This window comes from Triticum urartu, chromosome 4A (assembly GCF_056163025.1).
Source record: "Triticum urartu cultivar PI428250 chromosome 4A, HENAU_Tu73, whole genome shotgun sequence".
NCBI lineage: Eukaryota > Viridiplantae > Streptophyta > Magnoliopsida > Poales > Poaceae > Triticum > Triticum urartu.
This window is the reverse complement of record NC_141876.1, coordinates 424,056,199-424,128,287: the sequence shown is the minus strand read 5'-3', so window position 1 is coordinate 424,128,287 and position 72,089 is coordinate 424,056,199. Positions and strand designations below refer to the sequence as shown.

General features: G+C 44.8%; 5 protein-coding genes across 5 annotated transcripts; 4 read left to right on the top strand and 1 right to left on the bottom strand.

Annotated features, from left to right (window-relative positions):
- Positions 1-24,198: 24,198 nt before the first annotated feature.
- Positions 24,199-26,247, top strand: LOC147976037 (uncharacterized). The gene is made up of 2 exons (XM_048687382.2): positions 24,199-25,430; positions 26,135-26,247. Exons 1-2 carry the CDS (start codon positions 24,281-24,283, stop codon positions 26,245-26,247), a joined length of 1,263 nt encoding a protein of 420 aa, XP_048543339.1. The 5' UTR covers positions 24,199-24,280.
- A 1,098-nt stretch (positions 26,248-27,345) lies between these two features.
- On the top strand, positions 27,346-27,885 carry LOC125553901 (uncharacterized). The gene is made up of 3 exons (XM_087519714.1): positions 27,346-27,489; positions 27,558-27,650; positions 27,748-27,885. The coding sequence occupies exons 1-3, from the start codon at positions 27,346-27,348 to the stop codon at positions 27,883-27,885; spliced, it is 375 nt and encodes a 124-aa protein (XP_087375840.1).
- A 762-nt stretch (positions 27,886-28,647) lies between these two features.
- On the top strand, positions 28,648-29,673 carry LOC147976036 (protein FAR1-RELATED SEQUENCE 5-like). Its single transcript, XM_087520695.1, has one exon. It carries the CDS (start codon positions 28,648-28,650, stop codon positions 29,671-29,673), a length of 1,026 nt encoding a protein of 341 aa, XP_087376821.1.
- LOC147976035 (uncharacterized) lies at positions 29,505-30,263 on the top strand. Its single transcript, XM_087519713.1, has 2 exons — positions 29,505-30,161; positions 30,239-30,263. Exons 1-2 carry the CDS (start codon positions 29,776-29,778, stop codon positions 30,261-30,263), a joined length of 411 nt encoding a protein of 136 aa, XP_087375839.1. The 5' UTR covers positions 29,505-29,775.
- An 11,893-nt stretch (positions 30,264-42,156) lies between these two features.
- Positions 42,157-51,545, bottom strand: LOC147976034 (uncharacterized). Its single transcript, XM_087520694.1, has 4 exons — positions 51,352-51,545; positions 44,162-44,252; positions 42,527-42,613; positions 42,157-42,426 (listed from the first exon to the last, which is right to left on the bottom strand). The coding sequence occupies exons 1-4, from the start codon at positions 51,543-51,545 to the stop codon at positions 42,157-42,159; spliced, it is 642 nt and encodes a 213-aa protein (XP_087376820.1).
- Between the last annotated feature and the right edge of the window lie 20,544 nt (positions 51,546-72,089).

Genomic DNA, 72,089 nt, shown 5'->3' with positions numbered 1-72,089 from the left:
CACCACGATCTCTTCCTGTAGCCTTCTGAGTTGCCTCACGCCAACCGACTTCCAAGAGATGACGTCGAAAAAGTTGCATAGGCCAAATTGCATTTCACGAACGTGCGCGTCCATGATCCCATGGATTGCAACTGGAAGTATCTGCGTCATCAACACGTGACAGTCATGAGACTTCATCCGCTGAACTTCTGCTTGGATCGAAAGTATGTCTAGAGGGGGTGATTAGACTACTTGACCAATTAAAAATCTATCCTTTGCCCAATTTTAGTCTTTGGCAGATTTTAGCTATCTTAGCACAAGTCAAGCAATCTTAACACAATTCAAGCAAGCATGCAAAGAGTCTATGAGCAGCGGAAAGTAAAGCATGCAACTTGCAAGAATGTAAAGGGAAGGGTAACGCAATTGGAGACACGGATGTTTTTGTCGTGGTTTCGATAGGTGGTGATATCGTACATCCACGTTGATGGAGACTTCAACCCACGAAGGGTAACGGTTGCGCGAGTCCACGGAGGGCTCCACCCACGAAGGGTCCACGAAGAAGCAACCTTGTCTATCCCATCATGGCCATCGCCCACGAAGGAGTTGCCTCACTAGCGGTAGATCTTCACTAAGTAGGCGATCTCCTTGCCCTTACAAACTCCTTGGTTCAACTCCACAATCTTGTCGGAGGCTTCCAAGTGACACCTAGCCAATCTAGGAGACACCACTCTCCAAGAAGTAACAAATGGTGTGTTGTTGATGAACTCCTTGGTCTTGTGCTTCAAATGATAGTCTCCCCAGCACTCAACTCTCTCTCACAGGATATGGATTTGGTGGAAAGAGGATTTGAGTGGAAAGCAACTTGGGGAAGGCTAGAGATCAAGATTCATATGGTGGGCTTGTCCTCAACACATGAGTAGGTGGTTCTCTCTCAGAAAATGTGTATTAGAAGTGTAGGTATGTTCTGATGGCTCCCTCCTCGAATGAAGAGTGGGTGGAGGGGTATATATAGCCTCCACACAAAAACTAACCGTTACACACAATTTACCAATCTCGGTGAGACCGAATTGAGAAACTCGGTCGGACCGATTTAGCAAACCTAGTGACCGTTAGGATTTTCGGTGGCACTGAGATGCAACTCGATAGGACCGATATGGTTAGGGTTAGGGCATAACGTAATCTTGATGTGACCGATTACACAAACTCGGTGGGACTGATTTTGGTAATAAGCTAACCAAAGAGTTGGTCAGGTAAACTCGGTGGGACTGATTTGCTCATTTCAGTGGGACCGAAATGTTACAAAAGGGAAACAGAGAGTTTACATTGCAATCTCGGTGGGACCGATCGCTCATCTCGGTAGGACCGAAACGTTGCGAAGGGAAACAGAGAGATTACAACCCCATCTCGGTGTGACCGAGACCCCTATCGGTGAGACCGATTTTCCTAGGGTTTGTGGCAGTGGCTATGACATCTGAACTCGGTGGCACCGGATAGAAAGAATCGGTGGGGCCGAGTTTGACTTTTGGTTTAGGTCATATGTGGATGTGGGAAGGTAGTTGAGGGTTTTGGAGCATATCACTAAGCACTATGAAGCAAGAACCTCATCAAGCAACACCTCATCCCTCCTTGATAGTATTGGCTTTTCCTATAGACTCAATGTGATCTTGGATCACTAAAATATAAAATGTAGAGTCTTGAGCTTTGAGCTTGAGCCAATCTTTTTGTCCTTAGTATTTTGAGGGGTCCACTTTCCTCATCCATGCCATGCCATTCACTGAGCTTTTCCGGAAATATTAATCTTGGAATAGCATTAGCTCAATGAGCTATATGTTGTTAGGAATTACCAAAACCACCTAGGGATAGTTGCACTTTCAATCTCCCCTTGTTTAGTAATTGATGACAACATATAGATCAAAGCTTCGACGAATGATAATAAGAGTGAAAACATTGTCGCTTTGAGAAGTATGTGAAAAGCAAGAGCTCCTCCTAAATTTGTGCATAGTTTATAATTAGCTTTGGACTGCAAATGCACAGAGAGTTAGGATCATGGGTTATTCTTCCATGTCACATACATCTTGGTGGAGCGCTCAAAATGATAATAATTAAATACATGCACTCATCACCAAGCAAAGTGAATGATCATATAGGGATAAAATGATAATGTCATCCAATAAGCATTAATGTAGAATATGATCAAACACACATGATCATCCAAGTATCACACAGACAGAAAGTATCTCAAACAAGCAAATAAAGTTCAACCACCAAAGCAAGAGAGAATAAAAAAGCAACACTCTCTCTCGAAGCCTATGATCTATACATTTTTCTCCCCCTTTGGAAACAAGTTACCAAAAATTTCATAGAAAATGCATAGCACGAAATCGTCTCTCAGGCTTGGTCTTCAGGTGGTGGTGTCCGGATAACTCCAAGAACGAAGGCTTCAGTCGATGTAGACGGAGCTGATGGAGTTGGTGCTGGAGCTGGTGGCACTGAAGCTGTAGCTGAAGTTGCTCTGGTGTCTGGAACAGGCACTGCAGCAGATCTCTGAGATCTAGGCACTCTGGCAAATGCATCAGTGGTTGTCTTGCCCTTCCTCTCCTGCATATCATCCTGAAGTTGCACCACAACAGACTGGATCTCAGTTACCTTCACATCCATGTCATAGAACTTCTGCTCCATGATCCTTTCCAAGCTCTCCTGGTTTTGAGTTAGGGTGGCCAGCCCTTTCTCAATCCTTAGAGTGGATGCAATCAAGTAACCGAGCTGATCTTGCTTGCTCTTCAGAAGATATTGAGATGCCTCTTCCATGGTTGGCATCTTTGTAGCTTTCTCAGCCTTCGCCTTCTCCCTCTTTGCTTGAACATGCACAGAAGATGGTTCATCCTCATTCATAACCACTTGGTTGTCCTCAAAGTCTGGATAGATAGGCATGTGCTCCTTGTCCAACAAGTATGTACCAGTGCCCATCTTGGAGTTAATCAACTCCTGGATCTGTGGTGCATACCCACATCTTCTCTTTTGGTCAGCAGTTGTCCTCTTGATAGTTTCAACTATAAGATTCATGACCTTGAACTTTTGTGGCACATCAAATATATGTAGCAGATTGATGGAGTGGCCTCTGATCATTCTGTGATCACCAGACTTGGGCAGAAGAGTGTGCCTGAGGATCCAATTGATAGTAGGAAGTCCTGACAGCAGGTGTTTCACTGATCTAAATTGGTGAGTCTCAAGATCTGCATCAGGAATCTCCTTGTACATGCTAGCCATGGAGTTGTGATCCTTCTTCTTCTTGGCATAGACATCCAAGTCATCATCATTCTCCTCAGGAGCATTGATCAATTGAGCCCATTCTGCTACTGTTGACTGGTATCTAGTGCCTTCAGACATTCAGACTATCTTGCCATCTGGGTAGAAGTGAGTTCTGGAGTAGAACTGCATGATAAGCTCATCATTCCACTTTGTGAGCTTCTGGGCCACAAACTCATCAACTCCACAAGACTTGAAACTGACATATACTCCTGGATAGTGTTCTTCATTCTCCTTGATGCACTCCCAGTTGACCCATCTCATGTCACATACTATTGGTTTCTTGTCAAGCAACATTGTCTCATAAAAATCCTGCTGTTCTTTGGTATGGAACCTGTAGTCCACAACAGTTCTCCTTCTAGTGGCATATGGATCTAACTCTCTCCATAGCCTCAATCCTGAGTCCTTCCTGATCTTCATGTTTTCTGCTACAGGATGAGCATCATTATGATCTGGAATTTTTGGCTTTAACTTCCTCAAAACATGTGTCTCATCATCTTCTTCTTCAGCAACAGTTTCAGGCACTGGGGCCTTGTTTTTCTCAGCAGCTGGAATGTTCCTGGTACTCCTCTTTGGTGCAGTTTTGGGTTTTGGAGTAGCTGGCTTGGTAGCTTCTTTGGGCTTAGATGAAGCAGCCCCTGATCTTATGGCATCTCCCATAAGTTTCTGTGCCTTAGGTGCTGGTGCAGCATCCTCTTCCTCTTCAGAGTCTCTCATGACTGAAGATCTCCCAAGCACTCTGGCAGTGGTCTTTTTGACCCTCTCTTTCCTCTTCTTTTCTACCACAACCTGCTCTTTGGGTGCAGATCCCAAAGTCTCTTGAGTAGATGCTCTGGCTTTAGACATTGGAGCTCTCTTGGCAGGAACCTTTTACTTCATCCCTGGCTTGGTGGCAGCAGCTGTGCCATATTCCTTCTTCAGGACTTTCCTCTTTGAGGTAGTTTCTTCTTCCTCAGCCACATAATCCTCATCCTCTCACTCTGAGGTTCTTTTCTTGCTGGCCCTGGTGGCAACCTTTGGCAGATTGCTTGGTGTGCTCCTGCTGCCATCATCTGAGCTACTAGAGGGACTAGTGCCCTCACTCAAGTGAACCTGCTCCTCTGGCTTGTTCTGACTGTCACTCTGATCTGACATGATGCAAACACTAATAGCAGACCCTGTGAATAGATTATATATGAGGTGGAGTAGATGAGCATCACAAAGTACAGAGGTTTTTGCAAAAGAATGAATTAAAAACTTAGTTTTAGTTTTCCACAAAAAGCATTTTGGATCTACCGATTTGCAAACTCGGTGATACCAAAGCAGCTTTTGGAACCTAAACTAGTGAACTCGGTCAGACCGAGTCACGGTTCGGTGGCACCGAGACTTCTAGGGTTTCACAAAGTGCTGAACTCGGTCACACCGATTTGCAATTCTCGGTGAGATCGAGAATCACATGTGCAATGGCCTGAGCCAAATCGGTGAAACCGATTTCATCAACTCGGTCGGTCCGAGATGGTTTCGGCGGAAACCTAACCCTAAATTTCCAATTCACGACTAAACTATGGAGTGTTTTCGATGGATAGAATGATCTCAATCGTGGCAAGATACATGGCAAAACAATGTGCTGGGGAATCGGAGTTAGAACAGCACAAAGTTCAAGTCCATACCCTACTTCGGCGATGAACTTGCTACGGCGGCAACGGCGGAGATGATCCCATTGACGGCGGCGGAGACCAGCGACAGGAGGCGGCTGGCAATGAGGAGGATGATCCGGAGACCCAGGGAGGCAGAGCAGGCTAAGCGCGGGCAAGGAGGTTCGGAAAGTTTTCCAAAATTTGACCCGTGGATATATATACCTGACCCTGTTGGTGTGACCGAGTGGAACAACTCGGTGGCACCGAGATTCATAACTGCAAGCAGTTACTGAAACTCGGTGTGACTGAAAAGTTCGAATCGGTTGAATCGGGATTGGAAACCTAGATCGACTTAGTGATCTCAGTATGACCGAAATGGATGAATCGGTCAGACCGAAACACACAAAGAAGTTTTGGAAGTTTAATTCTATGACGAATCGGGGACTCCGAGTGCTCCTCACACAGAGTGGTTCGAATCTGACTTGATCAAACTTTGTGATGCAGCATGAATAGAGTTTGAGACTAGAAAAGCATAGATAGCTAGAGAAGGTTCTTAGGCATTCTTGTCCATCCACTTGGCCAAAAGAAAAGGAAACCAATCAATCAAAACAACAAGTGGATGTCCTCGAATGAGTAAATTATGCAACCAACATGCTCACACAATAAAATGACAAATGAAATATGTGGCAAAGCATGCACAAACAATTCTAGCATCTATCAAGCAATTGGCGATGACTAGGTCATCTATATATGAGTATATTGACTTAGGAGTCAAATGAGAACATTTGATCATAGGTCATACCGATCGTTTAAGCACAAGTGGGGTTACCACTTTTACATAAAGCGTTGTTGTGTTCACACCATTAGAGTTGCTTTAACTCAATTGTTAGAGTAAAGCTCCCCCTAGATGTGAGATCCCCCCTAAGAGGGATGAACTAACCTTGGGTTTTGTCGATGATGACTTCATGTAGGTGTTGAAGATGTGGATGCTCTAAGTTGATGTAGATCATTTGGAGCTATCCTTTGGAGTGAGTTGCACTTTCAATACCTACACGGGTTAGTCCCACAAGGAACAAACAAGGATATCCATAGACATAGAGTGATGCACACACAAGATGATGTCTATGAGAGCATTAGGTTACCTTTTCCCTTGTCTTACCAACAAGAGGGTTTGTGACTCCTTGAACTAGTGCAAGATGTGGAAGTTGATTGCACCTGTTCTTGCCAAAATGATAAGAGTGGAGTATGTTGGCGGAGTCACCCTCAAGAACTCTCTAGTTCTTCTTCTTCGGGATCCACACCATCTTGATGGGAATCCTCGGAGTTGTAGTTGTACTTGATGAAATGGAACTTGATGTAGTCTTGGGAACCCACTTGAGCAAGGCCTTAGGAGCTTCTTCAAATGCATCAATTTCCTCTTGAAGCTTGTCCTTGCCTTTTTGCTTGTGGTCTTGTGGTGGAAGATCATCTTGAGCTTGTGTCCGTTTGGAAGAAGTAGGATCATACTTCTCTTGTTGAGGAACAAACTTCGTCTTGGGGTATTGATCTTCTTCCCACTCAACTCCATTGGCATTGAACTTTCGTTCAAAACCAATACCTTGATTCTTCCGGTGCCTTCCTTGCTTGCGTACAATTTCCTCGAATTGCTTACTCCCAGCAAGGCTCTTGTAAACACCTTTCTCTATGATTCCCTTCAATAAGCTATTTTCTTGCTCAAGTGTAACTTGGCTAAGAGAATCATTAGTGGAATCAAGAGAACTACTAGAAGCAACAACATTGGATTTAGCATGATTATTGTTACTACTAGAGGAAGAATCTTTCTTGTTCTTGTTACTAGACTTGACTAGAGGCATGTAAGTGGATAAGAGTAAACGCTTGGCAATGTAAGAAGAACTTTTATTGCGAAGATCATCATTGATTGCTTTTAAGAACTCATGCTCTTGCTCAAGATTGAGCTTCTCAAAACGTAATTGCTCATGAGTCCTTAAAAGTTCTCGATGATCTCCTAAGATAGTTTCATGAGCTAACTTAAGAGTGTTTAGTTCTTTAGTTAGAGACTCAATCTTCTCCTTATCATTGTCATTCGTTTCATCTTGATTAGCATGATTAATTGACGTTTCATCATAGTATTCATCACTATAGTTGTCAACAAGTAAATCATCATCACCTAACAAGTCATCTTCATCACTATTGAAATCAACATACTCGGGGTGTGATACCTTTGGACCTTTGGCCATGAAGCATCTTCCAATTCCTTCATTTGGTGAATCAAATATGTCGTAGGAGTTGGTTGACACAAGTGCTAGACCGGCAACACCTTCATCCTGAGTATATTCGAAGTCGGAGTGATAGCTTCTCTCGGAGTCATTGTCGGAGTCGGAGCCGGATACCCATTCACCAACATGAGCGTGATGTCTTTGTTTTGTGTAGCTCCTTGATGACGTGTCCTTCCTTTCCGAATCCTTGCTTCTCCGAGAGGGTCTTCGTTCATATCGATCATCCCTACTCCTTCTCTCCCTTGATGGTGATTCTTCTCTTCTACTTCTTCTTTTGGAAGAATCTTCTCTTCTCTTGTGGGGAGCCGTACACTCATTGGAGTAGTGTCCGGGTCTTCCACAATTGTAGCAGTTTCACTCTCGACTAGAAGATCTTTTGTCATTGTAGGACCTTGACTTGGAACTTCTCTCTTTGCTTATATTCTTGTAGAACTTGTTGAAGTTCTTCACCATTAGGCTCAATTCTTCATTGAAGGTTTGTTTCTCACTTGATGATGTGGGAGCTTCACATGAGGCTTTGTAAGCACCACTTGACTTGTTATGGAGCTCCTCCTTATCCTTGTAATTTGGCATCATTTGGATCAATGTGCATACGGTATCGTATTTTCCATCCAAGGCTCTTAGGATCTTCTTGATGATGAATTTGTCGGTCATCTCTTCACTTCCTAAGCCCGCAATCTCATTTGTGATAAGAGCAAGCCTAGAGTACATTTCAGCGACACCTTCACCATCCTTCATTTTGAACTTGTCAAGTTGACTTTAAAGCACATCCAACTTGGATTCCTTGACGGAGTCAGTACCTTCGTGCATATCAATCAAAGTATCCCAAATTTCCTTTGCATTCTCAAGACGGCTGATTTTGTTGAATTCTTCGAGGCACAATCCGTTGAAGAGGATATCAAAAGCTTGAGCATTGTATTGTAGCATCTTCAACTCTTCTGGGGTAGCTTCATGATTCAGTTCTCTCCCATCAAAGAATTCACCTTGCAAGCCAACACACACAATAGCCCAAACGACGGGGTTATGTCCAAGAATATGAATTTTCATCTTATGCTTCCAACTAGCAAAATTAGTACCATCAAAGTAAGGACCTCTACGGTGGTAATTTCCCTCGCTAGACGCCATACTCTCCTAGGTTGTATAGGCCAAATTGCATTTCACGAACGTGCGCGTCCATGATCCCATGGATTGCAACTGGAAGTATCTGCGTCATCAACACGTGACAGTCATGAGACTTCATCCCGCTGAACTTCTGCTTGGATCGAAAGTATGTCAAGAGGGGGTGATTAGACTACTTGACCAATTAAAAATCTATCCTTTGCCCAATTTTAGTCTTTGGCAGATTTTAGCTATCTTAGCACAAGTCAAGCAATCTTAAGACAATTCAAGCAAGCATGCAAAGAGTCTATGAGCAGCGGAAAGTAAGCATGCAACTTGCAATAATGTAAAGGGAAGGGTTTGGAGAATTCAAACGCAATTGGAGACACGGATGTTTTTGTCGTGGTTCCGATAGGTGGTGCTATCATACATCCACGTTGATGGAGACTTCAACCCACGAAGGGTAACGGTTGTGCGAGTCCACAGAGGGCTCCACCCACGATGGGTCCACGAAGAAGCAACCTTGTCTATCCCATCATGGCCATCACCCACGAAGGACTTGCCTCACTAGCGGTAGATCTTCACGAAGTAGGCGATCTCCTTGCCCTTACAAACTCCTTGGTTCAACTCCATAATCTTGTCTGAGGCTCCCAAGTGACACCTAGCCAATCTAGGAGACACCACTCTCCAAGAACTAACAAATGGTGTGTTGATGATGAACTCCTTGCTCTTGTGCTTCAAATGATAGTCTCCCCAACACTCAACTCTCTCTCACAGGATATGGATTTGGTGGAAAGAGGATTTGAGTGGAAAGCAACTTGGGGAAGGCTAGAGATCAAGATTCATATGGTGGGAATGGAATATCTTGGCCTCAACACATGAGTAGGTGGTTCTCTCTCAGAAAATGTGTATTGGAAGTGTAGGTATGTTCTGATGGCTCTCTCCTCGAATGAAGAGTGGGTGGAGGGGTATATATAGCATCCACACAAAAACTAACCGTTACACACAATTTACCAATCTCGGTGAGACCGAATTGAGAAACTCAGTCGGACCGATTTAGCAAGGGAAAACTTTGTTTTTGCCACTCTAGTTTTTGCCAACTTTGCTTATGCCACTCTAGAATTTGACGTCTCACTTTTGCCAGTCTTAGCTTTTGACAATACATCACAAATGCCATTCCGTGGCAAAAACGATAATTTTTCATTTCACTTTTGCCACTCTCAGCTTTTGACATGTATCACAATTGCCACTCTAATTTTTTTGCTTTTGCCATGGAATGGCAAAAGTGATATATTGTCAAAAGCTAAGAGTGGCAAAAGTGAAATGTCAAATTCTAGAGTGGCATAAGCAAAGTTGGCAAAAACTAGAGTGGCAAAAACAAAGTTTTCCCATTTAGCAAATCTAGTGACCGTTAGGAGTTTCACTGGGACTAAGATGCAACTCGGTAGGACCGATATGGTTAGGGTTAGGGCATAACGTAATCTCGGTGTGACCGATTACACAAACTCGGTGGGGCCGATTTTGGTAATAAGCTAACCAGAGAGTTGGTCAGGTAAACTCGGTGGGACCGATTTGCTCATTTCGGTGGGACCGAAATGTTACAAAAGGGAAACAGAGAGTTTACATTGCAATCTAGGTGGGACCGATCGCTCATCTCGGTAGGACCAAAACGTTACGAAGGGAAACAGAGAGATTACAACCCCATCTCAGTGTGACCGAGATCCCTATCGGTGAGACCGATTTGCCTAGGGTTTGTGGCAGTGGCTATGACATCTGAACTCGGTGGCGCCGGATAGAAAGAATCGGTGGGGCCGAGTTTGACTTTTGGTTTAGGTCATATGTGGATGTGGGAAGGTAGTTGAGGGTTTTGGAGCATATCACTAAGCACTATGAAGCAAGAACCTCATCAAGCAACACCTCATCCCTCCTTGATAGTATTGGCTTTTCCTATAGACTCAATGTGATCTTGGATCACTAAAATATAAAATGTAGAGTCTTGAGCTTTGATCTTGAGCCAATCTTTTTGTCCTTAGTATTTTGAGGGGTCCACTTTTGTAACGCCCTCGATGCGGCTATATCTCCTACGTGTCGAAGCACGACTTAGAGGCATAACCGTATTGAAAGCAATGTCGCAAGTAAGGTAATCTTCACAACAACCCATGTAAATAGATAAAAAGGGGAAAAGGTACATAGTTGGCTTACACTCGCCATGTCACACAAATACATGAATAACATTACAATCATCCAATACACTCATGGTCCGACTACGGTACCAAAATAAAGATCAACCCCCACATGCGACAAAGTCCCCGATCGCCCCAACTGGGCACCACTACTGATCATCTGGGAAAGACACATCGTAACGGCGAGAGTCTTCATCGAACTCCCACTTGAGCTCAAGCGCATCGTCTGGAACGGTATCATCAGTCCCTGCATCTAATTTTGGAAGTAAACTGTGAGTGATGGGGACTCAGTAATCTCGCACCCTCGCGATCAAGACTATTTAAGCTTATAGGTAAGGCAAGGTATGATGTGGAGCTGCAGCAAGCGACTAGCATATATGGTGGCTAAACTATTTGCAAGAGAGAGCGAGAAGAGAAGGCAAAGCATGGACGAAGAACTATGATCAAGAAGTGATCCTAGAACAACCTACGTCAAACATTACTCCAACACCGTGTTCACTTCCCGGACTCCGCCGAGAAGATACCATCACGGTTACACACTCGGTTGATTCATTTTAATTAAGTTAAGTTTCAAGTTATCTACAACCAGACATTAACAAATTCCCATCTACCCATAACCGCGGGCACGGCTTTCGAAAGTTCAAATCCCTGCAGGGGAGTCCCAACTTAGCCCATCACAAGCTCTCACGGTCAACGAAGGATATTCCTTCTCCCGAGACATTCCGATCAGACTCGGCATCCCGGTTTTACAAGACATCCTCGACAATGGTAAAACAAGTCCAGCAACACCGCCCGAATGTGCCGACAAATCCCGATAGGAGCTGCACATATCTCGTTCTTAGGGCACACTCAGATGAACACTACATACAACTAAAACCAACCCTCAAGTTTCCCCGAGGTGGCGCTGCAAGTGGCTCAGTTTGGACCAACACTCAGAGGAGCACTGGCCCGGGGGGTTTAAATAAGATGACCCTCGGGCTCCGGAAACCCAAGGGAAAAAGAGGCTAGGTGGAAAATGGTAAAACCAAGGTTGGGCATTGCTGGAGGAGTTTTATTCAAGGCGAACTGTCAAGGGGTTCCCATTATAACCCAACCGCGTAAGGAACGCAAAATCCGGGAACATAAGACCGATATGGCGGAAACTAGGGCGGCAAGAGTAGAACAAAACACTAGGCAAAAGGCCGAGCCTTCCACCCTTTACCAAGTATATAGATGCATTAAGATAAACAAGATAATATGGTGATATCCCAACAATAAACAATGTTCCAACAAGGAACGATCTCCAATCTTCACCTGCAACTAGCAACGCTATAAGAGGGGCTGAGCAAAGCGGTAACATAGCCAATCAACGGTTTGCTAGGACATGGTGGGTTAGAGGTTTGACATGGCAATTTTGGAGGCATGATAAGAAAGTGGTAGGTATCATAGCATAGGCATAGCAAAAGAGCGAGCATCTAGCAAGCAGATAGAAGTGATTTCGAGGGTATGGTCATCTTGCCTGCAAAGTTGTCAGAGTTGACTGGATCCTCGTAAGCGAACTCAACGGGCTCCTCATTCGCGAACTCGTCTCCCGGCTCTACCCAAGCAAGACAAACAAGCAAAAGGAACACAATCAACCACGTGCAATGCTCAAACAACATGATGCAAACATGGTATGATATGCGGGATGCGGTATGCGATGCATATGCAAGATTTGACAAGGAATGATTGAGCCTTGCCTCAACTTGGAAATCCAAGAGTGCCACTGGAAAGGTGAGGTGATTTCGGTTGAAAACTATATAAAGATCACTGGAATCGGATGCACGGTTTGGAAATGGCAAGCAAAACAAATATGGCACCGGTCTGCGATAAACAGCAAGTGACCAACTAAATGCATCAAGATAAATATGCTACAGCACTCAAACATGACAACAAAATACATGGTAGGGATCCACTCATGATGCTTGACAAAAGATGAACACTGAGCTACGGCTAATTCATCCATTAAGAGGTTCAAACAAGCATGGCAAAAGTGCAAATGATAACAGGTTTCAGACTTACTGAAATTAACACAAGTCTGGAATTTATCATCAGGAAGCACACATTAGAGCATGAAAACTACAAGCTACAGGAACTTAACATGGCAAAGAAAGGCATGAAATGAAGCTACTCAAAGCACTTAACAAAAGTCCCTTAGTGACCTTGAGCCAAAAGGGATCAGAAAATACAATTGCAAGCATGTGAACATGGCAAAAACATAAACAGATCCCAGACTTAGAGAAAAACTGGAGCATGCAAATCAGTAAACGAGTAGGCATGTTACGAGCTCGATGCACTCACTACAGAGCATGGCATGACAAACTAAGTATACACCCATCAAGAATACATAGCATAGAAGCTAGACATGGAAAGAACAACAACATAGCATGCACGGATCAATAGCAAAATCCTTGGCAAAATCGCTAACATTTCAACAATCTGTCAGGATTCACGATATAGCAAAAGTAGAGCTCGATTGACTCAAGCTAGGGTGCTCCATAAATGCAAACAAAGACATGGATGGATAGAGCACCACAATGTTAACAAATCATCCTTACTGATCATCCTCAAAAGAGGCACGGATCACTAGGAAACAACATGCACATATGGCATAACGGCAAAATCAGGACAAGGACTTTGAGAAATTCTAAGTCCCTGAAATCAGCATTACCGATTACGCTACTTTGCAAGCTTGTGCTAGTCACCACAAATATCACAAAAATACATGGTAAGCACATCTGTAAAGATGGCATGGCATATAACAAAACACATGTAGAGCTTAGGATCATATCATGCACACATTAATCATGGCAAAAATGACAAATATCTATTTGATGAAACAGATCTGGCAAATTTATCACATAGCCCACTTCCAACAGCATTTCGGGCATCAAGATGAGCTCAAATGACAATGATGCAATGAGATGAAATGATGTACTCGTCGAGACAAACATTTTGATATGCTACACGCACGAATCGGAGCTACAGATGCAGAGTTACGGCATGATGAAAAAGCCTAAAAAATTAGGGTTACGGGATAAAAGTCAACCGAGGCTTCTCAGATCCAGATCCAGATCCGGAGTACTGTTCACGCACTGTAGCCGCCGGAGCTGTTCGAGTTCGCCGGAGCCGGAGTTGAAGAAGAAGCAGCGGCCGGCAGGGACGCAGGGAGGCACCGAAGATGAGGGGTCTGGCCGACCGGCGCGGGCGCGAGAGCGGCGCGGTTGCAGCGGACGCCGGTTGCCGGGGCGGCGGGCTCCGGTGGCCGGGCGGCGGGCTCCGGTGGCCGGGGCGGCGGGGGCTCGCGGCGGCGTGGCGAACCACGGTAGGACGCCGGGCGGTGAGGCGGCGGGGTCGTCAAGCGGGTCGGGCGGCGGAGACGAGGTAGGTGGCGGCGGCGGACGCCCGGGCCTCGGGGGCCCTCCCTGGGCCGGGCGGGCCGGCGCGGCGGGGAGCCCCGGCAGGACACGTGGCAAGCGGCGATAGGTCGGGCGGCGGTGGGCGGACGTGTCCGGTCCGATCCGGACGCGTCCGGTGGCGGGAGGAGGAAGAGGCTAGGGTTAGGGGTGTTTTGACCCGAACTTTCGGGGGAAGGTCTAGTTTTATAGGTAGTAGGAGCTAGGAAGCTCAGAATGAGGAGCCGTTTGCGGCCACGCGATCATGATCGTGTTGGGGAACGTAGTAATTTCAAAAAAATTCCTACGCACACGCAAGATCATGTGATGCATAGCAACGAGACGGGAGAGTGTTGTCTACGTACCCAACGCAGACCGACTGCGGAAGCGCTGACACGACGTAGAGGAAGTAGTCGTACGTCTTCGCGATCCAACCGATCAAGCACCGAAACTACGGCACCTCTGAGTTCGAGCACACGTTCAGCTCGATGACGATCCCCGGACTCCGATCCAGCAAAGTGTCGGGGAAGAGTTCCGTCAGCACGACGGCGTGGTGACGATCTTGATGAACTACAGCAGTAGGGCTTCGCCTAAACTCCGCTACAGTATTATCGAGGAATATGGTGGCAGGGGGCACCGCACACGGCTAAGGAATAGATCACGTGGATCAACTTGTGTGTCTAGAGGTGTCCCCTGCCTCCGTATATAAAGGAGCCAAGGGGGGGGCTGGCCAGCCAAGGAGGAGGGCGCAGGAGAGTCCTACTCCCTCTGGGAGTAGGATTCCCCCCCCCCCCCCAATCCTAGTCCAACTAGGATTCCTCGGAGGGGGAAAAGAGGAGGAGGGGGCCGGCCACCTCTCCTAGTCCTAATAGGACTAGGGGAAGGGGGAGGCGCGCAGCCCATCTAGGGCAGCCCCTTCTCTTTTCCACTAAGGCCCACTATGGCCCATATAGCTCCCGGGGGGTTCCGGTAACCCTCCCGGTATTCCGGTAAAATCCCGATTTCACCCGGAACACTTCCGATATCCAAACATAGGCTTCCAATATATCAATATTTACGTCTCGACCATTTTGAGACTCCTCGTCATGTCCATGATCACATCGGGGACTCCGAACAACCTTCGGTACGTCAAAATGTATAAACTCATAATATAACTGTCATCGTAACCTTAAGCGTGCGGACCCTACGGGTTCGAGAACAATGTAGACATGACCGAGACACGTCTCTAGTCAATAACCAATAGCGGGACTTGGATGCCCATATTGGCTCCTACATATTCTACGAAGATCTTTATCGGTCAGACCGCATAACAACATACGTTGTTCCCGTTGTCATCGGTATGTTACTTGCCCGAGATTCGATCGTCGGTATCCAATACCTAGTTCAATCTCGTTACCGGCAAGTCTCTTTACTCATTCCGTAATACATCATCTCACAACTAACATATTAGTTGTAATGCTTGCAAGGCTTATGTGATGTGCATTACCGAGAGGGCCCAGAGATACCTCTCCGACAATCGGAGTGACAAAACCTCATCTCGAAATACGCCAACCCAACATGTACCATTGGAGACACCTGTAGTACTCCTTTATAATCACCCAGTTACGTTGTGACGTTTGGTAGTACCCAAAGTGTTCCTTCGGTAAATGGGAGTTGCATAATCTCATAGTTATAGGAACATGTATAAGTCATGAAGAAAGCAATAGCAACATACTAAACGATCGGGTGCTAAGCTAATGGAATGGGTCATGTCAATCAGATCATTCAACTAATGATGTGACCTCGTTAATCAAATAACAACTCATTGTTCATGGTTAGGAAACATAACCATCTTTGATTAACGAGCTAGTCAAGTAGAGGCATACTAGTGACACTTTGTTTGTCTATGTATTCACACATGTATTATGTTTCCGGTTAATACAATTCTAGCATGAATAATAAACATTTATCATGATTATAAGGAAATAAATAATAACTTTATTATTGCCTCTAGGGCATATTTCCTTCAGATCGAACGCTCTAGATGATGGAGAGGGTTTTGGTGGGTTTTTGGCCAAATTGGGAGGTTGTTGGGCTGCAACACAAACGAGGCCTTTTCGGTCCCTTGGTTAACCGTTAGAGTATCAAACGAAGTGCAAATGGCACGAAACTTGACAGGCGGTCTACCGGTAGTAACCCAAGACCACTTGGCAAGTCTCGGTCCAATCCGGAAATGTTTAACCCCCACACACGCAAAGAGGTAGAAAGGGGCACCGGAGGAGATAGGAGCGCCGGAATGCAAAACGGACAACGGGGAAAATGCTCGGATGCATGAGACGAACACGTATGCAAATGCAATGCACATGATGACATGATATAAGATGCATGACAAAGGCAACTACACACGGAGACAAAAACCCAACACCGAGGAAAATAAAATAACTTAGGCCGAAAACGGCAAGAGTTGGGATACAAATAAGGTAAATTACATCCGGGGTGTTACAACTTTCCTCATCCATGCCATGCCATTCATTGAGCTTTTCCTAAAATATTATTCTTGGAATAGTATTATCTCAATGAGCTATATGTTGTTAGGAATTACCAAAACCACCTAGGGATAGTTGCACTTTCATTCGCTGAGTCTAGGTATATGCTTATCTTCCCCGCGTAACCGTAAGGAAGTTTTACTCCTACGAGGCAGGTGAAAAACTGCTCGATCTCCTTCTGACTTAGAGTGAAGCACGCGGGAGGGCAGTCATATTCGATCTTCTTGGCATTTTGGCCTTTGCGATGAATTGTCGTGTCCTTCGCCTCATCATCATCATCATTAGGGTGTTTTGCGTGAAGCTCCTCCCTGATGCCCATTGATTGCAAGTCTGCCCTTGCTTTCGGCCCATCTTTGGTCCTCTCTGGCATGTTGAGCAGGGTACCAAGCAGACTCTTGCACACGTTCTTCATGATATGCATGACATCAAGGCTGTGAGGCACACGGAGGATCTTCTAGTACGGCAAGTCCCAGAAAACATACCCCATTTTCCATACCTTGAGCAGCGGCTCTGGCGCCTTTCGCTTCTTTCCTGGCGGTGGGCATTCTTTCCAATTTTTCAACAGCTCTTCTATTTCCTCGCCGCGTAGGTTCGGTTTCACCATCGAATAGATCGTTGCGTTTTCTCCATGTGTCATCGTCGCGAAGCCACCTTCGGTGTCCCATGAACACGGTTTTCAAAGACCCAGGATCTCTATCTAGCTGGTGATACGTTGTGTCATCCATGCACCTGACGCATGCACAAAACCCGTGGACCACCTGCCCCGTGACATATCAGTAACCGAGATAGTCGTGCACCGTCATGAGCAGTGCGGCTCTCATAGGGAAATATTGTTTCGCTGCGGCGTCCCACGTATTGGCTGGCATTTTCCACAGCGTGTCTAGCTCCTCTTTCAGTAGCCCCAGATATAGATTGATGTCGTTCCCTTGTTGTTTTGGCCCTTCAATTAGCATACTCATGTGAATGTACTTCCTCTTCATGCACATCCAGGGGGAAGGTTGTACATCCACACAAACACAGGCCAGGTGCTATGTGTGCTTCTCTGGCTGCCAAATGGTTGACTCCATCGGTTCTCGCACCCAGCACGATGTTCCTTAGATCGCCCCCAAATTCTGGGTGTTCGAAGTTCAACGCTTGCCACTAGCTCGCATCCTTAGGGTGACTCAGCATCTTGTCTTTTTTATTTATCTCCAGATCATTTCCGTCATCTTCTCGCTTCTTCTCCTCCCTATTCGCATGCCAATGCAGGAGCTTTGCTAGCTTAGGGTCCGCGAAATACCGCTGCAGACAAGGAGTGATCGGAAAGTACCACACCACTTTTCGAGGAGCTTTCTTCCTCTTCTTGTATCGAGTGACACCGCACACCGGACATATGATAGAGTCTGTGTGCTCGTCCCGATAAATGATGCAATCATTCATGCACACATGGTATTTCACGTGCGGTAAATCCAGAGGACACATGATTTTCTTCGCCTCCTCGAAACTGGTCGGGCACTTGTTCCCCTTGGGAAGACATTCGTGCCAGAATGGCATGTTCTCGTCGAAGCATGCGTCGATCATTTTGTGTTTTACCTTCATCTCCAGAGCCATGAGCGTTACTTTTAGGCGGGTATCCTCGGGCCTGCATCCTTCATACAATGGAGTAACCGCGTCTATCTCCAGTTGATCCAGCTTGGCTTTCTCTCGGGCGGTAGCTCTTGCATTACATGTCTGCTTGAGAAGCAACTCTTGAATATGAGGGTCCTGCACCCAGCCCATCGATGGTCCATCGTCGTCTGCTCCGGCATCTTCATCTTCATGATCATGCCCTTCGTCTTGATCTTCCTCATCATCATGTCTGGCATCTTCTACATGATGAATGTGTCCTGCATCAACTTTGTGATCATGTCCTGGAGATTCTTCGTCTTCTCGCCCGCCCTCGCCGCTATTGTCTTGCTGCCCTTCCTTATTTCTTGCCCGGCCCCCATGGATGACCTCATAATCATCTTCATCACCTTGCCACCGATAGCCATCCATGAAACCACGCAAGAGCAGGTGGTCTCGCACCTGTCTGGAATCCGGGTCCATAAGGCTCTTCAGCTTGCATCTTCGACACAGACATCTTATCTCCGTCTCGTTCTTTTGAAGCATCTCGGCCTTCACGGAGCTCAAAAACCTATTCACGATGCCTTCGGTCATCGTGCGGACCATGGTCGCCTGCGGGGTAGAGCAAAACGATATTTTAGAACCAATTTTTTTGGCATGACTTTGCCTAAAAATAGGACCAAAAAGAATGCATAGTGCCAAATTCTCGCTGAAACAGAAATGAATCAACATTTCGGCAAAATATTGATAACTATCGCATTTCAAATACCGGTACCTGCAAACATAAACATATGCAACACCACAAACATATGTAGATCTAGGCCATAAAAAGTGTGTATGTTTGAGGGAGAAAAAAGTAGATCTAGAACATAAAGAAAGCTTTCCCCTTACTTACCTATCAAAAAAAGGAAATTTAACCACTTAATTTGGGTGAATCTATGGTGCAAATGAGGTGGGAGGAGGAGGCATCCGAGACCAAGCTTGGTAGAGGTGGAGAGAATGAAGTGGGGAAAGTGAGTGTGGTAGGTGGCTGTCAAAAATATCTAGCTGCTCTCAGGTTACCAATGGCGCACCTCCTAGGAGTGCGCCATTGGTAACCAGGGTTACTAATGGCGCACCTAGTGTGGTGCGCCATTACTAGTTATGAAAAAAAATTGAAAAACAAATTGTTAGTAGTGGCGCATCGTGGGTGTGGTGCGGCATTACTAGTTAAAACTAGTAATGGCGCACTTTCCCCTGGTGCGCCACTGCTAAGTCTGGGAAGGGTGTGGGGCCAGGACAAAACTAGTAATGGCGCACCACACACCAGGTACGCCATTAGTAATATGGCCACTAATGGCGCACTTATATCTGGTGCGCCACTGCTATATAGCAGTGGCGCACCACATACATGGTGCGCAATTAATGTCCATATTAGCTATAGTCATTTTTCTAGTAGTGTTGAAAAAGGGTCTACCAAGGATAATCTACATATTGTCGTCCTCGGGAATCTCAAGTATAGCAAGTGACTCCTAAGCCATAGCTTGCCGGCCTGCTTAAATACCCGGCAGTTCCGGTTAGTGTGGTTGGCGGGCTTGTCCGAAGTGCCATGAATCTGGCAAGGCCTGTCAAGTATCTTATCCACATCATTGGAGTTGTCCTTGTTCCCTTTAAAGGGCCCCTTCTTGCGGCCCGTGAGGCACTGAACCCTACATTGCCTGTTGGGATCCTCGGTCCTGCTAGGCTGCTACCATTGTTCTTCTTTCAACACTTGTTTCTGTTGCACCTGGACTTGCTGTTCTCGTAGCATGCTTCTGAGGTGTCAGAGTCGCTCCTGTGGGAGCTACGGACCAACCAACTATCCTCGCCTATGCAAAAGCGGGTCATTCGTGAGGTAAGGGCCGCCATGGTCCTCAACTTATCCTGGCTGAGTTGTCGGGCGAGCCATTCGTCCCATGTGCTATGCTTGAATGCCACAATTGCCTCGGTGTCGGGACAATCGACGATCTGGTTCTTTTTAGTTAAGAACTCATGCCAGAATTGTTGAGTTGATTCGCCCTCCTTTTGGACGTTGTGGCTGAGGTTATCAGCGTCCGGGGGCCGAATGTGGGTTCCCTGGAAGTTTTCCCTAAAGGCCTCCTCTAGCTCCTCCCAACTTCCAATAGAATTTCTAGGGAGGCTGTGAAGCCAATGCCTTGCCAGTCCTTTAAGTTTGAGCATCAGGTATTTTATGGCGTGGAGGTCATCACCTCGGGCCATGTGAATGTGGATGAGGAAAACCTCGATCCAGACAGTCGGGTCAGTCGGTCCATCGTATTGATCGATGTTGATGGGTTTAAACCCCTCTGGGAACTGGTGCTCCATGACCTCATCCATGAAACATGTTGGATGCGCAGGCCCTCGATCTCGAGTCGCGTCTTGTCGGGTGCTGGCGATCATCCTAGCCCGTGTCTTCTCCCGATCTCTTTCGTGTCTGTCTAACGAAGCATCGTAGCCCTCCGAACCGGCGAGCACGCAAGCCCGTGATCCAAAAATGGATCAAGAAGGGGCGTTATTTTCCTCTATATTGTCGCGCAAATCAAAGGGTTTGGGATGCTCGACCGCACTCGTACCATGAGGGCAGGTTCTGGCAGAGGGCTCCTTGGGTGCACTTGTTGGCCGATCTCGCCCTCTAGGGGGACGGTCAGCCTAGCCCGCCTACTCGCATGTAAGTGGCTCATTATCAGCTACCTCATCATTGAAATAAGGCAGCAACCGCCTTTTGGGAATGATTTGGCGGACGCACCTCGGGCCTCGACGTCCACTTCGACCGCAAGGATTGTCATCCATTTGTCATTAAGCGTGTTTTCTTGAGTGTACAACTCTTGCTGCTTCTTCTTCATGCTTCACGTGGTTGCGGTTAGCTGCCGTTGGAAACGTGCCTGCTCGGACGAGTTTGTGGGCACCACGAAGTCCTCAGGTCTAGGGCTAACTTTGCCTTCAGACTCAGGGAGGCAATCCATGTCCGACCCATCGTTGAAGGTGGCCATGTCCTTAAGATCTTCCCCCGCGGGTGTTCCTGTGGGCCCATTCTGTTGGGCGGGTGAGGCTTGGACGTCCTCACCTAGGTTCTTAGTAGCGTCGGGGGTAGAACCATTATCAGTGGCATCCGAGGTGTTTGGTCGTACTTCTGCTTCTGTTGTTGCCCTTCGGCCACCTCTTAGGGCGACGACGCTTAGGGTTTTCACCGAGTTTCTCCTTAGGCTTGTCTTTAGGAGTGTCGGTCATGTATACGTCATAGGTAAACATTGCATCCCAATTCCCTGTACCGAGTATGGCCGCTGATGGATTTGCTCCGGAATTGCCACAGATATCTTCGCCCATGTCAGTGGCTTCGTCGGGGCCGTAGTCAAGCACATCGGTCAAGTCCTCGACCATGGTGACTAGGTGGGTGGTGGGCGGGATGAAAAGTTCCCGATCTTCAGCCCTACATCCGATTTGATCATAAACGGCGGATGAGATCGCCAGGTTTTGGATTTGATCTAGCACCTCATTTATTTGCGGGAGCTCCTCGACGTCCAGGCCCTGGTTGTAAGTCAGGCTGATCCGGAATAGTTTTTCTGGGTTTATTGACATAGGACAGTCCTCCTGTTGGGCTGATTCCCGGTCGACGGGAGTAGCAACTACATCGGTCGTTGATGACGCTGGCATTGCTGCCGACTCTGAAGACGAGCTCGGCTCAAGGCCAATGTTTGAGGACCCAACGTTTAAGCTGGGCATGACGATCACCAAATCTATCTTCGGGGTTGGTTCTGGGGAGAGGGCGGATTCGAGGATCCCATCGTAAGCCGACTCCGAGACTACAACGCCGGAGGGGTCTTCAAACTGATCCGAGATCCATCCCGAAAGGACCAGGTCACCTTGGGTGTCCGCGGTGTACTCCAGACTTCTGAACATGAGGACTTGATTTGGAGCGAAGTTGTCGGCACAGCCTAGATGGCCAGTCAGATAGGCATGCAGCACAATGACACCAAAGACGAAAAGCTGTCCGAGGACGAAGATGTCACCACAGCCAATGTTGCTATCGATCTGCATACGAGCCATTGACTCTTAGTGACAAAACAACGAGCTCTCAATGAAAGCACCAGTGTCAGTGTCAAAAGCGGGAGACCTCGGGTAGGGGGGGGGGCAAGCTGTGAAATCAAATCGATGGGTAATAGACACAGGACATGATGCTTTTACCCAGGTTCGGGCCCTCTTTAAGGAGGTAAAATCCTACGTCGTGCTCTTGCTTATATCATGGGAGTACCAAAGTACATAGTTGATCTACCTCGAGACCGTGAGTTGTGGTCTAAACCCTAAGGGTATGATGAGGATCATGAATGAACGTGTCTCTACGGACTAAACCCTTTGGTTTATATAGGCACCGGGGGTATCTAGGGTTACGCATGGTTGGTTACCATCTAGGGATTACATGTCGAATCTAACAAATATACTTGAAGTGCACGCCAAGTCGTCGGTTGAGGCAAACTAGAGGTCTCCGAAGTCTCACCTCCTTTTATGTGTTGGCAGTCCGACCCATGGAATAAACCAGCTAGGCTAGGACCCCCTAGTCCAGGACATCGTCACCAGGCTGGCAATGGTAGAACTATCCTATTTCAGGAGGATAAATGGATTAATGATCAGCTGGTCCTTACTTATCTACAACTACACTCCTTCAACCATTAGGACAAAATTCCTCAGCAACTGAGACAAGAACAACTTGAGAATCTGTTTCATAGACCTCTCCCCATTCAATCACACCAGCAATTCTTACAACTTCAAAACACTTTACTGACTAGTCAGGATGCACCTCACAATGATTCATGTATCTACCCCTAGGGACCAATCTATTCCGCTGCAAAGGTGTATAAATATCTCAGGGGTTCGGGGAAGGCAAACCCTCTATTCAAAGCATATGGAAGTGTGGTGTTATGCTCAGATCAAGCCATCAAGGTTTTCTTTGGCTGGCCCTCCATGATAGATTAAACATCACGAACTTCTCAATAAGAAATCTTTCTACCTTCTTAGCTATTGTTGTGCCATGTGTAACGAAGGACAAGTAGAAAGTTAGTTGCACTTTTCTGGGACTGTACTTTTGCGCAAGAATATTGGTTTAAGATACTATGAAGCAAGCACATAGGAACTTCTTTCTATGATGAAGTACACCCAGTTCTTTTAGATCTGCCCAAGGATATTGGACTTGACATTGTCATTCCGGGTTTTCGGTGTATTTGGACCCAACGTAATGATAAGATTTTAAAAGATGGAGTATTAAACTTTGATAAATGGGGATATATTATGAAGGATTTGCTCAAGTTCACAATGATGCGCATGAAACCTCATAAGGTCCAGCAACTCATGCTCTGTTCCCTGAGTTCACTATAATGTGTTCATATGTGGCCCAGAAAAGGAATTGGATGATATTTTCTTCTTTATTTTATTATCTTAGCTGCATGCGAGTCACGTGAAAACACAATTTGGATCAGTCGATTTTCAGTGAAGGAAGAAACAACGGAGAGAAGGAAAGAACAGGCCGCCCCATTATCTATCTTAGGGGTGTGGAGGGCGATGAGCTCGCCGGAGAAGGCTACCCCAGTATCTATCTTAGGGGTGTGGGGAGGGGGTGCAAGTTCGCCGGAAATAAACTTTCATCATTGGGGCTAGAGGGGTGGCTGGGGCCGGCGACAACACGACGGTGGGAGGAGGTTGAGAGGAGGGCGGGCAGCGAGGTTGTGCGGGAGCGCCGGCGGCCGCGGGTGGTGGTGGCCGGCGGTTTGACCGGTGGTATGTTCGTATGCGGGATGAAGAAGAACAGGGGTGAGCTGGAGGTTGAAGAAGCAATCTGATCCGTGCGTCTTGCATCCAACGGCTGAAACAAATTCACTGACCCAGATTGAACTTCAATCGTCTTACACCTAGCAATCCCTTATTTTATCTTTATTTTCTAAATAATTATACATTATTAATAAAAAAAAGTAGAACAATTAAAAAATACTGAACGTCCCCTCCAGGTCTATAATCTGTCACCATGCCATTTTGCAAAGTGAAGTAGTAAAAAAAATGGTCTTGTGGAAAGCATCTGTAGAAAGCGACAAGAAATAGCATGGGAGATAGAGAGAGAGGAGACGAGACGTTCAAACTTGAAAGGCTGCCACTCCCCTGTTTCCCGCCGGCTCGCTCAGCTCTGCTCTGCGCCTTCTTGTGCACCACGCCACCCATCCCACACCACGCTCCCCCACACCCACACCACGCTCCGCCTTTCCCACTCTCCTTCCTTCGCTTCGTTGCGAGCCCAGATCGATGGCGCAGCCGCATCCGTCCTCGTCGTCCTCCGCGCAGCCGCCCTCCTCGCCGTGGGTCATCCTAGGCAGCATCCCGCGCGTCTCCGCACTGGCGGACGCAGGAGACGTCTCCGTCGAGCTGGCGGCGCCGCCGCGCGTCTCGATCCTCACCGTCCCCCCGCGCGTCTTCCCGGGCCCCCCTACGCCCCGCAACTTCCCCTTCGTCCTCGCCGCCGACCCCTCCGGCCTTCTCCTCCTCCAGGCCAACCTGCACTGCGCCCCGACCCGTGAGGTCATCCGTCGCCCCGGCCTCCAGGAACTCTCCTGGAAATTCGCTACTTCTCGCTACTTCGTGCTCGACGCCACCACCGGCTCGGCGTTCCACCTCCCCTACCCTGAGGCCACCATCATGCACCAGGCCCTCCTCGGCCTTCTCGTCTCCCCCAGGGGAGGCGGCCACTACATGGTCGCGGAGCTCCAGCCCATCATCGGCTTGGACGAAGCCACGCTCCTTTGCTTCTCCACAGAGGTTGGGGAGTGGATCGAGAAGACCGTCCATTACCCGCTCCCGCCACGCCCGCTGGCTCCCATCTGCGTGGTTTCGCACCACGGGAGGCTCTGGTGGGTGGACCTCTCATGGGGCGTCATCACCTGCGACCCCTTCGCCGACGAGCCGGTCCTGGGCTTCGTTCCGTTCCCGCCGGGAAGGGTCCTGGAGTGCAGGGAAGGTTGGGGTGTCGCCGACAAGTTCCGTTACGTGGGGGTGAGCGGCGGCAAGCTGCGTTTCGTCGACATGTACATGGGCAAGCGTGCTGGTGTTGGTGGCAGCGGCACGCACACTCCCACTCCCACGGTAAGCGTGTGGACGCTGGGCGATCCAGACTCCAGGGAGTGGACGCTGGAGCAGGAGGTGGGCTTTACAGAGATCTGGGCCGATGAGAGCTACAAGGCGGCCGGGCTGCCGGAGAAGGTCCCCATCGTCGCGCTCATTCACACCAAGAACCCCGATGTGGTCTACTTCTTCCTCGAGGAGCACCTCTTTGGTGTTGACATGCGTGCTCGCAAGGTGGTGGAGTGCCAGGTGTATGGTCTTGTTGCGCCTCCGAGCATCCGCCTGGCCAGCCGCTTCGTTCGGGCTTGGGAGCTGCCACGGGCGCTCTCCTCCTCAGGTAAACGCTTTGCTGCCCATCATCTTTCAACATTTGCCCTCCTAAATTACCTTTTACTAGTATTCACAATTGTTAGATGAGTTGCTTCAAAAATGCTATACCTATTTTCTGATTGATATTGTGTTTGTTTCATGCCTCTACACGGCCATTTTCTAACTCTACTGCATCTGCATATTTCTGCACAAGCATGGCTTCTCTAGCTGTTCAGCATTCATCTGATATATATTCAAAAAGTTGATGCGTGGACTACTTGAGGATCGGTTTTGCTCCCTTGCAGTGCTTAAGGCCATAGAGTGTCAACTAATATTTGTCTTGGGTCCCAAAAAATGATGAACACGGTTACTGTACCAATAATATCGACTTTTACTTGTACAACAACTTTTATTTGTGTATAATTCTTGCTGAGGTGCTCCTAGTTATCTTGACTAGGGGAATTACCCGGCCCTCTTGTTATGAATGGGTGAGGATCAGACTTTACCACTGTACTCTACAACCGATAGTATATACGCTTGCAGTCGAGAAGAATGTACTATTAGTTAGAACAACCATCTCCTCATGTATGTATATAATTTTAGTTGTTTGGTTTATCTTTGAGGTCTGGTAGCAATAATAAGGCTGGTGGGAATAATACAAATAATAATGCTACGTCGTACATTATGTTTCGAAATCCAGATTTGTCTGACTAATATTGCTCGTCTTTGAAGGCGAGTGGTCTAATGGCATCGACTTGGCTGAGAGCGCTAATGCACGCCCATACCAGCCCACGCCAGGGGACTACCACTTGGTGGGGGACACCAGGCAGACATTCATAGGTTGAATTGGAGGAACATGAAGCAGCTAGCAGTCTCCTATCTAGCCTAGGTATGCTCAGTCAGTTTACCATAGCGTTGCTCTAGCCCCAAACACAAGTATACGTACGAGGAGCCTTGCTCCGGTGCACCCCCCTAACTCAATTTCCTAGGGGTATTCTTGACCCCCGTCATCTATTTTTTTCTCCGGCCCGCCGCTGCCCATATCCAAACCCCGTAGCCCATATCCAAGCCCCGTATAACCCGTATGACCCATACGTATGTATACGGTGACATCCCGAAAAAAAAGTATGACACGACCCCACGACCAGGTAGGACCTGCCGACGGCCGATCCATCAATCACGCAGCTCAATCAATCACGCAGCTCCATCATTCACGCAGCTCCTCCATCATTCTGGTGAGGTTCTTTAGGAATATCGGCGGCGGCGATCTTATCGCCGGCGATCTCGTCCGAGAGCGCGCGCGGCACCGTCGTCAACCTCCAGCGCTCGCAGGTACCGCATCTCGTTTCCTCACGTTTGTCTCGCTCGCGGCAGCATCAAACGAACTGCCGCTGTTTTCGTCGTAGTGGTTAACCTAGCGGGACGGGTAAACTAGCTTTTTGGCGGTCCAGGCCATCGCAGATCTTGTTCTGGTAGTGCTGCTCGTCGTGATATACACAGTGATCACGCGGGCTAAAGTGGGTTTCTTCTTTCTAGGGTTAACCTAGCGTCGGTTGCCGTCGGTTGTGTGCACGACGGATCCATTATTTGATGCGGCGGCTTAACTAGGTATCCGGCAATCCAAAGTAATCACGACTGGTGCCGTGGGCTAGGAATCCGGCGGCGCATGTTATCACGGGTAGCGCAGCTTCTCGCGATCCAAAGTGATCACGTACTGGATTCGTGGGACGTACCTTAACGCCGCTCGGTGTGGAGAGGGGGAGGATCCATGGCTGATCAGAGGTCGTTGGCGTCGGTTGTGTGCACGATCTGAACGCCCTCAGTTGGGGCGCTCTCCGGTTGGGGTAGTTTATTTAACATCCGTGATTCGTGCGCTAGGTGTTGTATATGTCAGCATTGATAATGTTTGCACATGCAATGATACATATTAATTGTTGTAGGAAATGGCGGTCGATGAGTTAACTGATATGATGTATGACATGGAGTTTGGAGAAGTGATGAAAGACTGGATAGAAGATTGGTCAGATGATGAAAATTCAGATCGTGGAGATAGGTCAGAGAGTGGGAACGTATTGGAAGATCTTAATGTGAGTCGCATTATCATGTTGTAATTTTTTGGTGGCAGCCGACAATATTATATTTTGAAAATTCATAGATGGATGAACATGATGATGGTCAGGAAAACAATGAGCATGATGATGGTGAGGAAAACAAGTCGGAGATCTCGAATGAGGATTACATTAGTCAGGTATGGAAGTGGAATTTTTTGTTGGCATTCATGCAAGTTGAATAAATCCTGGAATATTATATTATAAGTACTTATGTATTTGTGTTATATTTTTCAGCTCATTTCCGAATGTCATAATGCGTACGACTATTACGGTGAATCCGACGCGGAGACAGGCCTTGATGTCGAATCATTAGCTGCACCTGATTCTGGGGAGTCGCAATCGTCGGTCATCATGAGTGAGGTATGTATGTGATGAATGTTGTATGGAAGTAATGTTATACAATAGAAAACTGTTTTCATGGCTATGTTATGATTGTGTAGGTGACAGAAGTTGAGGGGAAAAAGAATGTCCAAGGTACTGCTAGTGCAGATGATAAGAGGGATATGTTCATGCAGATAATACAAAAGACTTACGTCTCATGAGGCTGCGTATGATTTCTACAACAGCTATGCTAGAGAAAATGGTTTCAGCATTAGAAAAAATAGGGTCAGGTATACCAAAACCGAGTCATGTCATATGCGTTATAGGCGGTTTGTTTGTTCCAGACAAGGAAAACGTGATAGCAGGTTGCTAACCGACGAAGGACACAGCCGTAGGCTCAGACCCGAGACACGCTGCCACTGCGAAGCGCACCTGACCGTGAAGTTTGACCAAAAGCGTGGGGTTTGGTATGTTGATAGTTTTGAGGACAAGCATAGCCATATCTTGGCAGGACCGGACGAGGTACCTTTTCTTTGGTCCCACAGAAAAATCAAAGAGTACCAGAGAGCTGAGATACTATCCATGGGAGCTGCAGGGATTAGAATTCACGACATGATGGATTCGTTCATCAGCAAACATGTATGGTATGGCGGTGTTGGTTTTACCAAGCGTGAAATATACAACCTTTGTGCCGGGGAGAAGAGGAAGCTGCTTTCAAAAGGTGATGCTGCCACAGTCATAGGCATCATGGCTAGTAGGAAATAGAGGGGTCCTAGCTTCTTTTTCGAGTACAAGCTAGACAAGAAAGGACATATGAATAGGATGTTCTGGTCTGACTCCCAGTCTCGTCATGACTATGAGGACTTCAGCGACGTGCTTGTATTTGACAGCACGTACAAGATGAACCGGTATGGTATGCCATTCATACCCTTTGTTGGTCTTAACCATCACCGGAAGACCACTGTTTTTGCTTGTGCCATAGTTTCGGACGAGACCGAAGAGACATATGTGTGGCTGCTGGAGACTTTTTTGAGGTCCATGTGTCAAAAGATGCCGAAGAGTGTTATCACGGACGCCGATGCTGCGATGATCAAGGCAATTCGCCAAGTCTTGCCAGACGTGTGGCAACGTATATGTACGTGGCATATAGAAAAAAATATGAAGATTCACCTCAGTCACAAGTCCTTGAAGGAGTTCCGAACTCTTCTGTACTACAGCACGTCCACGGCCACGTTTGAGGAGAGATGGCACGCATTTTCCAAAAGATGGCAGTTGGAAAAAATAGTAACATGGTTGAGACGGATGTATAAGAAGAGGAGACTGTGGGCCGCGGCTTATCTGACAGAGGGTTTTTGGCTTGGCATGAAAAGCAACCAGAGGAGTGAAAGTCTAAACTCATGCCTTCACCTCCACCTAGACGGTGAAATGACCCTGGTGGATATGATTTTGCACTATGAGAACGCCATTGTACGTATCCGTGAGAATGAGGCACGAGATGATTGCACGGCCTCACAGAGTGTACCGGTGGCAGTTACTAGCTCGAGGGAACTTGAGATAGCTGCTTCTCACGTCTTCACTCCAGCAAACTTCTATATGTTGCAAGCTGATCTTAGGAAAATTGGCAGCATGGAGATTGTAGAAATAAAGCTCGGAGACGGACCACAGCAGTACATCGTGGCCTGGAAGAATAACCGGAAGAGCCGTTTTTGGGTGGAGTACACTCCAGTAAATTCCGCAGAAACTATAAGGTGCAGCTGCAGAAGAATGATTCGAAAGGGTCTACCTTGCAAGCACATATTCCATGTACTGAAGTACTTGAATATATCTGAAATACCATAGTGTTTAGTTCTTGTGCGGTTCACGAAAGACGCAAGGTTGGGACTGCCCGCGAGGCGCACAAGTGATCTGTTGGGATTTGGATGGACTGGAGCAGCTGAAAGAATGAAATATAGCCAGGTCAGTGTGTTGGCTTCAGAAGCTATGCATGCAGCATGCAAACACCCAGCTTTGTGGGATCAGTTACAGGAGAGTTTGAAGACCGTGATAGCTAAGAGCCATGAGTATGATCAGCTAAAGGAAAATGTGAGTAAGAAAACAGCTGATCTTAGTACTTGTGCGATTGAATATGTAGACGATGGTGAAGGCAACATAGTTGAAGTTCAAGATCCTATTAAAGTATCAACGAAAGGTGCAACTAAGGTAGACGAGAACCGCCCTATGTCGAAAAATGGTAGGCCACTTTCGTACGATGAGATCAGAATCAGGTGCGGTGCATGCAAATTGCTAGGGCACACTAAACGCAGCAAGAAATGCAAACTAAATAAGAAGTATGTTTTTGTACGCATTGTAGGTTATAATTGTTTTTAATTTGTCATTCATTAACTTATCCTGTTATCGTGTGCAGAAGCGTGGTGGGCGAAGAAGAGTAGAACAATTGCTAGAGTTATGTTAGGATGAATCCAGTGATCTAATAGTGAGGTGTTTACAATGTGTTACTGCATACATGATACATGATATATAATATTGCAAGAGACCAGTACCTTGAGATAGTTCTTGTAGCATATATGGACTAAACAGGAGGCGGTCACTAGAGAATTTAATCATGGAAAATGGATAGCATTTTAGCCATTGTAATGATATCATCTTTTGTGTTGTCCACTCAAATTATATTATATTAGAAAACTAGACGATATCCGGCATGTTGTTGCGGGAATGTTTTGCAATATATTCATAGAGAAATGGTTACGTGTAACATGTATATGTTGTTGTGGGAATCTTTTGTTTGTATGTTGTAGTGGACCTTTCTCCATACATGTTGAATGACGAGGTGGCAAACTTGCATGTTAAGAGAAATAGGTTAGTGGTGGCTAGTTGTTTAGATATAGAAGATGTAATTATGTGTGGTAATAATTAATTTATTTTCACTCCTTTGGTTCAGCACCATTTAGATATGGAAGATACCAGCTCACGTTGGTCTATAGTATAGACTTCGTACCAAAAACCCACCATTTTCACCTCATAAAGAAAAGAAAAACCCACCATTTTAGGGCTTGTAGTGTAACTCGGGCCGCTTGTCGCGATGATGTGGGGGGGGGGTGACGGATGCCGTTAGACGGCGCGACACACGGTCGCTCCCGTTGCCGAGCCCATTTAACAATTTTTATTTTGATTACAGCCCGTTTAAATGGGCCGCGCTGGCCACCTGGTCGGGGCGGTTCTTCTCTTGCGATCTCCACGCACGTTCTATCTATCCAATGTGACCGCCGCCGCCGCCGCCACCGATCCACGTCTTGCCGCCGGTCACGTTACGCCATGGTTTCGTGGAGCGACGAGTCGAGCTCTTCTTCGGATGGCGAATCCGTGACTAGCCTGCAGGTACGCTCCTACTATATAATCTCCAGATAGTGCTAGGCTTAGGGTTAGGGTTCTTCATTTCCGGTATTTAACGCAGGGCGTTGATTTGTGCATTATCTCTGTTGTTTCGTTTAGCTTCCTACGACTATCCCGTGCTATGGATGGAGTGGCATTGCTCACGATCTGCCTTCTCGTTGTCTGCATCGAGAACCTTGCGTCAGGCTAGTTGCTTTTGATTCCTTGGACACTGGCAGACGTTTTCTTGCCTGTGGTCAAAAGGTATGTTGTTCTGTACTGTAAATATATGTTTACATTACCTCGTGCTCGACTTACTTCGCGGTAATCCATTGATCTGCCAAAAATTGCATACAATTTCAATTAATTTGTGCATTTACAAATTCCGTATTTATGTTGTCTTTTTCATGGTCTAATATTTGTTTTAGCATATAATAGCATATACTTGTAGTTAATTGGGGCCTAATAGCATATACTTGTATTTATGTTTTGTATATCACTGCATGCTACATTTTGTGTTTATATGATTGAGACCATATTTTTAGTGCATTGCATGTAATTGTATTGCATTTGTGCATATATGATTGAGACCATATTTTTTCATATTGTAGGAAGAAGTGAAATGTAACTATGTGGAATGGGTAGACCCGGAGTGGTCAGTGGCTACGAAGTTCTGCCTGAGAGAACTGTGGAGCATGTATGACGAGAAGTTGAGACAGAATATTAAGAATGCTGAAGACAAATGCATGTTAATTGGAGAAAAGAGGAGGACGGAGGAAGAGCTGAGATTTTTCAAAATGGACTTTGCTAAACTGGTGGCCGATAAGGAGGATGCTCTTACGCAGTTGGGCAATGCAAGATTGTCACTTAGCGATCTCAAAGAGGAGCTGGAGAAGAATAAGATGGCAGACCATGGTTGTGCCAATCTACATCAGGTCCTGAGGGTAAAGGCTGAGAAAGACCGGGACCGGGTGGTGCTAGAGAGAGACCAAGTGATGAGAGAGAGGGACCAGCTGAAGCAAGAGAAGAAAAAACTGGAGTATATTATTGCAGATTTTCTCAAACAGAAACATGGGTACGTTGATAAGATCAAGAAGCTGAAGGAGATTTGTGATGAATTTTAAGTATGTTTTGTGGTTTATTGTTGAACTGAATGATCAAGTCCTATCTGCATTGTGGCCAGTTCATTTGTGTAAGGTCTAAGTATATTATATTAACCAATAAATTATATCACTTTCGAAATAGTTTGCTCTTGTTTGACCTGCATCCTAATGCGGGTTCTCGGCTAAGCACTGAAATTCTTTTGCCCCCACCGGAGCTCTAAATCGTACTGATCAAGGGGGTGAAAGAGTAGTTGATCATGTGATTGATGGTGCTACTAATCCTGATCTTCATGATGTAGAAAAGGAAAAGGCTAACAAAAATGTAGCAAAAAAGAACTGTGCAATGTGATTTGAAGCAACAGATAACGCCAAGGGAGTCTGGCGCAAGACACGAGGAAGATCCACCTGCGGACGCCGATCCTGAGAGATCCAGCGGCAATCATGCGCATGGGATCCCAGGCGGATCTGCCTACTCCACCAACCGCAGGATCCACAGGTGGCCTGTCTGCGTCCGACACGCGGGCTCTCTCCACCGAGCGGTCGGGCGGGTCCGGACCTGGCGCGTCGCCCCGTGCCAACTGGCGCTCGTCGACTGGGTTGCCCGCGCGGGGACCGGATCTGTCATTGTCTCGGGCGCGGGATCCCACACCGGATGGTACGACAGCCGAGGTTGATTCTCGGGCAAACAAAAAGGAATTTATCATTTTTTTTCTTATTGTTGAATAATGCCAAATCAAATCAAAAAATATGCAAAAGTAAAAAGGAAATGAATTACTCTTCCATGGAAGAAAAGAATGAACACAGCAGCAAAAAACATTAAGGTAGAACAAATGAAGGGAAGCAAAAATTTATTGGTACGAAACGTATAGTCTGACTGTATTACACATACACAAGTATGTGTGAGCGACCAAAAATCCACAAAAAATCCATGGTATCGTGCTTATTACATGAATGATTGAAAATCAAAGTTGTCCATGTCGGGAAACGTGCTTCCGGACTTAAAACAAATGACTAAAACTAGAATCTTGAATCATGTATGATGTCTTCACGCCTTGCTTTTCTTTGCGATGCCGTGGATTTTGTTCTTCACACATTCGAGCGTGTTGGTAGGTGAGAGAACCAACTCGGCGACGAGACGCCTTCTCCTTGCATTAACCGTGGCCTGCAATTTTTAGAACAATGTTTAATGAATAGAAGTTGGTATTATACGACAATTGTACAAGTGTACGAAAAGAGAGGATAAATTACCTGGGTAAAATCGGTGGTCCATCGATCCCCGTCCCAATGCTCCATAACTTCAATCACAAAAAGACCACAAGAGTTCCTAATATATATGCAAACATTAGTCACCGTGCACACGAACATGTATTTCATAAGTAGAAAATGATGAACCGTAACTCACCCGTCCTCTTGTAGTGGCATGTCGATCTGAGGTAAGATAGGCCACTTAGTGACGTCTGGATATTTGCCAGGTGTAATACGGTTTGCCTCTTCCATATCAATTGCTATTGCTAGTCGCTATTTGAAAGAAAGTAGTAGTGAGAAACCATATGACATTTCATATGAAGAATGCTCAATGTTGGGGAGAGTACCAGTGCTTTCACAGTGTCGAGAGAGAACTCGAGAGGATAGAGCAAATCAAAAAATCGGAATTCTTTCTTGCGGTTGTGCATCACCACGGTGATCCAGTGTGTATTGGCGACGTTCAGCGGGATAAACGACTAAAATGTGGAACACATTTGTAATCAGATGCAATTATGCATGTTGAAATGAGTGTTAATGAACTAGTAAGAACATATCGTACCTTATCACGGACAATATACTCGTCCAGAACCCTACGTACTGCTCCAGCTCTGCTCAATGCACTATCCATGTTGTATGTCGACGGTTTAGGGTTGTCTCGTGCCTTAGCACGATCAACAAGGTATTTGGACCTCCAGGCTGGACAGAGGTGCCGATCATGACCAACGCGCAGAGCCAAATGTGTCTGATAAGCATCGATAATCTGCGTAAAATAATAGAACATTTTATTTTCATAGGTGACACCTAGATTATGCACTTAAATAGCAGGACATGGTAATAGATCTTACGTCATCCGCCAGCCATGTATGCTCAAGTACCGGTCGTATACTCTCCACAGTCACAGAGGTGCCACGTTCATTGTAGTAAACTCTTTTATTCATATTCTTCTCAGATCGAGCAGCTGCCTCCACAAACGTAACAGCAGCATAAATGAGTTCCGGTGTGAGATCGTCCTTAGCAAAGCCTTCCACGTCATTGTTACTAAACAGAACTGCATGATAAATTACGAACGTCACGAATGGTGAGTACATGAAATGGTAGTAAATTAAGCACTAAGATAGCTACTAACGGTACCTCTAGTTGTGGTAGTGTTGCCGGATGGCTTAGTACCACGAGCGCTTCGCTTGCTGGGCTTGTCAAGTTTAAAGGGGGATTCTAATTTCTTGGGAACAGTCCATCGGCGCTTCCCGGATATAACATTGTCTTCTTTTGCGGTTGCTGCAGACTTTTCCCCTTGCTCTTACCCACCATCCTGTCGATAGAACTTGCAGAAATGTCAATGTCGGACGATTCTGCTCGAGGAGAATTACCTACAATCCAAGGGTTCTCCGGTGTTGCACCGCACTCCGTTGTCTTGTCAACATTTAACTTGGCAGGTGTTTTCTGGTTAACAAAGAAATAATGTGATAGGTTCAGTTAACGAAAATGAATATGCATAATTGAGATAAATGAAGACAAATAAATGAAAACATACTACCTCATCATCGTTGTTCTTGTTGACAACAGGCTCATCAGGCTGTGTCAAATCAATCGCCGGCTCTAGACCGTCAGAGTCATCCTTGTACACAAATTCTTTTTTTTCTGGCGGACCATTCTCAAAGGAATCCACTTCTAGGTCTGCATCGTTGTTTCCGGAAGCCGCAGCAGCCGCTGGCTTGTACATCACACCATTTTGGTTCAACTTCTCTAACAATCTATGCATTACATAAAAAATATTAATTAATGTCGGCATGGTTTTGCAATTTCAAAAATGTTGTAAACATAGAATTAAGGGTGTGTCACCTCAGCTACTTTTTCCGGTATTTCCTTCATTTGGCTGCGTATGTAATCCATGCACCGCTTCATGATGAGGTTCATCATCTCGTCCGCGTTTGAGGCTAACTTGGACTTCTTTGCCGCACCAACGGCGGGCTTCATTTTTGGCTTTTCTAGTTCGGGTACTTTGCGCTCCTACGCCCTATACTCCTTGGTTATGTTGTCTTCAATCTGCATGTGAAATACAAGTATATGTGATCAATAAAAATATCAATACAACTAATTATGTTATATAAAAGATTTAAGAAGTACCCAACGTAATGAATTACCTTGATGTTACCACGGCCACGTCCGTGGTCATAATCAAACTTGTCTCTCCTTGAGGCTGCAGCTTCAGTCCAATTTCTCATTAGAGGTTCCATGGACAAGCTAGGATTGAATGCGCATTCACCTTCCAGAGGCTGAACCTTCTCCCAGTACAGGTACTGCATGAATATGAAAAAAATACAGTTAGTACTATACAGCAGGTAAATTAGCAATCATAATTTTTTTTGCAATGGTACAAGTCTGAAAGGTGTACCTGCAGGAGAGCTAAGTTCCCTCTCGGCCATTGGCGGAGGTGTTTGCCTTTCCTCACGTTGCGAAGGCAGTCTAGCAGAACCCGGAGGGTGAATGCATTCCAATTAATCTTGGATATACGCTTCACATCCTCCACCAATGCATAATATTGCTTTGGTACAGTCTTGCTCGACATGGGAGCAAGAACTGTTCCAAGCAACACGAGGACAACTCTCCGAAGGAAATCATCGTCGGCAGATTTATTTTTTGTGATGTCCACAATCAGATCATCGATGACTATGTTACCTGTGGTCTTGCTCAGGAATTGAGGCGGCACTCGATCTTTAACATCCTCACCTTCCTCACCGAGAATACCTTCTACCGACAGTCCGTGGTTCTCCAAGGCCAAGATGCACTCAACATCCACGGGACCGAGAGACACTTCGCCAACCAAGTCTTGTACAATGAATCTGCCCTTGCTAGGATCAAAAATCTCAACCATGTACCGGATCAGCAGTGTACGCATCTTCAGCGAAGGTATCTAAAGCATGCTACAGAGTGGTGTTTCGGCAAGTGCGGCCTGTTGACCGGAAGATAGACCGGCAATAAGTTTGCACCATTTTTCAACGGCGTAAACAATTTCTCTGTTCAGTTCATCCATCCTGTTAAAAAAACATACATGGTTACAGTACCATAAATTATGTAATCAACTTTTTTCCTAACATATTGTTGCATAAAACATAATAATGGAATACACTATCCCACATTATATAGAAAACTATAGAACATAATTTATTCATACTGAAACATTCAGCAGAGACACGTGCAACACATAAAATGACAGTTTAACAAGTACTTATTTAACCAGTTAGTTTCATAATCAAAAGTAACATTATTTATCTAATCATTTATTTTTCATATGGTACTGTACAAATAGATATAAGAATCGGTGACAGTGCCTAATTAACAGTAAATCGAAAAGAAAAAAACGAAATTATGCATACTGGAACATGCATCAAACAAACGTGCAACACATACAATATTAGTGGGCGTCTCATAGTTCCAACATGGATGTCTTAGGGCATTGCTATAACTTAAAGTGACTATGCTATAACTAACACTGATTTAAAATTATTGTTTATTCATCAATCCAACCTACAAGTGAAAGACAACAAACAACATGCAGAAACTAATTTGCAATCGTAGAGCTATCTAATCTAATACACACACAAACAAATCTAGTGTCATAGGCTTATCTAATCTAATACACGCACAAACAAAAAACATCTACTCCAACAGATGTAATGCGAAGATTATGCGCTAATTAATCTTAGTCTTATCGAATCTAACACACGCACAAAGAAAAGCATCATGGATGTGGTACGGTTGCCAACATACTGGATCGGTCGATGAAGATGGAAGTTGTCGGCGTTGTAACATGGACGCAGTTCGTCCACGACGGCCAGCACGCGCTGATGATCTGGATGTTCTCGACGATCTTGGTGGAGTTGGGCCGATGCTAGGGACATAGCTGTTGTCGACTCGGCGGTAGGAGCCGTCGTAGACGACATGAAAGACGATGCCGAGACTATATAGGAGGAGGATCTCCTAGGTCGTCGTAACCACTAGGGAAAGTACGTCCGTGATCTTTGCCTTCCTTGGTTGAGGAGGGGCAGTACGTGCTCCTAAATTAAAGGGATAGGCTTCCCACGCTCAAGTTTTTTTGTAGATTCCGATCCGGGAATTGTGTAACAAATCGTAGGTGCTCCGCTCTTTGAGCGACGAGGGGCTCGTTTCATGTACTTTTTTTCTTTTCTTTTTCATATTACAAAATTTTGATATCAAATAATTATTTCAAGTCAACCAAATGGCCCCAAATTTTTTTCACATAATGGGATGACCATGGACATCATGCATGCCAATTCTCATCGATTTCAGACACTCGATGCATTTACTAGGATTTTGCCGGCGAAAAGAACCCGAAATGCTGCCCGGACGTGACGCAATGTTCGTTCGGTGTCAGGAATGGCTCACATGTTGCATGGGGTCCTACACTGGGCATCCTCACATGGTGCCAAAGTTTGGTGTCATTTCATGCAGGCCAGCACATAGCACATGTGCAATCACCATCATTCGGGTCTGCCGGAGGGGGAGCCCGAAGGACGTTGTTTTTCTGGACTCAACCAAATGGCTCTAAATTTTTTTCACACAATGGGATGACCATGGACATCATGCATGCCAATTCTCATCGATTTTCGACACTCGATGCATTTACTAGGATTTTGCCGGCGAAAAGAACCCGAAATGCTGCCCGGACGTGACGCAACATTCGTTCAGTGTCAGGAATGGCTCACATGTTGCATGGAGGCCTACATTGGGCATCCTCACATGGTGCCAAAGTTTGGTGTCATTTCATGCAGGCCAGCACATAGCACATGTGCAATCACCATCATTCGGGTCTGCCGGAGGGGGAGCCCGAAGGACGTTGTTTTTCTGGACTCAACCAAATGGCCCCAAATTTTTTTCACACAATGGGATGACCATGGACATCACGCATGCCAATTCTCATCGATTTCCGACACTCGATGCATTTACTAGGATTTTGCCGGCGAAAAGAACCCGAAATGTTGCCCGGACGTGACGCAACGTTCGTTCGGTGTCAGGAATGGCTCACATGTTGCATGGGGGCCTACCTTGGGCATCCTCACATGGTGCCAAAGTTTGGTGTCATTTCATGCAGGCCAGCACATAGCACATGTGCAATCACCATCATTCGGGTCTGCCGGAGGGGGAGCCCGAAGGACGTTGTTTTTCTGGACTCAACCAAATGGCCCCAAAAAAATTTCACACAATGGGATGACCATGGACATCATGCATGCCAATTCTCATCGATTTCCGACACTCGATGCATTTACTAGGATTTTGCCGGCGAAAAGAACCCGAAATGCTGCCCGGATGTGACGCAACATTCGTTCGGTGTCAGGAATGGCTCACATGTTGCATGGGGGCCTACATTGGGCATCCTCACATGGTGTCAAAGTTTGGTGTCATTTCATGCAGGCCAGCACATAGCACATGTGCAATCACCATCATTCGGGTCTGCCGGAGGGGGAGCCCGAAGGACGTTGTTTTTCTGGACTCAACCAAATGGCCCTAAATTTTTTTCACACAATGGGATGACCATGGACATCATGCATGTCAATTCTCATCGATTTCCGACACTCGATGCATTTACTAGGATTTTGTCGGCGAAAAGAACCCGAAACGCTGCCCGGACGTGACGCAATGTTCGTTCGGTGTCAGGAATGGCTCACATGTTGCATGGGGGCCTACATTGGGCATCCTCACAAGGTGCCAAAGTTTGGTGTCATTTCATGCAGGTCAGCACATACCACATGTGCAATCACCATCATTCGGGTCTGCCGGAGGGGGAGCCCGAAGGACGTTGTTTTTCTGGACTCAACCAAATGGAATTTTGAAAATAGAATTAAAATTATATTTAAGAAGTGAAATAGAAGACAACATACATTCATGGAATTTTGATTTTTACAACTATAATAAGAAATAAAATACAAAACATATACTTCAATTTTAAAACTCTAAGAAGAAATAACAAAGAAAAAGTATATTTGATATACCTTTTTTGAAATAGAAAACAGAAAAGATATATTATAATAAAGATGAAACATATTATATTGCATTTTTTGAATTTCAATAGTGTGAGAATAACTGAAGGAGTAAAAAATATATTAGATTTTAAATTATTGTATAGATAAAAAGAAAATAAATATTTAAATGAATAAGTGAAATATAAGACATTAATTTTTCGTACACATTGAATAAGTGAAATATAACACATTGAAGCAGCTCGGTTTTAAATGTGGTAATAATCTGCGCGCGGATGAGGCTGGCCTACGACGGCCCACCCGAATTAGGCCCAAGCGAGCGTCGCGCCGGGCACATCCCAGCGGTGCTGGGAGTTTAGTCCCACCTCGCCAAGCGAGGGGAGTTCGCACAGGTTTATATACCGGGCTGAGCTTCCCTTTTCGAGTTCCTTTCTAAAGCGGGCAGCACATGCCTAACCCCGTCCGTCCCTGCCCAGTGGGGCCTACTAGCTGCCTATTATCACAATCTGGCGGGCCTGCATCCTGGCCCAATAAATGATTGGGTTGCTAGTCGTATGCTGGCCGTTGAATTGTGTAGTATGCAGCTAGTAGGCGGGCTTTTTTTGGGTCATATTTCACTTTTTGCATTTGTCACCATTATTTGTTGTTCTTCAAATCACCTCATAAAAGAATATAACACAACAATTTTTCGCACATTCATGAATTTTCTAACTGTCAGAACAAGTAATACAGAAAAATATATATGTGATTTAAAAAAATTCAAAGATAAAACTAAAATTTTAAATTAAATATAAATTTTACAAAATATTTAAAATATTTGGACCAAACATTTCCACCATGTGAGGATACCCAAAGTAATTTTTTAAATTTGTATTCAATTTTTTGCATATGTCAAATGTCTAGATTTGCACACAAGTTTGAAACAAAATATGTCACATGTCAAATTTTGCAAACAAGTTTGAAGCATTAAATTTTCAAAGTTTAAATTAAATATAAATTTTACAAAATATTTAAAATATTTGGACCAAACATTTCCACCATGTGAGGATACCCAAAGTAATTTTCTTTCATAGCCATGTTTGGCACATGTGGGTCACCATGTACAACAAAATTTGGGTGATTTGGAGGTGGTGGAAAAAATCACGTATGTTCAAAACCTGGCTTAAGTTAATGGCCCCTCCGGAATGCGATGATTTTTTCGACCACCTCCAAATCACCTCTATTTTGGCACACATGATCTCTTGCACAAACAAAGCTAGTTTTCAAAGGTTTTATATTTTTTTGAATTTTTTATTAATTTATAATGCCCTCTAGACTGACTGATCAAACCATCGGTCTATACCTCAAGGGGGCATTGTAAAGTATTGATTTTCCAAATTTTCTTTCACAGCCATGTTTGGCACATGTGGGTCACCATCTACAACAAAATTTGGGTGATTTGGAGGTGGTGGAAAAAATCACGTATGTTCAAAACCTGGCTTAAGTTAAATGGCCCCTCCGGAATGCGATGATTTTTTCGACCACCTCCAAATCACCTCTATTTTGGCACACGTGATCTCTTACACAAACAAAGCTAGTTTTACAAGGTTTTATATTTTTTGGAATTTTTTATTAATTTATAATGCCCTCTAGACTGACTGGTCAAATCATCGGTCTATACCTCAAGGGGGCATTGTAAAGTATTAATTTTCCAAATTTTGTTTCATAGCCATGTTTGGCACATGTGGGTCACCATGTACAACAAAATTTGGGTCACAATTTTTGAATTTTTTCTAAATTTTTTATGCCCTGCCCAATGCCGGTTTGAAACATGCGGCTTCACGGAGCCACTATAAATTGTACGAAAGGAGATCTTTCATATTACATATAATCAACTTGCATTTCATGAAAAAACTCCTTCATGTTACAAATAATCATTACACCTTTATTCAAATATTGTTTTTTGCACACACACACCATCTTTAACTACTTTTTTATTAGTATTTGATGAAATGAAGGAATATGTGTTCAGTTATTGGAATATTTGATCATATATATGGTGGAGTATTTGCTATTTTTGCTTACTCAAATGAAGGAAAGATGTCATATGTGTCGACGAACAATTTCCACTTACTTCAATAAAAAACATTAATTTACTTAACGCAAAGTTTTACATTTGGTCTGATTTGCTTATGGGCAGAGCATGTTGCACATGGCCACAGCATGGGAATTTATTGCACCATTGCCACAGCATGTTCCACATGGACGCAACATGGGAAGTGTTTGCAACATGCCAGATCAGTGAAGCAACACTGATGCGGCATGTCTGATCATTGCAGCAACTAAATTCAAGCAAATCATACATCTAAGGAACCATAATGGCAAATTTAAGGGACACAAATATACATAGCAATATATACTACTGGCATAGACAGCAGCATCCACACAGCACACTTGCTGATGCAGACCACTAGCATATTAGATATGTTTGGACCGCACATCATAGTACTGCACTTAGATAAAGTTCATACTAAATTACCACTACAAGTTTCCACCATCAGAATACCACACAAAGTTCACCAAAAGGACTGAGCCTTCCTACATCATACGACAACGAGGGTCTAGGGCAACTACATGTCAGGGTTTCTCAGGACCTTGTGGAGGGAAGAATGCTGAGCCCTGATCTTGTAGTCATGACTGCTGATGGATGTAGCCCTACAATGTTCCATCAGATGCTCCAACAACCCAAACCTGGGCTTGGGCCTGCTGCAGTAGGGGCACCGGTACTTGTCAGACCTCCAGTTGTAGTACCTAGCAGCTCTTTGGGCCCTGATCTTCAGCACCTCCTTCTCTTCAAAGGACTCGACGTTCCCCTCGACCACATCATCTCCAGATTGATACTGCACACATTAATGACTGACATTAATACATTATGCATTCAAATACTATAAACATCTAACACTAAGTCAATGCACAAATAACATTTCAGCTAGGCCTTACCTCGTACGGCTTATCCTCATCACTGTCATAAGGGTAGTAGCCAGATGAGTCCCACTTCCTCTTCTTGCCAACAAGATCCTCCTTCTGCTATATTGTCAACCAAGCAAGTCATTTACAAGGAATTGAATTGCAGTTGAAATAATGTCATTACAAACAAGTTGATTTTGCATAATGATGGAAAGCTCCTAACTATATTTCATACACTATATATGAAGCTATATACATACTAAACAATTGGCTTATGAAAATACAAGTTCATTCATATGGACATACAATTTCAGATTTTTCTTTTGAACATGCATATGAAGGTATAAATGAATATCATTCCTCTCTAATTAACCCATGATATAGCAGTTTTTGACAGACAATGCAAATAGGACCTTTATATATAACTTCACAAACATGTCAGGTTTTCATTTCATTTGTAAATCTTAATAAATATTTAGTTCAGAGCAGTTCTCAATGATTACTCATAAGTCAGAATAAGTGAAATGGTGAAGCCTAACTCCTACATCTAATTAAAATACCCTAACTCCAGCATCTAATTAAAAAACACTAACTCCTAGATCCACTGGAACATTGAATCACAAAATTTACTTACATATATCATTGGATATAAATGAATCCACTACAAATAACACTAACTCATACATCTAATTAAAATATCATAACTCTTACTTCTACTGCATCATTTAGTCACACCATTTAATTACATTTATCTCTACCTATATATGAATCCAATACAGAAGAAACCTAACTAAACATCTAATTAAGAAACACTAACTAGTACATCTACTACACATTCAATCACAGAATCTATATAACTGTCTATAAATGAATAATACAATAAACCTTAACTAATCAACTAATTTAAAAACCATAACCACTACATCTACTGGATGATTCAATCATAGGTCCAACATATAACTGGCTATAAATGAATCCAATACAAGAAAACCCTAACTAAACATCTAATTAAAAAAACCCTAACTACTACATCTACTGGATGATTCATATGACATTCATGCATGGAGTTATGCAACAACAATTTAATATGAGTTGGTCATCTGGCATAGTTGCATGTCTAGCAAACCTACTTATGGTTCACTTTATAAGTACAGGAATCCTACAGATCAAAAATAAACCTACCTACAATTTGAGTTTATGGATAATGAAGTGAAGCTCCTAACTATTTTGAAATTGTGCACTAGTTAAACATACTGTGTTCATTTCAACAATTAATTGATAGACTTCAAATGAACAAAGTAGGATTTTAACCTCATTTGTACAATATCAACTTTAATAGATACACGGGGTGGCGGCTCAGCCCCTGCCGTGGCCCACTGAGGGAATATGCAAAACAAATCTAGCAACATATACAGCACATAACAAAATCTGAGCACATGAGGCAATCTAGATTCCAATATAAAAAACCATATGATCTCTAGCATTCAACCACGAATCAACTACAAAAAACCCTAACTCTCAAATGGGGTTCCCCATTCAATCAAAAAAACCCTAACAAGCAGAAGGGGGTGCCGCATTCAATCACAAATCTACAATAAAAAAACCCAATCTACTAAATCTTCTGCTTATCAACTACAACTATGAGAGGAGGGGAACGAGAAGCATTACCACATCCACCACCTGCTTGTCGCTCGCCTCCGCACCTGCATCCAGTGCGCCGCCAGACGCCGTCACCACCAGGTCCGGCACGACGGAGTCGGTCGGGGATATACCCCATGGTGTAAACCGGCCGGAAGTTAACCCGGCCAGGACTTGGCGGTTTATCTGAAGACCCCGCTGACACTTGGCGAGTCACCAGCGACCCGCCCTAACCTGGCGGTTTACAAGCAACCCACCTGGCCATTATGACTCATTGGTGATCCGGCGTGCGGGACAGACAGATGACAAGGCCCAAGACCCAGAAGGCCGGTTCACGTTTAATGGTGGGCCGGTTTAAGAGGAAGGCAAGAGGAATATTATCTTACAAGGAGTTAAGACCTGGACTTGTATCCGGTTTGTATTAGAGATAGACTAGTCCTAATCCTAATAGGACTCTACATGTAACCCGCCCCTCCAACATATATAAGGAGGGGCAGGGCTCCCCAAAAGGGACAAGATTCACAAGTTCCACAAGTTGGACAAGTTAGGTTTAGACAATAGCTCTCGAAATAGAGCACTCTTGTAACCATGATCATCATCATCAATATCAATGAAGCAGGATGTAGGCTTTTACCTCCACCGTGAGGGGCCGAACCTGGGTAAAACATCGCGTCTCTCGTCCCGCTCAACCCCTCTCAAGTTACCACATAGATGCGTTGGCCTCGCGACTAAGTCCTGACACTAAGGACATCTGCCGTGACAATTCCACGACAGAGTCCGAGCCCACCGTGGGGCCTGCGCACGGTGGTGTTGAGTTCTTGGAGGGATCTTCCTCAGGGATCAAGAAGCTCGCGACTGACCGGCTGAAGAAGAACCGGCACAAAAATATCTATGTTCCTCGGTCCAGATCGAAAAAAGTTTCAACGGCAGCGTGCATGGCAAACAAGGGTTGATCTATGCTCCGCTATGGCTGTTACCTGGATCCGTCTGCGCAAGGTGACAAGCAGTCGGAAAAGCAGATACGAGATTGAAATTGAGAGGATTAGGGTTGCGGGTTGTGCGGCACTGCGTCTGGCGATCCGTCGAAATTCGATTTCTGCTGCTGTTGCCGCACACCACCAAGCCAGACAGGAGTTCACGTTCGTGTCATCGAAGAGTGCAGCGCTACTGTTACACGTATGAGCGTATCCGGCTCATGAGATGTCACATCCCGATGAGTTAGGGTTGCAGCTGACCCGACCAAGATCAACAGAAAATTTTATTAGGCGCCGTCACAAAAATCAGCTAAATCTGTGCCCGAGTTGGATTGACACAAGGGTCGCCCTGAAGCCAATCTGTAAACTAGTTTGCTAGGGCCTCTTTGATTCTCAGGATTCTCAAAACGCATGAATAGGAAAAATGTAGGAATACAGTGTCATGTCCTCTTGTATCCTATGGGATTTGGAGAAGTGTTTGATAGCACAAAAAAAGCAAAGGAATTCTACAAAGAAGTTTGAGTGGATGAAAAGTTTCCTCCAAAATGTAGTATAAATGAATCCTATGGAAATAATCCTAAGGATTTCAATCCTACAAATCAAACGACCATCACAGGAAAAAATCCTAAGGATCCAAATCCTGTAAAAATCCTATGCATTTCCTTTGTATCAAAGGAGCCCTAAAGCCTGCAGCTACTATTGATGAGTAGTAGTGCTACTACTAGTGTTACACGCGCATATACGGCCAGCAAAAAACCTGATAAAATAATGGATTGGTCAACGACCAGGACAAGGACAGGGACGGGGAGATGGATTCGGACACTGCTGCCTCGCCGCCTCCGAGCCGGCCGCCGTGAGCTGCCACTTCCGCGGGCTGGGAAAAGCTGCTCCCGCCTCTACGGCCAGGGGCCTTATCTTCAAGCCGGAGGCGCCAAGATGCCGCGAGATGCCCTCACCGGCCTCGCCAGGTCTGCCTCATACCTGCCTCAAACCGGCGTTACAAACCTCGACTCACCAGAACTGCTTCCGCGGCCACGAGCTGCCCGCTCCGGTGCATCCTTGTCACTGCTGCAATCGGTCCGTCGTGGCGCGTCCTTGTACCTGCCAACGTTAAGGGCCTCGCCGTTGCCGTGGCTCGTCGCCTGTGGTAAAAGTCGCCAAGTTTATAGTCCCGCGCGTGGAGCAGACCGCGGCCTCGCCTGCTGAAGCATTTGCAGTTTAATAAAAAATAAAGGAGGACCACGACCCGGATGGGCATGGGTTATCCACGGCCACCACAATTGGGTCAAACCCGCCTGGGTTGACCCGACTGCTCCCCCGCTGCGGCGACTCCGTCGTGGCCGACGCGTCACTCCATCACCTCGCCCCTATACCATGACCCGCTACTGCTGCCTGCATCCCGGCGGATATACACACAAGTCATCTTTTGCCCAAGACAAACAGGACAATGGTTCACTGTTTATGGAGACATGACGAGATCATCTCTCATTCAAACATCAGGTGATATTCATCCAGTCTGTCTTAACAGTACATATTAATTTGTGAGAACAATTATTTTGTCCCGTAATATTTTTACGCAGGATAGTCATTCAAGACAAAGGTGTTGTATAGCTGATATGGAGTACGCACCAATATAAACTTTGCACTGGCGTTCGTCCATGCCATGCTGCTCGACGGATACACGTGCGAATCGCCGCCCCCACTGTTCGGATTACATCCGTCCGCGCATGCGGCCGACTTGTTGTCCGCGCCGGCTTACAAACGTCACGGCCGGGTCACCAGTCCGTACCGGTTTACCACACTGCGGCCGGTTCACCCGTGACTGATTTCAATTTCACCTAGTGATTATCAACTTCATGGCGGGTTACTTCCGGTCTAAACGAATCAGGTGCTATCCATCTAAAGTATATTTTATTAGCACATTTTTTTTCAAAGAACAATTACTTTGATCTGTGTATTTTTATATACAGGACAGTCATTCACTACAAATATGGTTTATACCATGGGTATGGAGCACGGGCTGACAATATTTCGCCCGGCGATAGTCCGTAACATATTACCCGATGAGTGGACGCGCACAAGCTGTCGTCCGTACGGCCCGGTCTACATCAACTAGCTGGGACTGCGCCTGTGATTGATCCGCGCGTCCGCACCGGTTTACAACACCACGGGCGACTCGCCCGTCCGCTCTCGCGGCCGGTTCACGCGTCTGCGCCGGCTTACAACGAGGAGGATAACTTGCTTCTCCGCACTAGCATACAGCACCGTGGCTGACTCATCTATGTTGCCTCTGATGCTGCGGTCATTTTTACCGTCCGTCTCTCGCGGCCTGGTCTACATCAACACACTGGGCCGCACCTGTCTGCATGAGCTGTTTATTGGGTATGAGCAAGTCACAGCTTGGGTAGCCCAGTTTTTCTTTCAAATTGGAGGCAAATTATCGTAAACTGCCGTTTGCACTGGATGGCTCAATGGGCAGGCGCACAAGTCGCCGCCACTACAGTTTTGGTTAAACTTCAAATCGCTAGTTGGAAGGAACCATTGGCCGAGTTGCTGACATGGCTCGTATGGGATCATTTATAACCCACCGCAGTCACCTCAACCTTCTATGGATTCACATCGTGCTATCAATGCCAATGATATACAAGTTATGCTGGTTTATATCACGGTCAAATATGGAGAGTCTCAAGTCAACTCCTCGAGTCACCTTTGAAACTCGGGGGCTACGATGACATGACTCAGCGAATCTTGCCGGTTTTAGCAAATTTAAGAACCCCAGGACGATGGAGGGAAGGATAACCCGGTCCCGGAGGCTACTGTTATATTGATGAAAGTTTAAAGGCCGTCAGAAAATTTCCGGTTTAGAAAGTATATGACAGTTATAAAATCCATGCTCGATGAAGAAGTTCCAGGTTATCAGAAATGACTCCGGTTTAGAATCCGGCTCAAGAGACATCTTTCTCCCACAAAACTCTGAAGCGCTCAAATCCGGTTTAATAATGTTCGGTTCAAAAAGGAATTAACTTCTCGCAAGTTCGAGTTTAAAGGCCGTCAGAAAATTTCCGGCTAAAAATGAAGATTCCGGTTTAAAATCCAGTTCAAGGGAAAGATGTCTCCCACAAAGCTTTGAAGCTCTCAATATCCGGTTCAAAATCCCGGTTCAAGAAGGATTTATCTCTTGCAAAAAATTAAAAATTGCCAAAGAGGACCTGCTGCCACGATGCGCGGTTCAAACATGGGTATCCCGCCTTACTGGCCTGACATATTATTGATCACTTGGGGGCTTGGTCGTATCCGAACCATAGCAACACCTTTTGATAGGCGTAAAGCCACAGCATCACTTGGGGACTTGTGGTCACGTCTGAACCATAGTCACGCCTCTTGATGGGCGAGAGCCACCAGATCACTTGGGGACTTGGTCACGTCTGAACCAGTCATGCCTCTTGATCGGCCTAAGGCCATAGAATCACTTGGGGGCTTGGTCGAACCCGAACAATTGCCATGCCACTTGATCGGCATAAATGCCACGGTTTCATTTGGGGACCTGGCTGACTTGAACCATAGCTACACCTATCGGGAACTTGGTCGTGTCCGACCATGGTAATGCCATCTGATCAGCTCAAATAAGCCTCTTTTTGCAAACGGTTTTATCATTGCCTTTGCTTCACAATTTTCTTTGATAGATATTTCTTTCTTTTTGTTGCATTTTTAAACCGACAAATTCTTAAACCGGTTTGACAGTCAAATTACAAATTGACGGAACACGGTCAAATCTTAATCTGGAGACTATCTGCCCGGTTTGATTTTCTGTTACCATCCTATTATGGAGTAAACCGGTGTTTATCAACCCGGCTCGGCTTTCAACTACAAGGTGTCAGTACACGATCAAGTTATAATCCGGAGACTATCAACCCGGTCTGGTTTGACTACGAGTCGCCAGTATTATATATGGTTAAATCGGTGTTTATCACAACCCGGTACGGTTTTATCATAAACCGGCACAATATGGAAGGAGTTATCAGTACTCAAGATTGGGGTTATCACCTTTACTACAAAAAGTTGGTAAAACCAACAATGTGATTCAATATCACAGGTATGATCTATTTCATATTTGATTATTCTTAAGGGCAGCCTTGGTTATAAACCCGGGTTATATGTTGGGCATTATGAGCCGTCCAGCGGTAAACCACCAGGACACTTTAAACTTGTTGTATGCAGAAACAGGTTTGTTAAACCGGCCTGGCTTTAAGACAATAAGTCGCCATTATATGATGATAAATTATCCGATGTTTATTAAACCGGCCTGGTTTTTGACTATAAGTCGCCGGTATATATTTGGATTGCGTCATTGGAATCATGCGCTCATAAATCATTGGATTATATTATTCAAATCTTCAAATAGCCAACATGGCTGGATTTTATTATGGTTATCAGTAACCAGTATTATGATTAAGGTTTTCAAAGTCGCTTTAGCGCAATGGCTATTATATTATCAATGAATATGATTTATTCTACAATTGAAGGAATAGTCCCGAGTCGCTGCAGGCTTACGACTCGACACTTGGGGGCTACATTATTCACGTTGAGATTTCATCAAATATGCAAGTCTCATGTCGCTGCAAGCATGCACCATGACACTTGGGGGCTAATGCAAAGTCATTTTTTGCTCACTTTATTGAAGACCCGACTCATCACATTGTAATGAGCCGGCCCTTGGGGGCTACCAATTGCTCCTGTCAACAATTCAAGGTACACAAGTTTTTATCCATTATATTGAAGGGTCCACTCCTCAGTTGGTAAAGCACAAAGCTCTTAACCTTGTGGACGTGGGTTGAAGCCCCATGATGGGAGTTACATCATATGATGTTATTTTTAATGAAGTATATATAAAGTCCCAGCTCAATATTATCTTACTGAACCGGCCCTTGGGGGCTACACTGATTGAAGTTTTTATAAACAATTACAAGTCCCAGGTTGCTGCAAGCATGACAACCCGGCACTTGGGGCTACATATATGGAGTATTCAGTTTATATAATTGAGATGAACAAACCGGATTTCTTCAAGGTTGAAACACTTATTGGAGCAAGTCTTAAGTTAACATTATGTTCTCCTCTTAAGACTTGGGGGCTACAGGTATTATGCATATAAAGGAGGAACATCTTCATTTTATCAGTTTTGAGCAAATTAGGAAGATCAATTACATGACCCGGTGTCGACAACAATTATGACCCGGCACCATCAATATTTATAAACCGGCTATTTTGGTAATATTAAACCGGCAAGTTTTACATCTTCAAACCGCCTGAATATCAGATAAGTATTTTCAGACCCATATTTCTTAAACCGGCGCTTTGGGAGCTGAGTCAAAGGAGTTATTCTTCACAATATTTCTCGGTGACAAACCAATGTCGGCAAATTGATTATGAAGCTGGTCTATTGACCCGGATTTCTCAGAAGGAGGAAATAACAAGGACTTAAGGATGATCAGGTACCGGTTTATAAAAATTCTTAACCCGGAGCATAACCTGTCAAATTTGTTCTTGTGTTTATTTTGCAGTATAAGTTTACCATGAATAAATCCAAGCTAAACTTGGGGGCTAATGTCGGGGATATACCCCACGGTGTAAACCGGCCGGAAGTTAACCCGACCAGGACTTGGCGGTTTATCTGAAGACCCCACTGACACTTGGCGAGTCACTGGCGACCCGCCCTGACCTGGCGGTTTACAAGCAACCCACCTGGCCATTATGACTCATTGGTGATCCGGCGTGCGGGACAGACAGATGACAAGGCCCAAGACCCAGAAGGCCGGTTCATGTTTAATGGTGGGCTGGTTTAAGAGGAAGGCAGGAGGAATATTATCTTACAAGGAGTTAAGACCTGGACTTGTATCCGGTTTGTATTAGAGATAGACTAGTCCTAATCCTAATAGGACTCTACATGTAACCCGCCCCTCCAACATATATAAGGAGGGGCAGGGCTCCCCAAAAGGGACAAGATTCACAAGTTCCACAAGTTGGACAAGTTAGGTTTAGACAATAGCTCTCGAAATAGAGCACTCTTGTAACCGTGATCATCATCATCAATATCAATGAAGCAGGATGTAGGCTTTTACCTCCACCGTGAGGGGCCGAACCTGGGTAAAACATCACGTCTCTCGTCCCGCTCAACCCCTCTCAAGCTACCACATAGATGCATTGGCCTCGCGACTAAGTCCTGACACTAAGGACATCTGCCGTGACAATTCCACGACAGAGTCCGAGCCCACCACCCCCTGCTCCACCAGATCCACCGCCGCAGCGACCGATCCAGCGACTGCGGGTGCAGCATCTCCCGCACTGCCGACGGCGGCCACTTCTTGGACGGCATCTGCTGTGGTGTTCGCGGCCTCGACCGCAACTCCGTGCGCAGCGGCGGCAGCGCCAGCACCTTGAGTCATCGAAGCCTAAGAGAACCCACTGGAGAGAGGGAGGCGGTGGGGTTGAGCGAGTAGGTGCGGTGGCGGGGCGATGGAGACGAGGGGGAGACGATGCGGCAAGGAGAGAGGGAGTGAGCCGATTTGGGGGGAAATGGTGGGGGCGATGCGGCCGGTGGTGGTTCCCCTCCCTCTTTATAGGATGTGACGTTTTTGGAAGTTTTCGTGCGCCGCGTGGCCGTGTGGCTAGCCCACGACTACCGCACGTGACGAGGGAAAACGATACGCCCACGCCCACGACCGCCGCATGTGACAAGGGAAAATGATACGCCCACGTACAATACATGTATACCCTTAGTGTACAAAAGTAATTGGGCCGATGCGGGCTTGTACAGGGCTGTACCCGCGCTCTCCGCGGGCATAAAAAGACAATTGTGCCCCTCTTCATGAATCGTTTTTGACAGATCTCAGCCGTCTTTGTGTTTCTCCCCCTCGCGTTCAGCCCAGGGGGGAGCACCGGAGCAGAAACAACGTGCGAGTACTAAGGACGTTCTTGTGTCAAAACCTCCTTTGATCCCTATGGCAGGTCAGGCCAGGTGTAGAGCTGAATTCAAGTAATGGAACGGTCCGCCCCATCCCGGTGTCATCTTGGTGCAAAGTAGCTTAACGCGTTTCTCGGTGCATCAGATCGGTTGGTGAGTGATGGTGATGCTGAGGAAAGACTATCGGTTACTTATGTTTTTATGATGATGATCTCCGCTTGGATGGAGCACTTGTACCGGAAGTGTGACTTGGGTGTGCGTGATTTATGGTTCCATTCAGCATTTGAACTGCATGCCGAGCTATGATTGCTTGATGCATTATTTACTTCAGTGCATTTGATCTGCGTTGCATCCGACCTGTGATGTGTATTCCCGTCAACCCCTGCCTGCGTGGCACCTATTCTAGTTTGTACTACTGCGTTGTCAACCCTGCCGGCATGGCACCCTACCCAACTTCTCTGTGTCAGCTACAGCACCTCATCGCAGGGGTGATCCCAGGCCACGGTAAGAAGTGCGGCAGACTAGTTTTTTTTTTAGCCCTCAAAGTTTATTGCTCATAGCAAGAGTTACATGATGTAGTACAAAGGGCAACAAGAATGAGGGTGGATCACCATCCCAAATTAAATCTAACTTAAGATCATAAGAATTTTTTGCCAATTGATGGGCAACATTATTCGCTTCTCGTGGGCAGTGTGTAAATGAAATTGCTTCAATCAATGATACCTTTGCAAAACACTCCGCTAACGTTGCAGTATAGGGGGCTGGAGATGTCAGCTTCACCATTACGTGCGTTGATCAATTCCAAAGAATCAGATTCGATAGTGACTTGCGTGCACCCTAAACTCTCGACCATCCCAATCCCTTTCAACATTGCAATGGCCTCCGCCGAGGCAGCATCAAGAACAGTTCTTAGGTAGCTCACAGTACCAGCCACAGCTTCCCCTCGGTGGTTGCGAAGTACAGCACCGACAACCCCCGTTCCATTCTCATGAAGGGAAGCATCCATGTTTAGTTTATAGCAGCCAACTCTTAGTTTAGACCATAATAATTCTTGTGGTTTGCTAGTGGGTACAGCAGCCCCATAATTCGAAGTCAGCGCCTGAATTGCAAAAGCAGTACGCGGAGATTAAATGAAACTAGCCTAATGGCCACTGGAAGGTACGCGCTTTCCGTGAGCCGGTTCTCACATGACCCAGTCGACATTAAAACCCAGATAAGTTTAGGTCTTATTTAAAGATAGACTTATCAGGAGTGCGCGGGGTCGGAGTAGCATCGTGCATACAGGCCGATTTATCCAAGTTTCAAGGAAGGCGGCTTATGAGCCTGGAACTATCCTGACTATCTGTAAGCCGTGCTCTCACATGACAAACCATCGTTTTAACCTTAACAAGCTCAGGATCTTTGGTGAATACACCGTAAAAGATTGATTGTTAAGAGTTCAGCGGGTCAATCAGGATTACCTAATGAAGAAGCAGCTGGTATACAAGTAGAATGACCCGGAAAGGTTATGTCCTCTTTGGTGAATACACCTATGTTTGAACAAGATAACCTGGTCAAGAGGGTAGTAATGATATGTTCTCTTTGGTGAATACACTTATGTTTGAATAGGAAGCCCCCAAGTGACATATTTATGAGTTGTGCTCGTCGGGGACTTATGTTTGAGCTGTATTGTGCATCCAACTCTCTTTGGTCCCTATAATTTTTCTGAGAATTCGAACTTGTGAGAGATAAATTCTTCTTGAGCAGGAATTTTAAACCGGATATTGAGAGCTTCAAAGCTTTGTGGGAGACAGATTTTACTTGAGCCGGATTTTGAACCGGAATCTTTCCTTATAAAGCGGAACTCTTTCTTTGAGCCGGAACCTTCAGATTACTCGGCACTGTTTAAGCCGGAAATTGTCTTGATAGCCCTTTGAATTTTCACCAATATAGCAGTAGCCTCCAGGACCGGGTTATTTTCCCTCTAGTGACCCGGGATCATGAATTGGCCTAGTCATGCCATTGTAGCCCCCGAGTCTTAAGACTACTCGAGGAGTGGGCTTGAGACTCTCCATACTTGACCGTGATATAAGCTGGCATGAGTCATTCAACAGATTAGTGATACAATAGTCCCCTTTGCAGTAGACAATCTATCCTGCATTAGAGAATTTGCAAGCCATAGTAATTGATTTTTTAAAGAAAGCGGTATGAAATATAAAAACATACTGGATGGATGTCACCTAATATGTTAAACCGGAAATTATCCACCGCGGAGTTGATGATCACCACGGTGAAGCTGAAATCAACCACGGCCAAGTCGATCGCGGGAGCAGACAGATAAGCCGGTCGCGGCGTTGTAAGCCAGCGCGGACGGGCGAGTCAATCACAGGCGCGGTAAGCCGCGCAGACGAGCGAGTCAACCACGTTATGTTGATGTAAATTGGGCCATAAAAACGGCGATTTGCACATATATTCATCGAGCATCATGGCATGGTCAGATGCTAGCACATGACAATCGTGGCGCGAGCTGTACATCCATGACACGACCATCGCTCTTGCAATGAACAATTGTCCTGCATAAACAATATTACAGACCAAGGCAAAGATAAACTGTTTTTTGACAAAAGCAATGTGTGCTAATAAAACAAACTTAGATGGATATCACCTGATGCATTGACAACAGATGATCTTTGCGCAGACTAGATTTAACTGGGATATATGGAGGCTCAACAGCAGCATCAACGCGCATATTGTCGGTAACATTAGATGACCATGTATGCTGAACTTTGCACAGAAGAGGGGTCGAGAACAAGAAATGACCATGAGCAAGTATTAGGTATTTCTGCAACCAGTACGAGTAGCCCAGACTCCACCGCATGGCCTTTTCCCCAAATCAACCTCCTCACACCCATAGTACAGGAACACGGAGGGCCCGCTCGAGGCGGAAGCGACTGAGGAAGGCTGCAGTGGTGATGTAATGAGGGTGGCCCGAAACGGCGGCTTGCTGAAGAATTATCAGGGCCGGCGGGACAGCTATGGCGGCTCTCAACACGAGACGGCGGTCGGCGACCCAAGACAGCCGGAGGCGCGGCGACTTGATGGCAACTGACAGACTCAGAGGCCGGCGGGTTAGGTGAAGTGAGACCGGGTGAGGGCGAGGTGGAAGCGGTGGATTACGGTCAGCGACGGAGGCGGCCGCTGGCTCACGGTCGGCCGAGGCGACTTATAAGCAGGGCCAGGGCGGCTTGCAGCGAAAGTGACTCGGGCAGAGGGGCTCCTGACGGCTCAGCGGCGCCGGATGTGAACAAACTGCAGGACCATCAGGTTGGAGTTGTTCTATCGCGGACAGGGTGTCAATGGCAGTAGACCAGAAATAGGATGGATGGCGACTGTAGCGATGATCAGATCATATGAACCATGGACGCTACATCTGGAGGAAAAATTTCGTGTTTTGACCCTTTTCCGAAACATATTCGAGATCTGACCCTAAGTTGAAAAAAACTCGAGATCTGACCCTTTTGCTACCGCCAGAGTCCATGGCGGTAGGGTCTAACGGCCTACCGCCAGGGACTTTGGCGGTAGCAAACATCTCTACCGCCAAACTGGTTGGCGGTAGCCTGCACAACCCTACCGCCAAGGTGCTTGGCGGTAGGCACGAGCACGCACTGTGTTCAATACTTAGGTGGGTTTTGGCGGTAGGGCATGCAACCCTACCGCCAGGGTCCTTGGCGGTAGGCTGTTATACCCTACCGCCATGGTCCCTGGCGGTAGCAAAAGGGTCATATCTCAAAAAAATTCCAAACTAGGGTCGGATCTCAAATAGGTTTGGAAAAAGAGTCAAAACACAAAATTTAGCCACGTCTGGATGCACTTGTAGTAACTGGAGTAGCGCATTTAACCATGCCTGGAGCTTTGCACATAGCAGCAGCACTGATGGTAGTAGTTGTAACACCAGTAATTTTGCTGGGGCAATCTAACCGCATTAATCTCTCACACAAATCTGACAGCATCAATATTTCCACATCGGACCGCATACATCGGTATGTATTATTTCCAATAAGTCATCATTAGCTCGCTCCATTGTTCCAGAGAACATAGTTTTAGTCATCTTGCCCATGAGGCATGGTTCGCAAGTATCAAATGATTCATGATCAAGTGATTCCAAAAGTCCATCTGCATGGAGTCTCTTCATGCGCTTTACACCAATATGACCTAAACAATAGTGCCACAAATATGTTGCACTATCATTATCAACTTCGCATCTTTTGGCATCAATATTATGAATATGTGTATCACTACGATCAAGATTCAATAAACCATTTACATTGGGTGTATGACCATAGAAGGTTTTATTCATGTAAATAGAACAACAATTATTCTCTGACTTAAATGAATAACCGTATCGCAATAAACGTGATCCAATCATATTCATGCTTAAAGCAAACACCAAATAACATGTATTTAGGTCCAATACTAATCCCGAAGGTAGAGAGAGTGTGCGATGGTGATCTTATCAACCTTTGAATCACTTCCAACACACATCGTCACCTCGCCCTTAACTAGTCTCTGTTCATTTTGCAACTCCTGTTTTGAGTTATCTTAGCCACTGAACCGGTATCAAATACCCTGGGATTACTATGAACACTAGTAAAGTACACATCAATAACATGTATATCAAATATACCTTTGTTCACTTTGCCATCCTTCTTATCCGCCAAGTATTTGGGGTAGTTCCGCTTCCAGTGATCATTCCCTTTGGAGTAGAAGCACTTAGTTTCAGGCTTAGGTATAGCTTTGGGCTTCTTCACGGGAGTGGCAACTTGCTTGTCATTCTTCTTGAAGTTCCCTTTCTTTTCATTTGCCCTTTTTATTGAAACTAGTGGTCTTGTTAACCATCAACACTTTATGCTCTTTATTGATTTCTACCTTCGCCGATTTCAGCATTGCGAAGAGCTTGGGAATTTTTTCCGTTATCCCTTGCACATTATTGTTCATCACGAAGTTCTAGTAACTTGGTGATAGTGACTAGAGAACTCTATCAATCACTATCTTATCTGGAAGATTAACTCCCACTTGATTCAAGCGATTGTAGTACCCAGACATTCTGAGCACGTGCTCACTAGCAGAGCTATTCTCCTCCATCTTGTAGGCAAAGTACTTGTCGGAGGTCTCATACCTCTTAACACGGGCATGAGTCTGAAATATCATTTTTAGCTCTTGGAACATCTCATATGCTCCATGTTGTTCAAAACATTTTTGAAGTCCCGGTTTTAAGCCATAAAGCATGGCACACTGAACTATCGAGTAGTCATCATACCGAGCTTGTCAAACGTTTATAACGTCTACATTTGCTCCTGCAATAGGTCTGTCCCCTAGCAGTGCATCAAGGACATAATTCTTCTGTGCGGCAATGAGGATAATCCTTAGATCACGGACCTGGTCCACATCACTGCTACTATCATCTTTCAACTTAGTTTTTCTCTAGGAACATATCAAAATTAAAATAGGGGAGCTATACGCGAGCTATTGATCTACAACATAGATATGCAAATACTATCAGGACTAAGTTCATGATAAATTAAGTTCAACTGATCAAATTACTTAAGAACTCCCAGTTAGATAGACATCCCTCAAGTCATATAAATGATACGTGATCCAAATCAACTAAACCATGTCCGATCCTCACGTGAGATGGAGTAGTCATCAATGGTGAACATCTCTGTGTTGATCATATCTATTATATGATTCATGTTCGACCTTTCGGTCTCCGAGGACATGTATGTACATGCCAGGCTCGTCAAGTTTAACCTGAGTATTCCACATGTGCAAAACTGTCTTGCACCCGTTGTATGTCAACGTAGAGTCTATCACACCCGATCATGGTGTATCAAGACGACGAACTATCGCAACGATGCATACTCAGGGAGAACACTTATACCTTGAAATTTTAGTTTAAGGGATCATCTTATAATGCTACCGCCATACTAAGCAAAGTAAGATGCATAAAAGATAAACATCACATGCAATCAAAATATGTGACATGATATGGCCAACATCATCTTGTGCTTTTGATCTCCATCTCCAAAGCATCGTCATAATCTCCATCGTCACCGGCTCGACACCTTGATCTCCATCGTAGCGTCGTGGTCGACTCGCCAACTACTGCTTCTACAACTATCGCTAACGCATAGTGATAAAGTAAAGCAATTGCATGGCGTTTGCATTTCATACAATAAAGAGACAACCATAAGGCTCCTGCCGGTTGCTAGTAACTTTTATAGAACATGGTCATCTCATACAATAATGTATATCACATCATGTCTTGACCATATCACATCACAACATGCCCTGCAAAAACAAGTTAGACGTCCTTTACTTTGTTGTTGCAAGTTTTACGTGGCTGCTAGGGGCTTCTAGCAAGAACCGTTCTTACCTACGCATCAAAACCACAACGGCGATTTATCAAGTTTGCTGTTTTAACCTTCAACAAGGACCGACTGTAGTCAAATTCGATTCAACTAAAGTTGGAGAAACAGACACCCGCCAGCCACCTTTATGCAAAACTAGTTGCATGTCTATCGGTGGAACCGGTCTCATGAACGTGGTCATGTAAGGTTGGTCCGGGCCGCTTCATCCAACAATACCGCTGAATCAAAATAAGACATTGGTGGTAAGCAGTATGATGATAACCGCCCACAACTCTTTGTGTTCTACTCGTGCATATCATCTACGCATAGACCTGGCTCGGATGCCACCGTTGGGAAACGTAGCATGCAATTTCAAAAAAAATCCTATGCTCACGCAAGATCTATCTAGGATATGCATAGCAACGAGAGGGGCAGAGTGTGTCTACGTACCCTCGTAGACCAAAAGCGGAAGTGATTTAAAACGCGGTTGATGTAGTCGAACTTCTTGTTCTGACCGATCAAGCACCGAACACACAGCACCTCCGAGTTCTGCACACGTTCAGCTCGATGACGTCCCTCGAACTCTTGATACAGCAAAGTGTCGAGGAAGTAGATGAGTTCCGTCAGCACGACGGTGTGGTGACGGTGATGGTGATGTGATCCACGCAGGGCTCCGCCTAAGAACTACGAGAATATGACCGAGGGTGTAATCAGTGGAGGGAGGCGCCGCACACGGCTAACAGATGTTGGTGTGTCTTCTAGGCTCCTCCCCTCCCTCATATATATAGGTGGGAGGGAGAGGGGGCAGCCAAGGGGGTGCCCCAAGTAGGAGGAATCCTACATGGGGGCCTTGTCCAATTTGTCCCCCCCCTTACCATGTTTTCCGGAGGGGAAAGGAAGGAGGAGGGAGGAGGGAAAGAAGGGGGAGGCCGAATCCCTCCCATCCCTTCTCTCTTCTCCTCTTTTCTTCCCCTCAGTTGCGGCCCATATGGGCGCGCACCAGCCCCTTGTGGGCTGGTCTGTCCCTCTGATGGCCCATAAGGCCCATATCTTTGCCAGGGGTGCCCGGAACCCCTTCCGGTAACCTGATATGTACCTGATACCCTCCAGAAACTTCGGTGTCCGAATACTATCGTCCTATATATCGATCTTTACCTATCGGCCATTTTGAGACTCCTCGCCATGTCTGTGATCTCGTCCGGGACTCTGAACAACATTCGGTCACCAAATCACATAACTCATATAATATAAACTCGTCATCGAAAGTTAAGCGTGCAGACCCTACGGGTTCGAGAACTATATATGTAGACATGACTGAGACACCTCTCCGGTCAATAACCAATAGAGGAACCTATATGCTCATATTGGCTCCTACATATTCTACGAAGATCTTTATTGGTCAAACTGTTATGACAACATACGTGCTACCTCTTGAGCACTGCGTTGGTTTTCCCTTGAAGAGTAAAGGGTGATGCAGCAAAGTAGCATAATTATTTCCCTCGGTTTTTGAGAACCAAGGTATCAATCCAGTAGGAGGCCACACGCTAGTCTCTCGTACCTACACAAACAAATAAGAACCTCGCAACCAATGCGATAAAGGGGTTGTCAATCCCTTCACGGTCACTTGCGAGAGTGAGATCTGATAGAGATAATAATGATAAGATAAATATTTTTGGTATTTTTATGATATAGATTGAAAGTAAAGATTGCAAAGTAAATTAGAATGGAAACTTATATGATGGAAAATAGACCCGGGGGCCATAGGTTTCACTAGTGTCTTCTCTCAAGATAACATAAGTATTACGGTGGGTGAACGGATTACTGTCGAGCAATTGATAGAAAAGTGACTAGTTATGAGAATATCTAGGCATGATCATGTATATAGGCATCACGTCTGTGACAAGTAGACCGACTCCTGCCTACATCTACTACTATTACTCCACACATCGACCGCTATCCAGCATGCATCTAGAGTATTAAGTTCATAAGAACAGAGTAACGCCTTAGGTAAGATGACATGATGTAGAGGGATAAACTCAAGCAATATGATATAAAAACCCATCTTTTTATCCTCAATGGCAACAATACAATACATGTCGTTTCCCTTTCTGTCATTGGGATCGAGCACCGCAAGATTGAACCCAAAGCTAAGCACTTCTCCCATTGCAAGAAAGATCAATCTAGTAGGCCAAACCAAACTGATAATTCGAAGAGACTTGCAAAGATAACCAATCATGCATAAAAGATTTCAGAGAAGAATCAAATATTGTTCATAGATAGACTTGATCATAAACCCACAATTCATCGGATCCCGACAAACAAACCGCAAAAAGAGTTACATCGAATAGATCTCCAAGAAGATCGAGGAGAACTTTGTATTGAAATCCAAAGAGAGAGAAGAAGCCATCTAGATAATAACTATGGACCCGAAGGTCTAAAGTAAACTACTCACACATCATCGGAGGGGCCATGGAGTTGATGTAGAGGCCCTCCGTGATCAATTCCCCCTCCGACGGAGCTCCGGAAAAGGCCCCAAGATGGGATCTCTTAGGTACAGAAGGTTGCGGCGGTGGAAATAGGGTTTCTTGGTGCTCCTGGATGTTTTCAGGGGTATGTGAACATATGTAGGAGGAAGAAGTAGGTCGGTTGAGCCACGAGGGGCCCACGAAGGGGGAGGGCACGCCCAGGGGTGGTAGGCGCACCCCTTCCTCGTGGACTCCTCGTTCGTTTCTTGACGTCCACTCCAAGTCCTCTGGATCACGTTTGTTCCAAAAATCACACCCCCGAAGGTTTCATTCCGTTTGGACTCCGTTTGATATTCCTTTTTTGCAGAACACTAAAATAGGCAAAAAAAACAACAATTTGCATTGGGCCTTGGGTTAATAGGTTAGTCCCAAAAATAATATAAAAGTGTAAAATAAAGCCCATTAACATCCAAAACAGATAATAGTATAGCATGGAACAATCAAAAATTATAGATACGTTGGAGACGTATCAAGCATCCCCAAGCTTAATTCATGCTCGTCCTCGAGTAGGTAAATGATAAAAAAACAGAATTTTTGATGTGGAATGCTTTCTAGCATGTTCTTCAATGTATTTTTCTCTATTGTGGCATGAATGTTTAGATCCGAAAGATTCAAGATAAAAGTTTATTGTTGACATAAAAATAGTAATACTCCAAGTATGCTAATCAAGCAATTATGTCTTATCAAAATACCATAGCCAAAGAAAACGTATCCCTACAAAGTCATATAGTTTGGCCATGCTTCATTTTCGTCACACAAAATGCTCCCATCATGCACAACCCCGATGACAAGCCAAGTAATTGTTTCATACTTAGCCTTTTCAAACTCTTTCAACTTTTACGCAATATATGAGCGCGAGCCATGGACATAGCACTATGGGTGGAATAGAATATGATGATTGAGGTTGTGTGAGAAGACAAAAAGGGAGAAAATCTCACATTGACGCGGCTAATCAATGGGCTATGGAGATGCCCACCAATTGATGTCAATGCAAGGAGTAGGGATTGCCATGCAACGGATGGACTAGAGCTATAAATATATGAAAGCTCATCAAAGAAACTAAGTGGGTGTGCATCCAACTTGCTTGCTCACGAAGACCTAGGGCATTTGAGGAAGCCCATCATTGGAATATACAAGCCAAGTTCTATAATGAAAAATTCCCACTAGTATATAAAAGTGACAAAATAAGAGACTCTCTATCATGAAGATCATGGTGCTACTTTGAAGCACAAGTGTGGAAAAAGGATAGTAACATTGTCCCTTCTCTCTTTTTCTCTCATTTTTTTGTTTGGGCCTTTTTTATGGCCTCTTTTTTTCGTCCGGAGTCTCATCCCGACTTGTGGGGGAATCATAGTCTCCATCATCCTTTCCTCACATGGGACAATGCTCTAATGATGATCATCACACTTTTATTTACTTACAACTCAAGAATTACAACTCGATACTTAGAACAAAATATGACTCTATGTGAATGCCTCCGGCGGTGTACCGGGATTGCGATGAATCAAGAGTGACATGTATGAAAATTTAAGCATGGTGGCTTTTCCACAAATACGATGTCAACTACATGATCATGCAAAGCAATATGACAATGATGATGCGTGTCATAATAAATGGAATGGTGGAAAGTTGCATGGAAATATATCTCGGAATGGCTATGAAAATGCCATAATAGGTAGGTGTGGTGGCTGTTTTGAGGAAGATATAAGGAGGCTTATGTGTGATAGAGCGTATCGTATCACGGGGTTTGGATGCACCGGCAAATTTTGCACCAACTCTCAAGGTGAGAAAGGGCAATGCACGGTACCGAAGAGGCTAGCAATGATGGCAGGGTGAGAGTGCGTATAATCCATGGACTCAACATTAGTCATAAATAACTCACATACTTATTGCAAAAATCTACAGGTCATCAAAACCAAGCACTACGCGCATGCTCCTAGGGGGATAGATTGGTAGGAAAAGACCATCGCTCGTCCCCGACCGCCACTCATAAGGAAAGCAATCAAAGAACACCCCATGCTTCAAACTTGTCACACAATGTTTAACATACGTGCATGCTACGGGACTTGCTAAGTTCAACACAAGTATTCATAAATTTCACAATTACTCAACTAGCACACCTCTAATATTACCACCCTTATATCTCAAAACAATCTATCAAGCATCCAACTTCTCTTAGCATTTAAAATTTATAACCAAAGTGAATTACCATGCTGTTCTAAAGGACTCTCAAAATGATATAAGTGAAGCATGATAGATCAATTATTTCTATAAAATAGAACCACCGCTGTGCTCTAAAATATATAGGCGAAGCACTAGAGCAAAAATTATCCAACTCAGAAGATATAAGTGAAGCACATAGAGTATTCTAATAAATTCCAATTCATGTGTGTCTCTCCCAAAAGGTGTGTACAGAAAGTATGATTGTGGTAACCTAAAAAGCAAAGACTCAAATCATACAAGATGCTCCAAGCAAAACACATATCATGTGGCGAATAAAAATATAGCTCCAAGTAAAGTTACCGATGGACGAAGACGAAAGAGGGTATGCCTTCCGGGGCATCCCCAAGCTTAGGCTTTTGGTTGTCCTTTGATTTTACCTTGGGGTGCCTTGGGCATCCCCAAGCTTAGGATCTTGCCACTCCTTGTTCCAGAATCCATCAAATCTTCACCCAAAACTTGAAAACTTCACGACACAAAACTTAAAAGAAAATCTCGTGAGCTCCGTTAGTAAAAGAAAACAAACCACCACTTCAGGGTACTGTAATGAACTCATTCTTTATTTATATTCGTGTTTAACATACTGTATTCCAACTTTTATATGGTTCATAAACTCTATTACTAGCCATAGATTCATCAAAATAAGCAAACAAGACACGAAAAACAGAGTCTATCAAAAACAGAATAGTCTGTAGTAATCTGTAGGTTTCGAATACTTCTGGAACCCCAAAAATTCTAAAATAAATTTCTGGACGTGAGTAATTTATCTATTAATCATCTGCAAAAATAGTTAACTAAATAACACTCTCCAGTAAAAAATGGCAGCAAATCTCGTGAGCGCTAAAGTTCTTGTTCTTTACAGCAAGATCGCAAAGACTTTCCCCAAGTCTTCCCAAAGGTTCTACTTGGCACAAACACTAACTAAAAGCATAAAACCACATCTAAACAGAGGCTATATGAATTATTTATTACTAAACGGAATCAAAAAGCAAGAAACAAAAATAAAATTGGGTTGCCTCCCAACAAGCGCTATCGTTTAACGCCCCTAGCTAGGCATAAAAGCAAGGATATATCTAGGTATTATCATCTTTGGTATGCAATCCATAAGTGGCTCTCATAATATATTCATAAGGTAATTTAATTTTATTTATAGTAAAGTGTTCCATGCTCTTCCTTAACGGAAATTGGAATCTAATATTCCCTTCCTTCATATCAATAATCGCACCAATCGTTCTAAGGAAAGGTCTACCAAGAATAATAGGACATGTAGGATTGCAATCTATATCAAGGACAATGAAATCTATGGGCACATAATTCCTATTTGCAACAATAATAACATCATTAATTCTTCCCATAGGTTTCTTAATGGTGTAATCCGCAAGATGCAAGTTTAAAGAACAATCATCAAATTCATGGAAACCTAGCAAATCACACAAAGTTTTAGGAATCGTGGAAACACTAGCACCCAAATCACATAAAGCAAAGCATTCATGATCTTTAATCTTAATTTTAATACTAGGTTCCCACTCATCATGAAGTTTTCTAGGGATAGAAACTTCCAATTCAAGCTTTTCTTCATAAGATTGCATTAAATCATCAACAATATGTTTAGTAAAAGCTTTATTTTGACTATAAGCATGCAGAGAATTTAGCACGGATTGCAACAAGGAAATACAATCTATTAAAGAACAATTATCATAATTAAATTCCTTTAAATCCAAGATAGTGGGTTCATTGCTAATTAAAGTTTTGACCTCTCCAATCCCACTTTTATCAATTTTTGCATCAAGATCTAAAAACTCTGAATCATTGGGACGCCTTCTAACTAAAGTTGACTCATCTCCAGTCCCATCATTATCAAGATTCATATTACAAAACAAAGATTTAATAGGAGACTCATCAATCACTTTTAGATCTTCATCTTTATTATCATCAAATTCTTCCGGTTTGGCGGCCATCTTATTAACTAAGGTGGCCTGCTTATCCGAAATTTGGGCTATTAAGTTCTCAAGATGAGCGAACTAAGATTTCAGACCATAAAATTCTTTAGACATATCATCGAGCTCTTTATTCATGTATCCCATAAAACTTTTTTGTTCTTTAAGCTCGTTTCTAAAGAAATTATTATGCTCAAACTGCAAGGACATAAAACTTCTAACGTTGTTTTCAATTTCTTCCAACCTTTTAAGGTGAGGATCAAAACCTTTAGGTAAAACCATCGCGGCAAACAATCCAACACACAAGCAAACAAGAGACAAGCAAACTAGAAAAGAGAAGGGGAACGGAAAAAGAGGGTGAATAAAACGGCAAGGGTGAAGTGGGGGAGATGAAAACGAGAGGCAAATGGCAAATAATGTAATGCGAGGGATAAGAGTTTGTGATGGGTACTTGGTATGTCTTGACTTGTGCGTAGACTCCCCGGCAATGACGCTAGAAATCCTTCTTGCTACCTCTTGAGCACTGCGTTGGTTTTCCCTTGAAGAGGAAAGGGTGGTCCAGCAAAGTAGCATAAGTATTTCCCTCAGTTTTTGAGAACCAAGGTATCAATCCAGTAGGAGGCCACACGCAAGTCCCTCGTACCTACACAAACAAATAAGAAACTCACAACCAACGCGATAAAGGGGTTGTCAATCCCTTCACGGTCACTTACGAGAGTGAGATCTGATAGAGATAATAATGATAAGATAAATATTTTTGGTATTTTTATGATATAGATTGAAAGTAAAGATTGCAAAGTAAAATAGATTGGAAACTTATATGATGGAAAATAGACCCGGGGGCCATAGGTTTCACTAGTGGCTTCTCTCAAGATAGCATAAGTATTACGGTGGGTGAACGAATTATTGTCGAGCAATTGATAGAAAAGCGAGTGGTTATAAGAATATCTAGGCATGATCATGTATATAGGCATCACGTCCGTGACAAGTAGACCGACTCCTGCCTGCATCTACTACTATTACTCCACACATCGACCGCTATCCAGCATGCATCTAGAGTATTAAGTTCATAAGAACAGAGTAACGTCATAGGTAAGATGACATGATGTAGAGGGATAAACTCAAGCAATATGATATAAACCCCATCTTTTTATCCTCGATGGCAACAATACAATACATGTCGTTTCCCTTTCTTTCACTGGGATCGAGCACTGCAAGATTGAACCCAAAGCTAAGCACTTCTCCCATTGCAAGAAAGATCAATCTAGTAGGCCAAACCAAACTGATAATTCAAAGAGACTTGCAAAGATAACCAATCATGCATAAAAGATTTCAGAGAAGAATCAAATATTGTACATACATAGACTTGATCATAAACCCACAATTCATCGGATCCCGACAAACACACCGCAAAAAGAGTTACATCGAATAGATCTCCAAGAAGATCGAGGAGAACTTTGTATTGAAATCCAAAGAGAGAGAAGAAGCCATCTAGCTAATAACTATGGACCCGAAGGTCTGAAGTAAACTACTCACACATCATCGGAGGGGCCATGGAGTTGATGTAGAGGCCCTCCGTGATCAATGCCCCTTCCGGCGGAGCTCCGGAAAAGGCCCCAAGATGGGATATCTTGGGTACAGAAGGTTGCGGCGGTGGAAATAGGGTTTTGTGGTGCTCCTCGATGTTTTCGGGGTATGTGAACATATATAGGAGGAAGAAGTAGGTCGGCTGAGCCACGAGGGGCCCACGAGGGGGAGGGCGCGCCCAGGGGGTAGGCGCGCCCCCTACCTTATGGACGCCTCGTTCGTTTCTTGACCTCCACTCCAAGTCCTCTGGATCACGTTTGTTCCAAAAATCATGCTCCCGAAGGTTTCTTTCCGTTTGGACTCCGTTTGATATTCCTTTTCTGCGAAACACTGAAATAGGCAAAAAACAGCAATTTGCACTGGGCCTTGGGTTAATAGGTTAGTCCCAAAAATAATATAAAAGTGTAAAATAAAGCCCATTAACATCCAAAACAGGTAATATAATAGCATGGAACAATAAAAAATTATAGATACATTGGAGACGTATCAATTTGTTATTCCCTTTGTCCATCAGTATGTTACTTGCCCGAGATTCGGTCATCAGTATCTTCATGCCTAGTTCAATCTCATTACCGGCAAGTCTCTTTACTCGTTCCGTAATACATTATCCCACAACTAACTCATTAATCACTTCGCTTGCAACGCTTCTTATGATGTGCATTACCGAGAGAGCCCGGAGATACCTCTCTGATACTCGGAGTGACAAATCCTAATCTTGATCTATGCCAAGCCAACAAACACCTTCGGAGATACATGTAGAGCATCTTTATAATCACCCAGTGACGTTGTGACATTTGATAGCACACAAGGTATTCCTCCGGTATCCGAGAGTTGCATAATCTCATAGTCGAAGGAATATGTATTTGACATGAAGAAAGCAATAGCAATAAAATTGAACGATCAATATGCTAAGCTAACGGATGGGTCTTGTCCATCACACCATTCTCCTAATAATGTTATCTCGTTCATCAAATGACAACACATGTCCATGGTTAGGAAACTTAACCATATTTGATTAACGAGCTAGTCTAGTAGAGGCTCACTAGGGACACGGTGTTTTGTCTATGTATCCACACATGTGTCAAGTTTCCGGTTAATACAATTCTAGCATGAATAATAAACATTTATCATGATATAAGGAAATATAAAATAGCAACTTTATTATTGCCTCCAGGGCATATTTTGTTCACCCACCCCCCAGGGCGCCCCCTACCTTATCATCGCCTTGTGGGGCCCCTTGACTTGTCCCCGATGCCAACACCTCCTATAAATCCCAAAAACCTCAGAAATAAACCTAGATCGGGAGTTCCGCCGCCGCAAGCCTCTGTAGCCACGAGAAATTAATCTAGGCCCTCTCTGGCACCCTGTCGGAGGGGGCCATCATCACCGGAGGCCATGGAGGAGGATCCCAGAGGGGGCCATCAACACCATGGGGGGCAAGGACCTGAGGGATAACCTCTCCCCATCTAGGGGGGAGGCCATGGATGAGGAAGCACAAGGGGGAGACCCTCTCCCCCTCTCTCTCGGTGACGCTAGAGGGCCACCGGGGGAACCACCGCCGCGGTGATCGTCTTCATCAAAATCACCATCTTCATCACCATCCACATCTCTTTTACACGGTCCACTCTCCAGCACACCGTTGTAATCCCCTACTTGAACATGGTGCTTTATGCCACATATTATGATCCAATGATGTGTTGCCATCCTATGATGTTTTGAGTAGATTCCCTTCGTCTTTTGGGTTGATTGATGATCTAGATTGGTTTGAGTTGTGTGTTTTTTGGTGTTTTCCTATGGTGCCTTCCGTGCCGCGCACACGTGAAGGATTCCCGTTGTAGGGTGTTGCAATACGTTCATTATTCGCTTATAGGGGGTTGCTTGAGTGACAGAAGCATAAACCTGAGTAAGGGGTTTGTTGCGTATGGGATAAAGGGGACTTGATGTGATAGCCTGGCTTATTAGGGATGATAGACTACTCATATCAATAAGGAATTCCTTCTTTTCCGGGAGCCCATTCGGACAGAACTCCAAAGTTAAGCGTGCTCAGCTTGGAGTAGTGTCAGGATGGGTGACCGACTGGGAAGTTGCTCCCGGGTGCGCACGAGTGAGGACAAAGTGCGTAGAAAAGACTAGTATTGATCTGTGGGGCCAGTCTAGATCTCGCCAGGAGTAACGACCACCGGCGGGTGTGTCCGGGGCGTTACAAGTTGGTATCAGAGCTAACCCTCGCGGTTACACGGATGGTTGCGGACAGGTGTGTGGTCATGTTGTTCATGACGTTTGTGACCCGTCGTGGCACCCGGCATGGCACATGTACCGGACTGGAAGCACAGACGTTTGTGCCAAGAGGGAACGTTCCTGTGGCCCGACGAGGACGTCGGTTCCTCTGAGTGGGGGTGTATGTGATAGCCTGGCTTATTAGGGATGATAGACTACTCATATCAATAAGGAATTCCTTCTTTTCCGGGAGCCCATTCGGACAGAACTCCAAAGTTAAGCGTGCTCAGCTTGGAGTAGTGTCAGGATGGGTGACCGACCGGGAAGTTGCTCCCGGGTGCGCACGAGTGAGGACAAAGTGCGCAGAAAAGACTAGTATTGATCTGTGGGGAAAGTCTAGATCCCGCCAGGAGTAATGACCACCGGCGGGTGTGTCCGGGGCGTTACACTTGATACTTTAATGCTATGGTTGGGTTTTACCTTAATGATCTTTAGTATTTGTGGATGCTTGCTAGAGTTCCAATCATAAGTGCATATGATCCAAGGAGAGAAAGTATGTTAGCTTATGCCTCTCCCTCATATAAAATTGCAATGACGACCACCGATCTTGTTAACAATTGCCTAGGATAATTCCGCACACCGATCCATCATCATTCCACACTCGCTATTTATAATATATTCTAACATTATGTTAACATCACCTATTTTTATATTTTAGTTCCGCGGTATCATGCAAAGTTATCCTCTTCATACCCACGACGTAGTTTTACTTCTCGTTTCTAGATGGAAGCAAACGTTCGGTGTACATAGAGTCGTATCAGTGGTAGATAGGACTTGAGAGAATATTGATCTTACCTTTAGCTCCTTGTGGGTTTGACACTCCATACTTATCACTTCCACCTTTTGGAAATTGCTATGATGATTCCTTGCACTTGGGGATTATCAAGCTTTTTTTGGCGTCGTTGCAGGGGAGTAATAGCGTGGGGTTGATATTCTCGTGTGTGCTTGTTTGATTTCTTCACTAAGTAGATTTTGTTTTCCCTTTTGTTTTTGTTCAGTTGTGGGTGAAACAAACAAAAATAAATAAAAATACAAAAAAATTACTTGCCTCTTATGCCTACAAAATTTTTCGAAAAGAGAAGTGATTGGAAGGTTATGCATTGGAGAAGTGAGGGTCGACCTTGAACACTTGTGTTCATGCTCATGGAAACAATGTAGAATTTTTCATGGAAGTTTCTCAAAAATAAGTATCCCCTTGTATATATTCATTGTATTATAAAAATAATGTGCCAAGGTTTGGCTTTAGAATGTTTATATTGCTTGTTTGGTGTGTGCAGCAGAAAAACAGAAACTTTTGTTGTAGTATTTTAATTTTCTTTTTTTACTGGAGCATGATAATTTACATAGTACTGCTATGCAAATTATTTAGATTGTCCTAATTGTGTAGAATTTTTGAAGTTAGAAAAGTATACGAAAGTTCCAGATTGCTACAGACTGTCCTGTTGTTGACAAATTCTGTTTTCTACGTGTTGTTCACTTATTTTGATGAATCTATGGGTTGTATCGGGGGGTATGAACCATGGTGAAGTTGGGATACAGTAGATATATTGCTAATATGAAATTGTAATGAGTTTACAACAATACCTAAAGGTAGTGATTTGCTTTATTATACTAACGGATCTCACAAGGTTTTTTTTGTTAAGTTTTGTGTGGATGAAGTGTTTGAAGATCGAGGAGTTATCGATATGAGAATAATAAGGAGAGGCAAGAGTTTAAGCTTGGGGATTGAGGGAGTCCTGGATTAGGGGGTCTCCGGACAGCCGGACTATATCCTTTGGCCGGACTATTGGACTATGAAGATACAAGATTGAAAACTTCGTCTCGTGTCCGGATGGGACTCTACTTGGCGTGGAAGGCAAGCTAGGCAATACGGATATGGATATCTCCTCCTTTGTAACCGACCTTGTGTAACCCTAACCCTCTCCGGTGTCTATATAAACCGGAGGGTTTTAGTCCGTAGGACAACATACAATCATACCATAGGCTAGCTTCTAGGGTTTAGCCTCACTGATCTCATGGTAGATCTACTCTTGTACTACCCATATCATCAATATTAATCAAGCAGGACGTAGGGTTTTACCTCCATCAAGAGGGCCCGAACCTGGCTAAAACATCGTGTTCCCTGCCTCCTGTTACCATCCGCCTTAGACGCACAGTTCGGGACCCCCTATCCGAGATCCGCCGGTTTTGACACCGACATTGGTGCTTTCATTGAGAGTTCCTCTGTGTCGTCGCCGTTAGGCTTGATGGCTCCTACGATCATCGATAGCGATGCAGTCCCGTGTGAGACTTTTCTCCCCGGACAGATTTTTGTATTCGGCGGCTTTGCACTGCGGGCCAATTCGCTTGGCCATCTGGAGCAGATTGAAAGCTACGCCCCTGGCCATCAGGTCAGGTTTGGAAGCTTAAACTACACGGCCGGTATCCGCGGAGACTTGATCTTCGACGGATTCGAGCCTCTGCCTTGTGTGTCACGCGGTCACGATGAGTACGATTTAGCTCTACCATCAGATAGTGTTCAGGAGATCGCACCGGCAGCCGCTCCGGCCCTCAATTCGGAGCCAGATGCGCCGTCCATGGACGGGTGGATGGACCCCGCCACGGAGGCCTTACCCTCAGCGGCGATCGAGCCGAACATCGACCTTACCTTACACGAGTGTAACATCCCAAATTTTAATTTTGGAATGTTATACATTAGATCATCATTGCATATCATATTTTATTTGCTTTTGGTTTTGATCCTAGAAATTCTACGCAACTCAAGGACCCACGGAGAGAGTTGGGGATTTCGTTATTTTCATATTTGAGTTTTCTCAAAAATTGAGAATAGGATCATTTGATTTTAATTATTTATCATCAATTATTTCTATTACAAAAATATGAGAGAGGGAATAAAATGACTTTCCCAAAATAAAGAAATATTGAGGATTTAATAATAAAATCAAGTAAGATTTTATTTCAGAGTTTTCCGGTATTTTATTTGAATTTAGGAAAAATGTGCGTTTTTCAAAATTGCATTTAGGCCCCAAATAAATGTTCACCTTGTGCGGCTTGATTTTAGAAGCCCGGAAAAATTTATTTCGGGATTTTTGGA

Coding starts and splice junctions, on each gene's coding strand:
- LOC147976037 (XM_048687382.2), top strand. CDS start 24,281: ATGGCGCAGCCGCATCCGTCCTCGTCGTCCTCCGCGCAGCCGCCCTCC. Junction 25,431..26,134: donor ACGGGCGCTCTCCTCCTCAG/GTAAACGCTTTG, acceptor TCGTCTTTGAAG/GCGAGTGGTCTAATGGCATC.
- LOC125553901 (XM_087519714.1), top strand. CDS start 27,346: ATGGCGGTCGATGAGTTAACTGATATGATGTATGACATGGAGTTTGGA. Junction 27,490..27,557: donor ACGTATTGGAAGATCTTAAT/GTGAGTCGCATT, acceptor GAAAATTCATAG/ATGGATGAACATGATGATGG. Junction 27,651..27,747: donor ATGAGGATTACATTAGTCAG/GTATGGAAGTGG, acceptor TATATTTTTCAG/CTCATTTCCGAATGTCATAA.
- LOC147976036 (XM_087520695.1), top strand. CDS start 28,648: ATGAATAGGATGTTCTGGTCTGACTCCCAGTCTCGTCATGACTATGAG.
- LOC147976035 (XM_087519713.1), top strand. CDS start 29,776: ATGAAATATAGCCAGGTCAGTGTGTTGGCTTCAGAAGCTATGCATGCA. Junction 30,162..30,238: donor AAATGCAAACTAAATAAGAA/GTATGTTTTTGT, acceptor TATCGTGTGCAG/AAGCGTGGTGGGCGAAGAAG.
- LOC147976034 (XM_087520694.1), bottom strand. CDS start 51,545: ATGACTCAAGGTGCTGGCGCTGCCGCCGCTGCGCACGGAGTTGCGGTC. Junction 44,253..51,351: donor GGCTCGGACTCTGTCGTGGA/ATTGTCACGGCA, acceptor TATATCCCCGAC/CGACTCCGTCGTGCCGGACC. Junction 42,614..44,161: donor ACAAGCAGGTGGTGGATGTG/GTAATGCTTCTC, acceptor TTGACAATATAG/CAGAAGGAGGATCTTGTTGG.